This window comes from Eublepharis macularius, chromosome 11, assembly GCF_028583425.1.
Source record: "Eublepharis macularius isolate TG4126 chromosome 11, MPM_Emac_v1.0, whole genome shotgun sequence".
Classification (NCBI taxonomy): Eukaryota; Metazoa; Chordata; class Lepidosauria; order Squamata; family Eublepharidae; genus Eublepharis; species Eublepharis macularius.
The window spans coordinates 89989182-90043090 of NC_072800.1; the positions used below are offsets into that span (position 1 = coordinate 89989182).

General features: G+C 42.5%; 1 protein-coding gene across 4 annotated transcripts; it reads left to right on the forward strand.

Annotated features, from left to right (window-relative positions):
* Window positions 1-3409: 3409 nt before the first annotated feature.
* On the forward strand, window positions 3410-41678 carry NKTR (natural killer cell triggering receptor). Of its 4 annotated transcripts, none has more exons than XM_054990790.1 (17): window positions 3410-3541; window positions 7091-7183; window positions 10224-10298; window positions 10938-11045; window positions 12417-12461; window positions 15401-15488; window positions 23284-23313; window positions 24700-24845; window positions 26475-26700; window positions 28217-28369; window positions 29607-29694; window positions 31066-31211; window positions 32674-35538; window positions 35747-35842; window positions 36842-36901; window positions 38325-38429; window positions 39838-41678. In XM_054990790.1, the coding sequence occupies exons 2-17, from the start codon at window positions 7126-7128 to the stop codon at window positions 39914-39916; spliced, it is 4368 nt and encodes a 1455-aa protein (XP_054846765.1). In that variant the 5' UTR covers window positions 3410-3541; window positions 7091-7125; the 3' UTR covers window positions 39917-41678. The 4 variants fall into 4 exon arrangements, with proteins under 4 accessions (XP_054846765.1, XP_054846767.1, XP_054846766.1 ...); XM_054990792.1 differs by lacking the exon at window positions 15401-15488 and adding an exon at window positions 12761-12788 and having other exon boundaries at window positions 39838-41677; XM_054990791.1 differs by having other exon boundaries at window positions 38328-38429; window positions 39838-41677.
* Window positions 41679-53909: the final 12231 nt, after the last annotated feature.

The following is a 53909-nucleotide window of genomic DNA, read 5'->3' on the forward strand; positions in this document are numbered from 1 at the left end:
CTAATATGGTACATTTGTAAATATAGTTAGGCTATTATTTATAAGAGCATAACAGGTTGCCATGTGCTTAGACGGTAGAAGATTATTGTTAGAAATGTAAACAAAAAAAGGATCCCACTTTGTTGTGAAATTTGTTTCATTTGGAAAATGATCTGAATGATAGATTTTGTCATGGATTTTTTCTTGGAGATGAAAATCCCAGATTCTTGACATCCAATTATCAATTGTTGGTATTTTCGACGATTTCCAGTTTTTAGCAATTAAAGATTTGGCCACTGCTAGAAAAGAGCTAATGAACTCTTTTCTAATTTTAGGAATCTCAACGGTGTTCCACTGGTCTAGGAACAATATTTCCGGATCTAAAGGTACTGTATAGCCAGTTATGTCCTTGACCAGGGCTTTTTTTCTGGGGAAAGAGGTGGTGGAACTCAGTGGGTTGCCCTCAGAGAAAATGGTCACATGGCTGGTGGCCCCGCCCCCTGATCTCCAGACAGAGGGGAGTGGCGCGGAGGGCAATCTAAACTCCCCTGTCTGGAGATCAGGGGGCGGGGCCACCAGCCATGTGACCATTTTCAAGAGGTTCCGGAACTCCGTTCCCCCGCGTTCCCCCTGAAAAAAAGCCCTGTCCTTGACATATTTTATTATGTTGTTCCAGTACGTTTGAAGGTGGGGGCATTCCCACCAGCAATGTGCAAATGTGCCGGGACTGCCGCAACCTTTCTAACACACTGACAAAGACAGGCATTTCTAACTACGCAGTGGACTCTCCAGATTCAAAAATATGGTTTTATCAATTTACCTTATGGGAAAAAATTCAAACAATGGCCACATAGAACCAAGTAGGTTCCAAATTAAATCAGTTGAGAGTCAGATAAAGAGAAAAGTTAGGTAGGTGGGTGGAAATAGTGTCACTGGAACTATAAAGTAAGGTGGTCAGCTGTGGGTATGGGCATTCCTGGAGATTTGGTGGGCAGAGACAGTGGAGTTTGGGGAGTTGAGGGTAGAGCAATGCCAAGGCCATGAAGTCCTCTTCTGAACTGCCATTTTCTTAGGGTTGCCAACTCATGTGTGGTAAAAAAAAACCTGGCAATTCGGGGGTGGATCCTTTGTCGTCAAGGTAGGGTTGCCAGGTCCCTATACCCTCCCGGTGGGAGGGGGGACTGGCCATTACCTTGTGCCTCCCAGGAATCTTTCTCACTCCCAACACTTTTGCAATGACGTCACGTCCAGGAGCATGCCCACAGTCAGTGCAATGACATCACTTCAGGAAGTGACATCGTTGCACCCGGCTGGGAGCATGCCCAGTGTGCAATGACGTCACGTCCAGGAGCATGCCCACAGTCAGTGCAATGACATCACTTCGGGAAGTGACATCGTTGCACCCGGCTGGGAGCATGCCCAGTGTGCGTTGTCCTGCGTTGCCTGCCAGTGGAATCACCAGGGGGTTTGCAACTTCCCGCTGATCACCAGTGATCAGCAAGCAATGGGGCAAACCACTGGTGGGCAACTAGGAAGGCTAACTGGGTGGGGTTTAGGAGAGGAGGGACCTCAGCAGGGTATAATGCCATAGAGTCCACCCTCAAAAAAAGCCATTTTCTCCAGGACGACTGATCTCTGTAGTCTAGAAATCAGTTGTAATTAAGGTTATCTGGTCCTTAGGGGGGCTGGGGGGAGTCATGAGGGGAGGGTACTTACTTTGCACGCATGGGCTCTGGAACGCCTCCGCCTTGCACCAGGAATGACATTATTCCTGGTGCAACACAGCAATAATGGGTCACGCTGGGGGCAATCTGGGGCCAATTTTCACTCAGTCAGCCCTCGTGTGACTCATCACCCATCATGGAGTGATGCCGGCACATGTGGGGGCACTCTGGAGCACGTGGGTGCACACTTCGCCCCCATCATGGCATTCTTGCACTATTCTTCCCTCCCACGGCCACGTAAGAGGCAGCAGGGAGAAGAGGGTGAACGGCAGGCCAGGCTGTGATTCCAGGAGATCTTCAGGCCCCACCTGTGTTGGCAACATTACTACAAAGGGTTTTCCACTGGTGAAAAAGGGAAGCAGGCGTTTCCTTTGGCCGACCAAATGGCTATGTTTGAGATCATGGGGCCTGCCTGGCAAAAGCCATCTGAAACAGGGGCAATGCCAGTGATAAGGGGAATTAGCAGAAATGAGCAGGACGCTGGCTGGATCTAACCCAAAGCTTCTTTGGGTTACATCAGACCATTCTGCTGTATGATGTAAAAACCAATGTACGCAAACGTCATTGCTCATGTATATGTAAACTTGTCTTTGCAACATTCAGTGGGGGCGGATAAATTCATTTTCTTAACAGCAACTAAATGAAACTTTTAAAAGCAACCATGGAACTGGATGCTGAAACTGGGGAGAAGTGCTAAGGTTAGAAATTATCTGTGGTAGCGCTGACAACCAGGTTACCCCTCTATTTATTTTACACACGATAACTCTTTTTGTGATAAATAAAATTATGAGAAATCTCTGAAGAGGTTAAGATGGGGTTTGTGGAAGGAATAATTATGGTTCTTAAAATTCAAAAAACCTGACAGTTGAAAGATGAAATTCGACAGTTCAAGTTTTGGGCTGGGGCCCAAAGAAAATGCATCAAAGACCTGGACGGGAATGCATGATGAGATTAATATGAACAGGTAGGATTTGCTGGCCTGGCTGGCCTGTTGTACTTCCCTGAACAATTTTTTTTTCTTTAGCATACATAAAATTAGGATAAAAAATAAAAATAGAATTTTAAAAAACTAGAATAAAAATAGGATTTAAAAATTAGAATAAAATTAAAAATAGAATTTAAAAATTAGAATAAAATTATAATTATAATTAAATTAAAAATTAGAATAAATTAGAATAAAAAATAAAAGTAGAATTAAAAAATTAGAATAAATTAAAAAAACACACCCTCCCTGGTCACTTTTCGTTCAAAACTCTGCCCAATGCCACGTCACAAGATGGGAGAGTACAAAAAAAAACAAAGCGGGAAGGCGCAAGACACGCCTTAGCCGAAAGTTCTCGCGAGATCACACCAGAGATGCGCGGCTACATTTCGTTCTTTCCTCATGAGGGAAAAAGACGTGGATCTGCGCGTGCGCCGCGGCGTAGCGGAAACGAGTGGCCGTTCTCCCTCTCCTCGATTCTTTTTTCCCCTCGCACACTGTATAGCGGGAGGGGCGTGGTCTGACAACTCCTCCGTATGAGGCTGGAGGAGGAGAGCCGGCAGCGCGCGCGCGCACGAGAGGGGTGTGGCAGGCGAAGGAGGCGGAGCCAGAGCCAGCGGTCGAATGAGGAGCGAGCGAAGGAGACGAAAGCGCAGGCGCACGCTAACGAGAAGGCTCGAGGTGGGCGGGGCCGGGCGCGCTATCGCCCCCCCTCCCCCGTCCCCTCAGTGGAAGTCCGTTAATGGCGCTCGCGGCTTAGCGGCTGCCTGTGGCGCTGCCGCTCTTTTTTTCCTTCTCCCCTGCGGGGTCGAGAAGAGCTGAAAGGGGAACCAAAGGGAAGAGCCACCACCGCTGGGTAAGGAACCCACCCGGACGCCCCGGTGAGGGGCGGGCTGGGCCGCTTCTGGGTTTTAAGATGTTGTGGCAGCGGGGGGAAGGGCAGCAACCAACCCCTGGGTGGGCGGGGCCGGGAGCTCCCCCCTTCATTGCCCTGCTGGGGATTCTACGGCGCATGCGCGCTCTCCCTTTCTCCCCCCCATGGCTCAGTGCAACCCTGTGTACGAAGTGGGAAGAGTATTATTATGATTAGTATTTTTCATTACTGTTATTGTTTATTGTCCGCCTTTCCCTCTGTGATCCAAGGCGGATTTCGTGGTGCAAGTAAATGCTATAGAATCAACAGCTAGGGCATTCACTGAGCAAAAACACGATAATGAACAGTTAATAAGTTATAATCCCAGATGTATAGTGGGGCTATACACTGACCTTGTTTATTGCTCTGAGTGGGGCACTGATGTGGCTAGAAGAGTGGTATATAAGTGCAGTTGTTGTTATTATTACCCTTGCTTTAAATCCCTCTTGGACTACTGGACTAGAATCTTGCTTTTCTACTGCAGACTGGCACAGCTATCAACCTGAAACCATCCTATGTACAACGATTCTAGTCCAAGCCCCTTACAAATCAGTGGTGTGTCACTCAGCATAGGATTGCAGAGATGTGCGTGTCTGGAAACCTAAAGCTGCGTTTTCAGCAAGGCAGCTGCACTGAGCTGAAATGAGGCCTTGTACCTTTAAAAAAAGAGAGATTTTAGATGTCTGTAACATTTTGAGCCTGCCTTCCTGCAAAGAGCTGAGGACAGCATGCATGGTTCTCCTCCTGCCCCCCCCCCATTTTGTCACAACAGCAACCTTCTCGGGTAGATTAAGAGAGAATTACTGTGGCCCTTGGACAGCCAGAGAGCTCCACAGCAGGCCAAGGATTAGAATAAAATAAGCGATTAACATTTATTTCATTATGAGATGTTTATGGAGATCAAAATAAGAATCCTTATGGGTGTGTTACAAGGTGGGGTAAGGAAGAGTTAAGGCAGAGGGTTAATTCTGGATGAGTTTTCAAGCACATTGTTTCATGGTTTGTGGTGGGGGGGAGTGGAGGACTCATAGAATTAACCCTTTGTCTTAACTTTTCCCTACCCCACCCCCCATAACCTGCCCCAGACAGAGTATTCTCAGTTTGATTTCCATACGAATCAAGGAAGCTTATATTGAAATAAATGCAATCAGTCTTTAAGTTGCCACTGGATTTTTTGTTTTATTTTGCTACAACAGACCAACTAGGCTATCCCTTTGCAGTCAGATGGGATCAGAACCCAGAGTGTAGTCTGACAGCCTCACCTCACTAGATTATCTTTCTAAAAATTTTCATAAACACATGAAGTTGCCCTAGATCAAGCCAGGCCAGTTAAAGGGACTGTCCCTTCTGTCTGGCAGTAGGTCTCCAAGGCTGGAGGAAAGGGGTGGCAGAGGGCAGGGTGGCAGTTGGGATTTTGCCAAGCACAGCTACCCCTGAGCTTCGTGATTCTTTCCCCCACTACTTCTGTGCTTCAGCCCTTTCCCCACAGTTTCACCAACCTTTTCCAGGATTACTTGGGGTTTCCAGAGCCCCAAGCTAGAATTCTGTCTTTAAACCAACAGTCTATTTAATGTCTTCCTTAGGAAATGGTGACGTGACAAAACAGCCCAGGAGTCTCATGGCACCTTCATAGGCACAGCGGCAGAAACTTTTCTGCTACATCTGATGGGATGTAGCGTTGGCCACAGTCCATATGTGAGCCTTTAAAGGTGCCACAAAGAGTCCTCATTTGGATGGCAACAGACTTAGCACAGTAACCCACCTGGAATTAACTGTTTTACTGTATATTGTCTTTGACTATAATGTATATTGTCAGCCTTCTAATTTGTAAAGACAAGGATAGGAAGTAGTGGTTTGTTGTTATACTAACTACAGGCCCTTGAAGGCCTCCCCAAAATCTCCCTTCTGAGTGCTCTACCAGGCTGATTTCTCCTCTTTTGCCCCTTTCCTGTTTAACTAATTCTTAATTGCTTTAAACATTCTGTGATTCTTCTTGGAGTGTGCTCAGTTCTTATCTAGCTGTTTGAGATTTTCCCCATTGGCTTAATGAATAAAGTTATATTTTGTATATTTAGAGAGTCCCCTGAGTAGGTAGAGATACTTTCTATGGGTTCTTGGCTGTGGTTTTTGTCATCCATACAGGAACTGACTAGTTAGCTGTTAGATACAGCAACCTAAAATAAGGAAGCCTTCTGGTATGCAAAGCAACTACTGTTTATAGTAAATACACATTAAGGATGTAATTCTTTCAAACATGTGCAAGTGATGTCAAATCCCCTTGACAACAATTGTGCTTATAACAATGCCATAAACAGAATTAGCAGAATATGGCTGAGTTACGTAGGTTACTTACATTGATATACATTCTCAGTAAATTGAGAGTTAGAGATGAGGGCAAGATCTCTTCCACCCTCTTTAAAAACAGCAACAACCCTTGATTAATAGGGAAACATGAAACTTTTATCTCATGAATATATATCGAGTCTCTACAAGAAAGGCAGGCAGGCAACATATGAAGCAAGTAAATATTCACCACCAGTTTCACATTGGCAGCTAAAGTGTTCACTCTTTCTCCCTAGCAAATAAAGGGAGAGGGGGAAGAAGAGCAGTATTCTTTTCATTTAGAAAATGTGTATCCTACTTTTCTACTTAAAATGGCCCACAAGACAACTTACAAGTAAAAACAAATTAAAAAATAGTGAGTGTCACCTTGAAGGCTAACAGGCTTGTTAAGCAATAGACAAGATAAGCTATACCATTAGAAGTTTAGTACAAGAACTAAGTCCTGAAAAACAGCCAGTAATTCTATCTACATTTTCACTCCTTTCAAAATCCATGAGTGATTTGGGTGCATGGTACCTCCTTGCAGTTTTTAACAAGTGTAGGTTGAGCAGCTTTGTATGGGGGTGGAGGCACAGTCCCTTCCAGTACAAGGTTAAGAGGAACTGAGCAGGGGCTATCTTCCCTTGTCTACATCCCTGAACAGCATGTTCAGAATGTTCACTGTTGCTATCTCTGCCAATGGACACTGTCTGTCTGTAAAATAGTAAAGTGTCCAGTAGCACCTTTAAGACTAACCAACTTTAATGCAGCATAAACTTTCGAGAACTACAGTTCTTTTCGTCAGATGCATCCTCCTCTGGATGTCTGTCTGCTTTCTGTTTTTTATAATGAACTCTTCTATAGCCTTTCTATTCTTGTCCCTCTCTCTATACCCTCTTCCTGGTGAGAAATTCTCAATATAAATAGAAAACTTCATTTCAGCTGGTATCATGTGAAATCCACACTGCTGGTTGCAATTGGCTACTTTGCAATGTGGGTGGGTTTTCAATATTGACACTAACTTCCCTTTACAGCGGGAGGAGGGAGCTGTAGTTTAGACTTGTTCAAGCCTCAATAAATAGCATTTGGCTTCTTCATAGCGGATAAATTGCATTAAACTGCTTTGAGTTCTGACTGAGTTTGATTCTGAGTCGGTTCTGTTTTTCTCAGGGTGGTGAGGAGAGGCACCCGGTCTTCCTGCTGCCATGGGGGCACAGGATCGGCCTCAGTGCTTCTTTGACATAGAAATCAATCGAGAGCCAGGTAAGACTTGGGAGATTCATTAGACTGCTATTGAATGACCTGACAGGAGTTTGAATTGCTGCTTATATTAATAAAAGCCTTGTGTTACATGTAGTTGCTGCTTTCCTTAGAATAGGCTTTTTCAGTAATTGACTGACATATTTCCTACTGTGGTGGAATTATTCCCCCCCCCCCCAGTAGGCTTTGTAATGTTTAGCCATGTACAGCGGCTCACACTTTCAAAATTACGGCAGTGTGCATTCGCAGCGTCTTCTGGCATTTCAAGAGTAATAAATCTTGCTAGTGAAAAGAACAGAATGTGGTAAGGAGTGTTCTAGTAAAAGTCTGTCTGTAGTCTGCAAGATGAGATGGCTCCCTGCAGATTAATAGAAAAAAATAAAAGCATGTTAACAGGTTAAAAAAAGATTTGGATTAATGGAATTTATGTGCGAGAACTTTTCTAGTCCCATTAAAGAGGTAAGTGGAATATCTGGTTATCTCCCTGCCACCTCCTGAAAGGGAGGATAAATAACCTTAACTGATATCCATGTAATTTGCATAATACATGTCGATTCATAAAGTGTATTTTTGTACTGTTGGTGAGAATGGAGGGAAGAATCACACAAGGCACTAACAAGTGACTGATTAGGGAAAAGGTGAAAAAATACTACAGTCCATGGGGAGAGGGGTCCTCGTAGAGATTCATTCTAACTTCTCATCCTTTAATAGACCTTTCACATTTCTCATCTCTTTATAATCACGAGGACTAGACAGTTACTGTTAAGATTGTGATTGACGAGATTTTGACAAAGACACTATAAAATCATATTACGTGTTTTACAGTATAATAAAGCCAGAATGGATAGCCATGGAAAAGTCATACACACTCTCTCTCTCTCCCTGCCTAACTTACGTTGCAGGATTTTTGTGAGGATGAAACAGAGACAACTGTAAGCCACTGTGAGAATCTAAATTGCGTGGTTGGGTGGGATAAAATTTATTAAATATATACATTAGGGGAATTTAGGCAGCAAGATGCGGAGAGTCCTCTGTTTCCTGCAGCTCATAGGCCCCATCTGTTGGCTGGAGTACCAAGGCATAATGATTCTACAATCTGATTACTGGGAAGAAAAGCCTTTCCCCTTGCGATGGCACATTGTACCTGGCCTAATCCAGATCCACAGAAATAGGCTGTGACAGATTAGATGGGCCTTTGATCCCCTCTTGGCAGTTGTCTGTGCCTCCACAGGAAATCTTCCTTGCATTTTACTACTACTCTGGTAGCCTTCAGGTAGCCTTCTTCACATTTGGTTATTTAATGAAGAGATAAAGGGGAAAGGAGTTCACCGACATTCTTCGTTTCCAAGCATGCTAAAGTATATTAACAGTGCCAGGTGCTTGTTAGAGCAAGAGCTTTGGTAACATTCAATCTGTATTGGTCTTTGTTTCTGGATTTTGACTGTGGCTATTCTTATATTGAATAATGATCATTTACATCATGTGTCATTTCTGCCACTTTTAGAAAAACGGTTCATGCAAAAAAGCAAAACATATTCCTGTAGTTTCTCAGTATTTTTTGCCTGCAGTTTGAGGTAAACAGTTTTTAAAACAATTTTATCAAGTTACTCTATATGCATTGGTTAGGGTCTAAAAGGAAGAGGAGTACAAAAGCAACGGGGCAAGGGACATTTCAATTGGAGAAGCCTTTTAAGATTTTGCTTGCATTTAAAATAACTTTTAATGACTACTGTCTCATTAGGACATTTGGATATATTATTAAAGGTAGCATCAATGCCTTGTATAGTCTGTGTAACTTTTTTTTCAACCTGAAAGTTTACATCTAAAACATGTCCTCTGATTTCTAGCAAATGGCTGTTAAGTACAAAGCACACAAGGATTTTGATTGTCAAGGCAATTCTTTAAGCTTATTTTCAGGGACTTCTTGGAAAACCACAAGAGCTTTTGAGTGCTTGAGGTTACTGGTCTGAATCTATTCTAAAACAGTGGAACAAACCATGTTTTAGAACATATAATTGTCAGATACGCTTACTAGATGTCTGCCATACATCGGTTACCCAGAGCTCCTCCGTGTTGTGTGGGGGGAGGAAGGGGGACCTCCTTCCTGCTCCTTATCTGTCTCGTGCTGCTTTGCTTATTCATGCCTTCCTGCTTTGCCTGAGGCCTTGGGGATGGCCTTGGAGAACTCTTCTCACGAAATGGACTAGCAGTTCTCCTGCTTAGAGGCTTTGCACCAAAACTAACGGCCCTGGCTGGGGAAAGGGGAGTAGAACCATTGATACTTACCTTCATACCAGCATTCCTGTCAACGACTTGTTGGAGTCATGAATTTGTGATCCTTGAATAAAGAGCTTTAGCATATACAGCCCGGCAGCCCGGTCCAATGCAGTGAAATATCTGGGGGCGGGGGGGCGGGGTTCACCTGTCAGATCCTGACTATAATGGACTTTAACTAAATGACAAAGGACATGGTTGTTGTTGTTTTTTTAAAAAAAGCACACACACACACACAGAGTTCGTATATTCTCCCAGCTTCCAATTTTTGTGTTTTGATCCTCAAAAAGATTTATTTCCTGCTACTTGCAGCTCACGTTGGTGTGTTGCCCTCCTTCCGTCTTTATGATGAGATGTTGACTCTCAATACTGCATTACAAACTCACAGGCAAATAGCAGCTTTATAGTGCAGTCCTAAGTAGAGCTACTCTAGCCTAAGCCCATCGGTTTCAGTGGGCTTAGACTGGAGTAACTCTGTTTAGGATTGCACTGTCAATGAGGGTGAGTTAGATCGCAGATATCCTGCTGTCTCATCTAGCTTGGCCAATATAATGTGAATCCTGCAAGTCTCCTGTGTTCACAACACTGTTTGTCTGTGTGGGAGAGTGAATGGATCAAATGATGGACATAAAATGAGATTAAATTTGTACTGCTTTTTGTTTTCTTTTCGGCAAGAACATACAGAAGACTGTTGTTAAGGAAAGTAACTGCTTTGCCCTAGAAATGATGGAATGAAAAGTAACCCTATTTTTAATTCTTCTTCTTCTAGTTGGTCGTATTGTATTTCAGCTTTTCTCTGATGTATGTCCAAAGACTTGCAAAAACTTTCTCTGCCTATGTACAGGTAATTTGTATTTCCACAATCATTATTTAATGCGCAAAGTTGTAATTCAAGAGCTCTATACATTTTGTCTGAGCTTTAAAAGTATGTGGGTCAGAGATCATGCTGGGCCTGTCTTTTGGATGGGGCAGGTGTCACAAATGAATGTAAAGAGATGCTTACTCAGAATTTAAATCAGAATTTAAATCAGAATTTAAAGAGATGCTTACTATGGATATCATCATAATTGTTTTTGATAGTCCTGCAGTACATACGATCTTTTTTCAAGAATCATGAAAATGAATGAAAAGGTGCTTCTGTAATTATTTGGATATGGGATCTTTCTCGATACTGTGAAACTGTCTTTTGTTTAAACCTTTCTGGTCTTTGTCTGTGAACTATCTCAGTGGCAGGCGTGGAAGTCTGCATAGAGACCCCCCAAGTGATGAGGAAAATAGAAACTGCAATGCTGAATTAATCTCCTTTAATGTTTTAAAGGGCTTTGGGAAAAGAAAGACTTGGCAAATTCCCAAAAACATATGATAAAAAAATGTCAGCCCTTCACCTAGAAACCTGGTTCTTTGCTTTCCTTTAATTATTTGTTGTGTGTTTTGGTTGATTTGAAAAGCAAGGTTGCTGTTTAAGATACTTTCTTACTTGCAGGTGAAAAAGGAATTGGGAAAACAACTGGAAAAAAACTGTGTTATGAAGGCTCTACATTCCACCGAGTGGTTAAAAACTTCATGATTCAAGGTGGAGACTTCAGTGAAGGTAGAACTCAAAAAATATTTTTTTAAAGGTGGCTTGATTATCTGTTACCTAATAATGTTTACATTGAAAAAGAGCAAGAGTTCAGTACCACCTATAAGACTAATAAAATTAGTGGTAGGGTATGAGCTTTCGTGAGCTACAGCTCACTTCTTCAGAATTGTTTACATTAAAAGTAAATATTCAAATGAGATTCTCATATTTTAAATTTTGTGTCTCTCCATATGCTGAAGCCGTTAATAAGCATAAAACATCTTCATAACAGCCATAAAGCAGTAAATATCTAATTATAAAATATGAATTTGCATCAGTAAAAAGAAACAGAAGAACCAAAAGCTAATTAACCAGCTGTTTTAAATTTTTGAAAACTCATGACCATATAAAGAATTATAGAAGTAGCATTAAACAGTTAGAATTTAAAAGCAGCATAAAATTTTAAAGGGGCCTTTTGCTGCTAAATGTGGAGAATAAGGTCAGTGACAGTATAAAATAAGGGTCATACAACAATCACAATTAGGTACAGGGATGTAAACAGTTCAGGGTAGGAAAAAATTACTTTCCCTGACACCAAAACTCAAGAGGCTGGGCAGCAGGTGAACAGCTGTGGGGGGCATTTTCCAGAGAACAGAGAAGGCCTAGTCTATTGCAGCCACCCTCAGGGCCTAAGCAGGTGCAGGGCACACAGAACATGGCTGCCAAAGGTCCTCCCAGTTGAGGAGCAGGCTAAAATGGCAGCAAATGATCTTTTAAGCATCCTCGTGTCAAGATAATTTAGGGTTTTAAAGGAGATAACCAGCCCTTTTTAAATAGGGCCCAGAATCAGGTTGGCAATCAGTGTAACCCTTCCAATCTTGCCGCTGCATTTGGCACTAATTTCAGCTTCCAAAACATCTTCAGAGGGAGCCCCATATAAAGCACATTGCAGTAATCTAACCTGAATGAGACCAGATAATTTTTCCCTCAAAGAGGACCGTGGCTGGCAAGCAGACCAAAGGCACTCAGAACTGCTGAGGGGACCTGGGCCTCCGTTGGGTCTCCTCGTTAGTACTTTGCCACTCTCCCCTCTTCCCCCAGAGAACAAGTTCATTTGCACTAAAGGAGAAAAGTAACTTTGTTGAACTGCTTGCGTATTTTTAAACCTTAATTAGCAACATGACCCATTCAAGGCTGTGAGCCTTGGGGAACTGAGCTTTAATGCAGAATTGTCTTGTAAACTCTTCTGATGACAATGGACCTATTTATGAAAATGTGTTTTATAAAACAAGAGTCCAGAACCATCTTAATTGGATTGCCTCCCCCCAGTGTCTTTCTGTCACTTATTACTGACCACGTGGATGATTCTAAATTGCCATGTCTACATTTTGAAATTACCAGGTAACGGGAAAGGAGGTGAATCTATTTATGGTGGATATTTTAAAGGTAAGATCTAATAATCCTTGGTGGGTTTGTTTGTTTCAGTTTTGAGAGTTTTGATTCCTGATACATTTAATGAGAAGGTCGACTTAGAACACTTTTGCATGAAAGTAATATTGCATGGAGATTATCTATGTGCATGAGTTTTAAAATTTGTTTATTGTAATATTAGTGTTTAATGGACAAAATTAATTGCGGCTAACTTAGTTGGTTAAACGTGACTTCAGCATGGAGGCTAGGCAACTTGATTCATGACAACTCCTGTCTTCCTGCCTAAAACTGTCAACATATTCTTTTGTTTATAGAGAATGTGGTCTTTTGCAAAATGAAAAGGTAAGAGACAAAAGCGCAACACAAATTCAAACTGTTTCCCTGAACCCTTTTTAGTAAATATATGGACCACTAATAATGAATTTGTGGCTGGGTAAATGATGTAGCTTGGTTAAAGCTAGGTTGAGAGGCTCTCAAGTTGCCTTCTCTTTGAACAAGAAACTGTGAGGATTCTAAATATTTGTCTCGGAACAGGCTCTCTTCCCTCCCCCGCCTCCACCCCCATCCCCACCCTTCAAAGGTTTGTATGTTTATTGGATTCTGAAAATATATATAGCATGTGCTCTTCCTAGGAGTAATAAATCCATGTGTATTGTTGACTCTGAAGACACTCTTTGAAGATTCTCATAATAGTAGTCGTTACTTTTAGAGCAAATATGAACCAGTTTTGTTGTGTCACGAACCGGACGTTTCAGTGCTGTTGCAGTATTAGCTGCAACCCAGTACTGAAAGAGTTTAGATACAGTGTATTGTTCTGTGTGCCTTTCTTTCCTATAGTGTGCATGCTTGCAGAGGTTGTGTTTCAATACAGTACTGTTAGATGGCAGAAGATATTGACCTTGAATAGTGGTCTGTTGACAAATCCATATTCTAAAAAGGGTTTTGGTTTTTTCTCTCTTAAGATTTTATAGTAGGTAAGTACAAATAGTCTGCTGCTGTGTGTCTGTAAGTTTGCTATTAAGCAATTAAGCTATAAGTATCGATGACTTACATGTGAAAACTATTTTCTTGACATTGGTTGAGGACACTATCAAGCAAATATTTTAATATAAAAAACAATTATATCTGTTGAGACAGAAGCTGAAAAGGAGAAATATGTGGTCTTCTTTTTTGCTCATGGCAGTAGTTTTTCATTCACTTTTACATTTGGTTAAACTGGTGTACTTGGACTAAGCAGAATGACCTGTTTGAAATTTGTGGCAGGAAAGAGAAGGAATTATGCTTTTTATACTTGGGAGCACACAACAAAGTAGAAAAGAGGGTGTCTGTCATAGAAGTGGCTCTGTGTATATATGTGTGTGTTTGTCGGGGTGGTATCTTGCAGATACTAATGTTCAAAACAGTTTTGTTAAGAGGAGGATCCCAGTTCCACTGTACGTATCCAGTTCAGCCTTTGGATTAGTGGGGAAGCAAGGACTTGGCATTTTTCGCCTTCTGCTGTTAATTGACTAGCGCCCCAGAGAATTCTTGATTTAGATCAGGAATCCCCAACATGGCAACTGCTGAGCTTTTCAGAAAGTGGGTGGGGCCATTGTAAGGCAAGGCTTGTGGGGTGCCCTCATTCAAATGAGAGAGTTTTCCATTGCTGCAATAGCAGCTGCAGTCACTGGGTGACCAGGAGGCCTGTTAAGCACCCAGTTTTCTTTAGTGTGGGGCTCCATTCTCCCTTCGAGCCTGACCAACTATTGTCCTGAACTTCTTTTGCAAAGCAGAGAGGCTTTGTTTTAGTCTTAGAGCCCATGGGAGTGAGCTGTTGCATCAGGGGAGATGAGTGTTGAGGGGTAGTTAGTCCACCCACTCTTTCTCCAGGCTTGCTGTCCTTCCAGCGGCTGGACCATGCTTCTAGGCAAACTATAGACAATACTAACCTTGTCCAAAAAAATGGCCAGACTCTGTGAGGCAGCTCCATGTGTTCAGTGTGATTGCCATGTGATTCTTCTGCAGAGCAAGGAGGAGTTACGTGTTTGACTCCACCTCCTGTGGCAGCCATCAAAATTCCAAAGGTGCCCAGAGGCTCAAAATTCCAAGGTGCCCACAGTTCAGGGACCCCTGATTTGCATCACCTTGCAGCACAGAGTTTTGTTTTTTTAAACCTGGGCTGGAGCCAGCTAGAGATACCATTTTGATTCAAAATTGAGAATGTGCTTTATTTACCCAGACATGATGTTGCAAAAGACATTCTGTTGGACGCCTTTGGGTTGTTCCGCTCCCATCTCCATAGGCAGCAGTTTGAAGGTGAATAAAAGGAGGGACAGTATACAACACATGGTTTTCATGTGGAAGAGCCTAAGTTCAATCCTGGACAGATTTATTAGTTCTGTGAGTCTGCCACCTGAAACCTTGTTGGGGCTGCTGTTCCTCAGAGAGGCTGTATGGAGCTAAATTGTCCGATGGTGAGCAAGTGTGGTGTCCTGGTTAGAATATTGGGCTAGGCTAGGGCGATCCATATTCAAATTCCCATGCAGACATCACATTCACTTGTTGGACTTGGGGCAGTCACTGTCTTTCAGCCTAAATTACTTCGAAAGTGGGTTATGAAGCTAAAATGGAGGAGGGGAGAATTATGTGTAGAGAAAGGTGAGATGAAAATGGGAGAGAGACAGAGGCCTGAACTGTTCTAAGACAGGTTCATAACATCTCTGTATGCTTTATTTAAAAAGCTGTTGTGACTTCTAATAACAGGATCAAAAACCTTGTATTCTTTAATGAGTGTTACTGACACAGTGATTGTGTACAGATGTATCTCCGCTCTTGTTGTGTAGCTTACTTTTTAAAAGAAGTTTTCTTAATGAGCTGCTGACGAAGTCCTCCTTGTGTAATTGTTGATCTTTCTGAAATAATTAAGTTGGCTCAGAGAAGCTGATTAACCTCTCTCCTTTTTTTTCTTAAAACAGATGAAAATTTTATTTTGAAACATGACAGAGCCTTCCTTTTGTCAATGGCAAACAGAGGGAAACATACAAATGGTTCCCAGTTTTTCATGTAAGTAGTTGTACTTTGAGAGCTGAGCTTTTCTTAAACGGAGAAGCGCTGTTCATGAGAAAGATGGTATTGCTGATCGATCAGTGTTTGAGCAAAACAGACAAGAAGCTGTACACATTTTGGTATACTTTTGTGTTAATCTTTTTACAAATTACTTAAAAACTCCAATTGATTTTTGAAAGTCTGTGCTCTTCTAGAATACTTAGCTTGCTTGACGTCTTTAGTGAATAAACATGAAATTTTAAAAAGGTGCCAATATATATTTGATTATCATGACCAGAGTCCATTTACAAGCAAGAGGTAAAGTGTGTTTTAAGAGTGGCTTTCTTTTGTGAGGGCTTACTTTTGGTTTGTTCAGAATGTTTTTACTACACCATGCAGTTCATGCATAGCCATAGATTTTTCTGCACACATTGTGAATCTTTAAGTTAGAGTTGAACTATAATATATCATATGACAAAAATACATTCTTTGACAAAGGAGTGCACTCCAATTTTTGATACTAAGAGTATTCCAGCTTCATAATTACACGATGACCAACTGAACAACACAGAACAGAAATGTTTAAATTATACCCTTGTTAGACTGCCGTTAACAAGCTAGCTGCCCTGTAAGTCTTTTTGATTGACTTATATTTGTTTCGGTATACCTTTCTCTTTATCTTCTTTCAAATATCTTCTATTATTAGTATTTACAAAACTAAAACCCAAGGCTCCCAAGACTTGAGTTTGGAGAAGAGGATTTTTGTGACAATGCATCTTCATTCTGATGTATTTCAGGTGGTTTAATGGAATCACCATCTAGTTTTCTATATTCAGATCTTTATGAACTTTGCCATCTTTCTTAATATTTGAGAATGAATGGCGCTTCATTGCCTTGTTAAAGGAGAAAGTTGAATGGAAGGAATAAACTCTTGCCTGGACAGGGTTTTTTTTTTTGCCCCCATGATCCAGTAAGGTTCAGATAAGAGGCATATTTAGGTTGTTTCCTAAAGAATGTCCCAAAAATGGAAAGCAGATATAACCACAACAAGAAGAATTTGTTCTCTCTTTGCGGGGGAAAGATGACTAGGTTTGAGGTGAATTCTGTTTGTTGTCTAGTTTAGCAGAAAAGTGGCATTTCTTGATACTCTAGGACTGAATAAATCATATGTAAATACAGTGAATTGAAATAAATAGTTCACTCTTTTACTACTTTACACCTTTATTTATATATTTCCATTTTTAAGCTTATCTGAACTTCAAAAATTACAACTGCTGGTACACTCATCGAGAAACTTCCAAAGGGCTCTAAAGTTTCTTTAATCTCACACTGCAATATATGCATCCGTATGTCATTAAGATGACAGGGGGAGGAGCTTGTGAGTTACACATCAACTTCTAAAACGATAATGCCAAGAGTTGTTGGCTAAAATATGTAAAATGCTATTTATAAATAGCTTTATAGTGTGGCTTATGCCAAGAGCTCAGAGGGAGGTAATTTTACGTAGACAAAGATCCAAAGTATATGTGGTTTACTAGGACAGGAATTATTCAGAGTGCCTTTTTATGTTATCTGATGGTAAGTGTTTAACGCTTTGTTTGACTCCGTTTCTAAATTTCTCTGTAGCCTAGCATGAAGAGATTCTGCCCCCCTTGAAGCTTGCTTCATCTGGGGAAAGTGAATAGGTGCAGCAATTTGAGAGTGCCTGGCAGAATACATACTTAGTTTTTATGCTTGAATTAGGGGGCAGGTTAGGATAGGCCCTACAGGCCATCTCTTATGGTCAGAAGACCCTTGCAAAGTCTTAACTTTCATTTAAAAAACTCCTCTGAGTGTTTTGCATACTCAAAGCAGGGTGCCAGCTGGCCCCAGTATAAACTTTCCACCATCCCGTCACCAGCTGAGGACTTCTTGTAGATGAACCAAGCCACTGACCTCCAGGCGCCAAGCTGCATTTTGAGGCCTAGGCAAGATTCTGCATTGTGCCCTTTCAGCTGAGGCGTGCAGAATTTCTAGCAAATATAACTTGAAATGTTCATAAAACACTGTAATCTGAAAGATGCAGACATTTGTACGTTTCTTAATTCTGTGCAACAAAAATACAAAAGCTAACTGAGCCTTACGCACGCACGCAAGTAAGTCTTAAGCTATTAACTGTAGTTACACACACAACCCATCCCAATTGTATATTGCTGTAGTTGGGTCCTGTTTTTGTTGGAGCACATCTGTATAATGCGTGCACGCAAGCACGCGCGCGCACACACACACACACACACACACGTATTCCGTAGTTAACCCTTTGCATTCTGGTTCCTGAGGTCCTGTGAATCTTGTATGGTAAACATGGGTGGAAATAATACTTAAAAAGATTTGTTCTCTTTTCCCAGCGCTACAGTTATATGGAACAATCTTAGGCTATTAACTGTGATTTCTCAGGCAGGCCTACGAAGGAATATAATTGCTTTGTTGTGCAGTCTAAAACGGTCTGTGCAGATAGATGCAGGCTGAATTCAGTGTTTAGGCTAACACCAACATTGTTTATGGCAATAGCTTGAGAGAGATTGTCATGTTAAAACAGAAATTCAAGCAGTTGTGGGGGCATGGCTTTGTTCTTTTGTTTGGAAGAATCTGAAACAAACTTAGATGAAGACCCAGAGAACCATATGTTGATTCCTTCATACATTTTTACAGTCCTTTCCTCATTTCCATTGCAACTGCTCCTAAAAATCAGAAGGGCACAAGGACAGAGTGCTGCAGTTGGGGAAGAAAAATCAGCCGTCTTTGTTTTGAAAGCAGGCATGTTCTGCTGCTGTGCCCAGTTGGGTGGACCCTGGGCAACATTTTCTGACTATTCGGATGTGTTAATTATCGGTGTTGTGGGTTGACCTGCTATATTTCTGATTGAGCTAGGAAATCCAGCTTTTAAATATATTGGCCGGGATCTGAAGAGTCACAGCAGTTGTTCATATCCCCAAAAGGTTTATTGAGGGGTGTTCTAAAATTATAGTATGGGAGGGAGGAGGTAGAAGAAGAGGTCTGTCCAGAGGAAAGAAGAAGAAAAACGTCAAACTGGGTGCCAACAAGTCCTTGGGATTGCCTAAGCTCTTTGGATCCTGGCCATGTAACCTACAAAGTAAATGGCATGGACCCAAACCATTTTCCTGTTTTGTTTCAAGAGTTTTTGACAGAGTGGCTTGTAGCATTAGTGGGTAGTAAGCTGAGCAGTTAAACTTCCACCCCCCCCCCTTTACATGCACACAGTATTTAATTATTAAACCTTTAGCGATGAGAATACGACTGTTGAAACATGTTGCTGGCATGTGGTTGAGCACCCTAAAGCTTTTTTTAAAAAACAGATGTAAGCACGGCACAGTTTTGAGCCTTTCTAAAACAGGTCTGAATTCTAGATGCCAGAACTTTGGAAGCTGGCATCTGGGATTTTTCCAGTCTTTGCCGCCTTTCTAGTAAATGCTGTCCTTCGGGGAAGAATTCTGTTTAAATTTTAACAAGAGGGAACTCTAAGCTTGTGTGTATGGACTTGCTTGTGAGAAAAGATGTTTTGGGATCTTCCATTTTGTTTAAATGACATCAGTTGAAACTGTCACTCTTCCAGTATGGCTATTTTCGTAACTTCCTTTCTTCACATCCTTAATAAATTATTAATATTGCTAACCCAGATGGTAAATTATTGTTCAACACCTAAAAAAATTCTGCAATCCGAAATCAACATACAAGTTTAATTTAACCCTGAATAATCCTGTTAGACTGTCCTAAAGTCTTTAGGATAAATAAAACTACTCCAGGGCGTGCTACATCAGCATGTATGATTGTTTTACCTAACATAATGTAATGTCAATTGGGGGAGGTTTAAAATACTTTGTTACTGATCAGCTTTGGCAAATAAGAAATATTAGCAGTCCAGCAGGTGAACCTTTGCAGTGACTTTGAACACTTTGCAAACTGCAACATCGACACAGCCATGCATTGTACGCCCTTGCATTGGCATTTGTATATTGACGCAGCAAAGGTTTTTAGGATTAGTGCTTTTGATTACTGATTTTAATGTCCCCGAACAAACTACCATGCCAAGATAAGAGATGCTTGCTCAAGAGTATTTCCCACCCCCCACCCCCCTTGTTTCTGTCTGACTAACTTCTTTACGTTCTAAACCTGTTGAAGTGGAAGCTCTCTGCCTCTAACATTTGAGGAGTGTTGGTTTGTTTTTCGGGGAGGGATTGAAGGTCTTTACAACAAGGGTCTTAGTTGCCTGTAAAAGTATGGACTCCTCCCTTTTTATCATCCTTTACTAGCAAATTGTCCTTTTGTTGGTCTCGTATATAATTGAGTGTAGTGGCATGATGTCCTCTACCGTATAAACTCACCCTCACGTAACTTAAACTTAATTCTGTACAGGTGGGCAGCTCAGTCCTTTAAAAAGTTAAAGGAAAGAAGTGCTTTTCTGGACAGATTTTAGTAAGAGTCCGTTCTACACAGTGGCCCCTCAGCGCATACACAAATTTGTTTCTTTTTTGGTATATCCAGAGCTTACTACAAATTTCCAAAATGAAACATAAAAGAAAATTTAGAGCCCTGTTTTTTAGAAATCCTTGGTTTTTGCATACACTTTGGAAACTGCATACACTTGGAAATTATTTTAAATTTGTATTAAACATAGACTCGCTTTTGTTTGGAATTGTACTACAATTTATTTCTTGCCGTTTTTGTGTAAAATTTACAGAAACAGTGTTACATCGTGCGCTCCAAAGGTAATGTCTCATACCTCTAAGGCTGTGTCCTTTCTCTTCTTTCTGTCTTTCTTGTCCTTTCTCTGATCATGTGTGCATTAAATCTTGTGCTGTTGAAGTTCTTCCTGGGGGGGGGCGGGGCGGGGGGAGGAAAAGGCAATGTCAGCTTTGAGGGGGCTGCTAATCTCCACGACAGTATTTTTTTCCAACTCATATGTACTGTCTAGCTTAATTCTCTCAATTTAGTAAGTTAGTGGGGCTATTTCGCAACTGACCTTGTCAGTCCATTGCCCTATTATATCCGGAAAGTTAGTTTCCCGGAGGGAAAGAGCTCCATCGAGCGTTGTAGACGTAACATTTCTAAGCAACTCGGCTCTTCATTAGGTAGAAGTTCTACTTAAAACCTTGGGAAAATGTGGGATGGATACTTTATATGCCCATTTATGTTCTGATTGCAGTTTTGCAGCAGAATTTCAATGGGAGAAGGACCAGTTAAATATATATAGGTTATATATAGGCATTACCTACCTTGTTTATTCTGATGCAGAATTTCAGGTTTACTGGAACATCAGTAAGTACAAGGGAAATGACAGTTTAAAATATTGTAATTTCTGTTCCGGTTATCGAAAAGCGTTGAAAATATATGGTTATTGAAAAGTACAGTGCATTTTGTGTCCCTCACCAGCTTTTTGAAAATGTTGTATATGAGTAATGAAAAGACAATATAAAGTCTCTTAAAACTATAAACCAAACTCTTTGGGAGAGGGGGAATCTTCAGACACAAAAGAGACCATTAAATATCCTTTGGTTGGAAGTGTTTGGAATTGGTTTCATTTTTGATAGTTTTTTCTTCCTGGTAATTTCAGAAATCTCAATCAGGTTTTTCTTTCTAATTGTTTCTGTTGTAGCTCCTAAGTGTGCAAATTCTTTGCAGTATATCTCATTCATCCTTCTAGCCCCTCTGCTGGATCTGTCGCATTGTACAGATAGGGGAACTGAAGCAGAGGGAGGTGCTAATAAGCCACCTAGTATATCCATAACTGGAGTAAGATGCGCTTGTAGAGCCAGATCTCAGCCTCTTAACAATTAAACCTCACAGCTGTATGAAGAACAAGGTTAGGGAAGTGCTCATCTGTTTTACTCTGGGGCCGTTCATACGTTATCCTGGTGTGAAGCTGCTTGGATTTTACCCAAGTAATTAAGCCAACAGTAGCCTCAGCAGGATAATGCTGAAGCACCAGCTACCAGCAAAGGATAGTTTGCTCGGCTGGCAGTGCTTTCTGCTCCTTGACAGGTTGTGCATATTCTTCTGCGTCCCCAAACATTTGAGCATATGGTTCATGTCCTCTGCAGTGGTTTCCAGTCTCCCTGGGGCACTGAACAGAAGCCCAAGACCTTTCTGGACATAATGAGACGTAGCGTGTTTGTGCCCTGTCCTGTGTGTAACACAAAACTTCCAATCCTTATTTCACTGATGTGTGATAAATTTGCTGATGTATAGGAAATGCTATGTTTACACAGATACGTGATAATCCTTTGAGACTGTGGCATGCGTTAAGGAAGCCCATGAGGACCACTCTTACAGCTCTGCATTAATTCTGGCTTTTTGCTGCGGAAATGCTCTTTGTGTGACACGAAGAAGAGGCCTGTGCGCTATTTGGGTTGTAATCTTTTTCTCGAAGCCTTGCGGCTCCATCCCCTTGCAGAGTTCTGCCATTTTACTACACTGTTGGCAGACTGGAACTGTTGGAGCACAACTGCACGGGCAGTGTTGGGTTCTCGGGCTCAAGGGGTTAAGCAGTATTTGGGGTGCTACAGTGTTTGGATGAATGAAATTTCAAATGTTGCATTTATCTCTGGATGCACAAACTTTAAAAAAAAAACCTCAAGCTGAACTTCGTTGGAAGTCACAGGAATAATTTGAAAGCCTTCTTAATGTTTGGCATACAGTTAATTGACCCATGAGGTTTCTGTTGTGATTTTAATACAGTCTTCCTGTAAATTAGTTTGCAAATAGTAATTTCTGAAGTATCCCTTTCTAGCAAAAGATGATACTAAGATCATGTCAACAGGTACTAGGAACTGTTTTTTCAAAAGGAAACGGATAAAGGAACATCCTTTTAAATAAATACATAACAATAATCTAATGAAAAGATCTGGAGTTGATTGATAGACTTAGAAGCACTGTGGTAGACAAGCAGGTTTGCTGATATTTTGACATTTATGTCGGTCTCTGCATTTGTGTGTAAGAGTTGGCGGTTAAATCTGGCCAGTGTCATAGAAGCAGCACCTGCATTGATATTTCAGTGTTACTGCCGAGAAACGAAGGGTTCAGTACTTATTACTGTGAGCTGAGCTTGCAGTAGGTAACTCTGCTTCCATCCCTGTCTTCCTATAGCCCCCTCACCCTATAAAAAACTGCTCCTAAGGTTTGGATACGGTGTGTAAAAACTATGGCGAAGAGGGAGAATCGATTGAATTTTTGCCACTTGCAAGAGCTCTTCTGTAATCACAACAGGCACTCGTGCAGGAAGAAGAGAGGTGTATTCTGCCAGGTTCCCCCTTCTGTGTCCAGATTCCAGGCCGTCTCCCCCCCACCCCCAAACCCCTGACACTCGCAAGCAGGCTTTCAAGAATTGCAGAGGCCTGTAGAAAGAAGATGATTGCGAAGGTTCCTTCTGTGAACTAGTTTGAGGTAGTCTGGATCAAGCCCATAGGTTGCAGTCCTGCACGGTGGAGCAGTGCAGGTCTCTCTGTAACAGTTTGCTCAATTGCAGCCACATTGAAACCAAGGTGTTTGCTGTATTGATTTAAATATTTATGCACACTGTATGATTGTAATCTGATACAGAAAAACTGACATGCGACTCTGCTGTAGTGGTCTGTACTAAAAGTCTAATATAGTCCTTATGTAGAAATCGAATGTGTACAAAATGATTAATGTTCCTTTTTTTTCTTCCTTTACTTTTTTGTTTTATGTGCCATTCTGCCTTTTTACCTCCTCATCTGAACACCTGATTTTTTTTCCTTCTCCCCAAAATCATCTCATGCATGTTGGTGTTAAGCAGAACTACAAAGCCGGCTCCTCATCTCGACAAGTAAGACACCGTTTTTTTTTAAAAAAAACAGCACCTTCTTTGCATTGCATGTGCCCTGTGAACTGGCAACCTGCATGCCCTTGTGAGAGCCCTTTGTGGCTGCAGTGTTGCCGTGCAGTCCTGAGCAGCGTTACACCTTCGAAGCCTGTTGACATCCGTGGACAGAAGGCAGTAACTGCATAGGATTGCATTATAGTTGGTCACTGACCTAAACTGTCTCGCAGGGTTGATCTGAGAATAATCTGTGAAGATGGGGTGGAGAGAATGGGTTGACCACATACCACTTATTTATACTTTCCCCCTGGCTTTTCTCTGGGCTCAAGGCGGCGTACAAACAGTAATGAAGACATTACATGTTAAAACCAAATAAAATTAAGTCCCAGGTATCTCCCTTCTCCCCTAAAAGATTCCTCCTGCTCATACTGCCCTGAGAAACAAAGAACCCTTGCAGCCCTACATACCTCCAACAATGGGGATCCCCTCCCTGCTTCAGGGAGCCCATTCCACAGAATAGGAACCATAATGGAAAAGGCCTGGGCCCTGGCTGAGTGGGGGGGGACAGCCAACAGATGGCGGCCTGAATATGACAGCTGATGCACAGAAATGAATGTTTGCTGCCCTCAGATGCCTGCAGGAAAGCCGAGATAAAAATGTGAGAAGTGGTAAATTGAACGGGGGAATCCCCCCTTTCTTTCTTTCTTTCTTTCTTTCTTTCTTTCTTTCTTTCTTTCTTTCTTTCTTTCTTTCTTTCTTTCTTTCGTTCGTTCGTTCGTTCGTTCGTTCGTTCGTTCGTTCTTGCTTTCTTTCGTTCGTTCGTTCTTGCTTTCTTTCGTTCGTTCTTGCTTTCTTTCTTTGCATTAACTCCTGCTCGTTTCAGAAGGCTCCTTGCAAAAATAGTTTCTGGTGATCTTTACCTGCAGTGAGTGTAGTAGTCTTACTTTTAAAAAAGAGTAGAGACCTTGAGAAACTCTGAAAGATCTTTGACACCAAGAGGGCAGTGTTTCTGAAACAAACAATATCTATGCAGAAATATGTCTCTTCAGAAGGCCCTGCTTTTATCAGTTGTTATGCAGATGATATGCTTTCCTGGTCAACAGCGTGTTCCAATATGAGCACTTCCAAACAGGAAAGTTGCCCTGAGGGTACTTTGCCTTCCTCCTGTCAATTGTGTAACATTTTTGTGGCTATCGCTAAACCTTTCATGTGTTTCTTTCCCTCCTAATTATCATCTGGGTGTATAATTAAGATTGCTTATTGGGTGACTCAGTATAGGTCTGGCGAGTAATTCTGCATAAGAATGATGCCAGTTGCATTGAAAATTCCAAGCAGCAGCTTCCTTGTGTGTCTATATAAACAGCATACTTTTTGCACCTTCTGTTTCCGCAGCGTACATGTTGTCTTTGGACTGGTTATTTCTGGTTTTGAAGTAATAGAGCAAATTGAAAACCTGAAAACTGATACTGCCAGTAGGCCGTATGCAGATGTGCGTGTTATTGGTTGTGGGGTGCTGGTTACACAATCAGCGAGGAACGGTAAGCTATGATGGTTCAACTTGGAAATATGTAGAATGTGTCACTGGGAAGAGCTGAATGTTTGTTCTCGTTCTAGAGGCCTGGCAAGATTTAATTTGGATCGGAACTCCAGGAAACCCTTCCTGTCAATCTGCGTTTGTGGGCGATACCATTTTGCAGAGTAGTGAAACTAAGCTGGGCCATTTATCCTGTCATTATGTTTAGGGGGCTGTGGTCTGATGCTGGATATTGGACAAAATAGACTCTGGAATGTGCTTCTTTGTAACCATAGGATATTAGAATGAATGTTCTTGCTCATCAAATTATTTTGAAATGTTTGAATGATGAAATGAACCAATGGATTACAATCCATTTCTGTATATCCAAATTGTAACAGTAGCCTGTTTTTGCAACTCAGGTCTCTACCCAGAATTTGCTAACTTCATGAGTTAATGCATCTGCTGATATCACACAACATTCTAATGCTTCAAGGAAAAACTGAGCTTTACAGCTGTCTGTATGAAGGAACAGCTTCACCCATTGTAGTGCACAGCAGTCAGTGTGACTGTCCAGCCATCCTTTGGCTGTATGCCCTGTGCAGTTCACAGACCTTGAGGACCAGGAGCGTTGGAAGCAGAGAGGGGGGAAGTCTTAGCTGTCCTCCCATTACAAGCAATGTCCTGACAGGTGTGTGCATGGCCAGAATCTAGCTAGAGGGACAGCAAAGAAGTCCTTGAGCCCAAGATAGATCTTTCCAGCTAATGAAGTTGCACCATTGTGGGAGCAGATCATATTCTGTGTTTTATATAGCATGCAAATACACACACCCTTCACCAGCTGGCATTAAAAGGTTTTCTGAACAACTATTCAGACACTAATATCCATCTTAATAAGTATAACCACATTGGTTTTGCAGCTTGATTGATTTTAAAATTCCTGGCATGGTGAAAAAAATTGGCCGTAATTTTGACAACATGTGTGCAAAGCTTACAAAGTTTCTATCCACCAGATGAGCCTGCACCGTAAAACTTGTGGTGTGTTCTTTCTCTCTGTGGCCAGCACCTCAGCTTGGCACCATCCTCGTCTCTTTCCCACTCCAATTGGGAGTGAGGAATATGTAGAAGATGCCGTTGTTGGTCCAACCCAAGCCTCCCCCACCTCAGGATTAGCAGCACTAACCAGGCAACTCCTTCTTGCCCAGTTCATGAGGAATAGCTGAGATGCAATTGACCCCCGTGGCTTTGCATGGTGCACCTGACCCTCTAGTACAATAGAAGCGTTTAAGACTGCTGGGGACTTCTCTGTCCTCTCCTCCCTTTGGGGGTTGGTGCTGCTCTCCTGTTCTTGCAGCTTCGTGTATCTTTAGTTTGGAGAAAATCAGTCTCAAGCATGCACGCACACACACACTCCATTTTCACTTGTTCAGCAATTAAACTTGTTGGGCAGAATCCTGCTATGGATGGATTGTCTAGCAAGATTTGCATGACAACCGAAAAGATTTATATTTTCCCGGTATTAAGGCAGATAGAGTGGACCTATCCGTCAAAATAGTTGCTAATTTGTGTTTTTGTGCCCTTATGCATGTTGAATAGCCTCCCAAGTCTTTTACTGGAGGGAATTGTAACAGTGCAAAATGTTTGTCATTCAAAGTGTTGGAAAAGAAGAGGAAGGTCTCGCCCCACTCAGAAGCTTCGGATACCTCCAGCAGCAGCTCATCGACTTCATCGGACTCTTCATCTGATAGCGATTCCGAGAATGAGAGAACTCGGAAGAGGAAGCGCAAGAGAAGAACCAAAACGAAGCAAGCGAGGAAGCGGAGACGGGAGGAAAGAAAGAAAGAAGAGCCCAAGAGCAAAAGGACCTCAGGCCAAAGGAGGTAGTTGATAGATTGTGGACCAGCTTACATGCTAGGTTATTTGGAAAAGTCAGGGGCGGTGGCTTTACAGATGGTAAGAAATGAAAGTTTGTTTTAACAAAGTGTCTGGAGATGTTTAATGAAGTGGTAATTAGATCTGGGTAAAACTTACGTTTCTAGGAGAACTTTGTCTAGCAAGTTGAAATGCAGGATTTGGATTGTCACACGGCATTTGGGTTGTTTGAAAACATGTGAGTTTAGCCCCAGCAGATGTTCTTCTGACGGCTTAATCTAGTGTGTACATTAAAAATGTCTTTGTTTCGCTGGAAATGCAAAAAGCACGAAGGATCATTATACCATATGTGGTGGACTTGTGAAGTAGCGAAGCAGTACTGGGGAGATATAATAGAAGTAATTAATGAGGTGTTACAAACCCAAATAAATAAGAACCCAGAACTGCTGCTACTAAATTTGGGAATGGAGAATGTTCCAGTGCAAAATAGAACATTGTTATTTTATATGACAGCTGCAGCAAGATTACTGTATGCGCAGAAATGGAAAGTGCAAGAAATACCTACTGTAGAGGACTGGATTTACAAATTGCTGTACATGGCAGAGATGGATAAAATGACAAGAAAACTTAAAGACCTAGATCCGGGACAGTATTTGGCGGACTGGGCGAAACTGAAACAATTTTTGGAAAAAAAATGGGATGTGAAAGGAGACCTGTGGCAGTTTGAGAACTTTTGAAACAAGACATTTTAAACAGAAGAGAGAAGTGACTTTACCATTAAGAATTTATATCTATTTTAATCTAAGCTTGGATTATAATATAGCAGAAGAGGGATGAAATTTAGAACTGATTTTTTAAAGAATAAGATAGGGAGGTTATGATAAGTAATACCTTTATCAGAGTATATGAATAAGGGAATAGTTAAACAAATATACTGATGGGGCATACTATATATACTATTATGTTGGTAGATTAGATTGTATATTATATAATGAATGTGCAGTATGGTGCTGTGTGCGGTGCCACATTGGTGGCAGGGTGCACAGTAGGGGTGTTAATACATATTATAATGACAATAGTATATTTGATCGAATATATGTTTAAAAGAAATAGAATATGTTTAAACTAAGACTTTTGTTATATATTATATTATATTATATCATACTGGTCTATATTGAGGGGTATAAGATTTATACTATATTGATAGTGTAATTGATAGATGTATATTATACTGATAGAATATTTGATAGTATAATTGATAGAAGCATGCTATATTGATAGGGTATTTGATATATATGATAGAGTACCTGGAAAAAAAATTAGAATGTGCTTAGAGTAAGGGATTTATTAAGTAATAAGAGGGGTTAAGGGTTGGAAAGCTGTTGGAAGTCGATAGAGAGGGGGGAGGAAAAGGGTGGGGGATAGGGTTAATTAGATATTGAGGGAATGTATGTATTGAATTTGAAAAGTATACTCACCAATAAAATTTTCTAAAAAAAAAAAAATGTCTTTGTTTCCATCCAGCCATTCTGACAAAAGTGAAGCAAATGAAAAATCGGTGGACTTGAATGCCAAAAGGGATAAGCCGGTTGTCCGTCCTGAAGAAATCCCTCCAGTGCCTGAAAATCGATTTTTGCTGAGAAGAGACGCACCGGTCATCGCCACAGAGCCTGAGCAGTATGCCCAAAGCTTTCTTTTTGTGTTAATTCCTTCTTTGTGGGGCTATTCCCATAGCTGCATCCAGTCACCCTTGAGCCAATGCATCTGTTTTTAGTGATGGGAGTAGTCCTCCATTCTTACGACTTTCAGTACCTAAATGACAGTTGACATAATTACATTGCCAAGGTGATGCTTGCTGAACTGTTCCTATGGCTGAAAAATGCGTTAAGTGTAAAAGCTAAAGTCTAATCATAGCTCCTTGGTAATGGAGGGAATGTTCCGCCTAGCCAGGTCTCCAGCAGTGGTGTGTTCCAGGTAGTATTTTTTAACAGCGTCCATGAGAGCTGGATAGTCACGAGACAGCATCATTTGTTCCCTATTTGCTCTGGATACCTGTTGGGTTTAGGGGTTCCATCAGCATGAAAGACAAACCTCCTGGCCATCACAGCCTCTGATATTTCCATTGCTCAAGTACTGACTAATTCATACACAGAAGCCCAGTTACTCTTCACATACCCTTGTTGCAAGGATGTAGAAGATGGTGAAGAAATACTGGTGTGCCCTCTCCAGATCTTGTCTATGTGGCCCATGTTGAGCTTCCACCAGGTAGAGTTGCTGTGATCCTTAAGGTGGGGAAGTCAGTATTTGCCTCCAGTTCATCTTTAGGTGCTTATCTTAAGTGAGGAGCTTTACCTCAGTATTATTCTGAATTTATTCCTCAAAGAGCTCATCTTTTTCAGTTCGGCAGAAGTCCAGGCCTACACTTTAGATGGCACCATGTTGTTCCTTGGGGAACGCTGCTCAATATAAAATCAGCTCCAATTATTCAGTCCACTCAGAAAAGGAATTCTACTTCCTAGCATGTTTAGGGAGTTCCTTTAGGACTTGACTCAGTCATGCCTTCTAAGAGGAGTCTTTCTTCCGGGCATACCAACAAAACTTGATGTCCACTTTATCAGGTCTGTCTTAGTGAGCGTATGGAACAATGGGTCTTCGTTGTGCAGTATTGCACTCTGGCTCTTTTGCTCATTATACTATGGCTGAAAATTTCTGTAGCTCATACAAAGGAAATAAATGCTCTAGATGTTTCTCAGCTGCGATCGGTGCCCCAGACCCGTTGAGCCATAGCACAAATAGGTCGTCTGTTACTCTTTCTCAGTTAAGTCCACGTTTAATGTTTTGATTGCGGGTAATACGTTTCTGTTTTTCCAGTTCTGTTGCCCTCATACTTCCATCCTTGTTCTTAATATTTAAGGAAGCCCCTTGATGTAGCACCAGTTTTGTCTGACCAGAAGCCCTCAGTGTCTAAATCTGGAAGAAAAATCAGAGGGAGAGGCACAATAGTATGTTTTCATAATTTTTTCCCCCTTTATGGTAGTTTTATTTTGGCTACTGTTGAAAAAAAATATGTCTTGCTTGCCTGGGCACTGTGTGTATGTGTGTCGAAACAGTGGTTGTGTTTGGTAGAAAAGCTAGTAGGATTCCTGTTCATTGTTGGGTGAGAGGAGAGCAGCTGGCATAACAATGAACAAATAATCACATTCTTGTGAAGTGACTTGGGGTCCTTGTGGGAAAGGTTTGCTCATTGTTAATTCTGTCCATTAGCTTATCAAGTGGTTGGTAGAAGTGTACAGAAAATTACTTTGACTGTAAACTGGTGGCAGTGGAAAAGAGCTCGGTGGGTTGAAATTTTGAGGCCTCTTTGGGTCCGGGCCAAGAAGACGGTAATGTAATTTGGTGTGCAGAAAGTCTGCTGGCACAGTGTTTCAGGCACTGCCAGGGAGCTTTCCAGCTACGTATTTCTTATCAGAACTAGGTGTTGAGAATAAAAGGCACAATGCAAATAGACTTGGTGTTTTCCTGGCGCAATATGTTTATGCAGTAAATATTTATTTAAAGCATTTCTGTGCTGCCTTTCTACCCAGCTCAGGGACACCAAAGCGCTGAAATAGTGACATCTCTAGCAGGATGTTATAAAAGAGCTGAGAATTGTAGTAGAAGGGCTTATAGCCAGACCAGGATAAAGAGAGAGCAGGAAAGACTAAACAAAATAATTCTTAAATTGGCAAAAGTGGAGGCGTATGGTATTTGGAAGCTTTGGTCAAAATGGACACTGTAATGGAAGTGTTGATGTGCTAAATAAAGAATCCCTCCTGCAGCCAGATCCCATTTCTGAAAGTTCTCAGATGCAATATGGCTTTTCATGTGCACCTTGCCCTCCCGATCGCTTGTATCTAATGACTGCAGCAAGTGGAATGGAGCGGACAGAATGGGGCTTTCCCACTCTCCTCTTCCGCCGTAGCCCGCTCTTTCCCACCCCCCTGGGAGCCAGGGTATCCTGAGGTAATAGGAGTGGCCTACAGTGGGAAGGGGGAATTGGCATACATCACCCCCCTCATCTGCTGGTGGAAATGTCCTCCTAAAGAAGGCGATCTGCTACTGGATACTGTTTATTTACTTCCTTTATGATCTGCCTTTCTTGCAGTCTCAAGGCAGTTGCTCTAACAGTAATCTATACGTTTGCGTATACAGTAATCTATACATGTCATGCAAGTTCTGCCGGTAGTCACCTCCAGCAGTTCCTTTTGACCATATATAAAACTTCTTAGCTGCTCGTGAGTGTCTGTTGCATGCTTGATCATTCTTCGTACGCCGTTTTTGTGTTACGAATTCTGAGTTACCTTTTTATACTTGTGCCATTTGTACTTCTCTAGCGATACCATACGCCCCCTCGTTCTCGCTCATGTTCAGAATCTGATAATGAGGAAAGCAGTGAAACTCCTCCACACTGGAAAGAAGAAATGCAAAGATTGAGAGCATATAGGCCACCCAGTGGAGAGAAATGGAGCAAAGGAGACAAGTAAGGTTTTTCTGAGAATATAAAGCTCTCTTAAATGACTTATCTCATGTGAAGTATAAACTCTTGAAAAGGCACAAAATAAATAAAGAGGTCAATCTATAGATGGCGTGTAATTACTAATTTTGTTGTAGTTGAAAGGGAGTTTTAATATTAGAATAGAATATAAGTGAGAGATTGCAAGTGAACGAGTGGAACAAACGTACCTGAGCAGCTCCTAGATGATGATGGTGAAATGCGTTTTTCTTAACTGTACATTTTTTGTTAAAGTTTCATGCAGAATCTTCCTCTGTAGTAATGCATTTTGGAAGCTGAATTCTGAAGGTTTTGAACAATTAATTCATATTTGCCCACACAGGATTCCAAAAGGGAACAGAAATGATGTTTCTGAAAAGTCTTTTGAGTACTTCTGTATCCCACATTTTCTGCCAAAGCGCCTAAAGCTGTTTACAATCACGTAATATAAAACAGCATTCAAAATAGAACACGTAACACAAAACCAGATAGAGTGGAAATAAAACAGCGAACTGTTCAAAAGAAGGGGAGCCAATTAAAAGCTTGGGAGAAGATGAAATCAGTCTTTGACTCCTTAAAAAATAAGTTCTGTGTCAAGCAAGGCTTAGTATGGAGGGAATTCTAAAGTTTTTGCACCACAACCGAACATAAGGTGGCTTTGGGAATGATTTATGTATGCAAAACATAGTTCAAATGAGAATTGATATAAATGTCTCTGACAATAAATTCCTGAATATTATTTTTTTTTAAAAAAAAATTTATTGGGTAAGTAAAAATTAATATTACAGATTTTCAATTAAAACCCTCACTTCCCTGTTCTCCCACCCTTTCCCCTCCCCCCTTAATCTAAGACTTCCAACAGTTTTCCAACCTGCTGTCTGAATCTACTACTTATATCCCCTTTTCTATTCTTAACTGTCTTAACACACTAGTAAAATAGATAATATATATTAGATTGAGCAAAACCTAACATCAAACTATCAGTTACATTATGTTTCTAACTTACCTCCTCTCTTCTCTTGTAAAGATCAGTATCTCCTTTCTGCAAAATTAATAGTTATCTAAAAATTCCTGAATATTTTGTTGGATCATGGACTCGCCTTTAAACAATTCGTTTGATTCACCCATTTTGGTGAAGTTTTGCATCCCACCCAAGTCCTTTTAAGGCCGGCATCCTTCCTGTGTCAGGTAGTATTTATCCACCTGCCCTTCCTTTTTGCACGGAGAAGCCATTCTGATTCCATCTGACCTAAATGACCAGTACTCGTTTCACGTGCTTTTTAGACAAGTGCCCGTACCAACCTAGTATTTCCAAGCATGTTCCAGATCCCTAGCCGTCCCCCTATTCTCCGGTGCTGCACGTTCTGAGTTCCTCAGTTGGGAATAGGAGGAAATCAAGCAGGCTCAGTGAAGGGCGTGCCCCGCTCAATTGTATTTGCTTGCTTTGCAGGTTGAGCGACCCAGGAAAGTGGGATGAAAGAAGCCTCTCGCAGCGGTCGAGGTCTTGGTCCCATAATGGCTTTTCAGATCTAAGTACAAAATACGCTGGCCACCGCAAAAAACACCGGAAAGAGAAGAAGGCAAAGCACAAGAAAAAGGCGAAAAAGCAAAAACATTTAAAGAAGCACAAGCAAATTAAGAAAAAGAGAGTCTCTCCTTCCACGGAGGTAGATTCTTCTCTTTCTTCTACCAGGAGGACAAAATCCCCTAGTGTTCATGAGAGGGTGTCTCGCTCTTCCTCGCTGTCATCTAGGGACTCCTCCTCTAGAAAGGACTGGTCGAAATCAGAAAGAGGCAACCAGAGCTCATTGTCTCTGTCGAGCAGAGACTCACGCTCATACTACCGGTCCAGATCTAGATCCAGATCCAGATCTTATTCTAGAAGGAGTTCGAGGTCAAGAGTTGCTTTGAAGTCTTCTCACTCCAGGAGCAGGTCAAGGTCTAGCTCCGTCTCCAGGCACCCAAGGACCGTATCCAGTCCTCCCAAAAATATTACTGCACGTATAAATGAACACAAAGCCGTCAAGGTTGAACCTGCAAGAGCAGCATTACCGCAGGCCGATAAAGTTGTGATACAGCCCATTGTTGCTGAGAGCATTCCCGTTATACCTCTCAGTGACAGCCCTCCTCCTTCTAGATGGAAACCTGGTCAAAAGCCGTGGAAGCCATCCTATGAGCGAATTCAGGAGATGAAGGCAAAAGCCACCCACTTAATACCTCCTCAAACAAGTTACAGCTTAGTCAGTGTCAAAGAGGCTAGTTCATCCTCTTCGTACCACAAGCGACGAGAGAGTTCAGATAGCGATCGGAGTGGTTATTCCAAAAATCGGAGTGATAGAAGTTCTGGAAGCCGGCGAAGGTCAAGGAGCAGGTCGTCTCAAAGTAGATCCTACTCTAAGTCCTACTCGCGCTCAAGAAGCCCATCCAGTTCAAGGTCCAGGTCTCGGTCAACGGGTAGATCCCATTCAGTGAATAAATATCCCAGTGATCAGTCATGCTACAGTGGGTCATCATCTTATTTTTCTCTAAGTGATGACGACCGGCAGAAAAGCAAAACGAAATCTGACTCCAGAGAGAGGAGTGTCCAGTTGTCAAAGAAAAGGCAAAGCAGTTCTGAAAGTACTCTTCCATATGTGAAAGAGGCAGCTTCTCAAAAGCACAGAGAGAGTGCAAGTAGATCCTCTTTGGACTTCTCCACAGACAGCGAGCAATCGGCTAAGACACAGCTGGTCCAAGAAAAAAGACAGTTGCGGCTTGAAAAAGCTAACCAGAAGCAAAAGAAAAGCAGTTCAACTTGTGACGGACAAGAGGAGAAGTCTCGGTCTGAATGGGACAGTGACCTTTCAAACAGGAGAGCTTCGAAGGATAAATCTTCTGAGTCTCCCAGCACTGGTCGGAAGGCAAAAAGGAAAACCCAGGCCGGCAGTAAATGGGAGTCTGGATCAAATTCAGAAAGAGGTGAGATCAAGAATGATAAAGAAGGTTCCAGGTTATCTTCTAGTAAGGAGGAAGGTGAAGCTACGTCAGATTCTGACACAGAACTTATCCTTGCCAACCTTAAGACGAAAGTAGATTCCTTCTCAGGAACGTTGAAGACAGGTAAGCAGCCGTCGTCCCCTTCTGAGTCAGGGAGCTCTTGTTCCAATTCAGGTACTCGGGGAAAATCAAAAAAGCAAAAGCATGGTTCCAAAAAGAACCTCAAAAAGGGACATTCCAAAAAAGCAAAAGAGAAATCCAAGGGTAAAAAAGAGAAGCATAAAGCTCCAAAGCGAAAGGAAACGTTTCATTGGCAGCCTCCCCTGGAGTTCGGAGAGGAGGAGGAAGAAGAGGACATGGCTGTAAAACCGGCTGCGAAGGATGAGAAAGCCACGGCTGGTGTAAAAGAGAAAAATCAGGATCGTGCTTCTGAACATAAGGAAGTGATGAAAGAACAAACCCAAGATGATGAAAAGCTCTGTGAAGATAAAATGCCCTCTGATGAAGTTGCAGGCGGAACATCTCCACTTAACAAACATAGTAAAGATGATGGGGAACAGTCGTCTGGCGCCATTCCTCTAAATCCAGATAAAAATGCGGATGCTTCCGGGAGTCCTGATGGCACCAAAGCAAATGATGAAAATGAGGTGGATGTTACTCAGATGGACGACATGGAGATCTGTACTCCGGACCACAACTCACCTGTGAAGGTGGATCTGGACCCTTCACCAGTAAGCCTGAAGGTGAACCTCCAGGCCTCTAAAGTTAGTAAGAACTCAGATGTCTCAAATAATTCTGAAGCAGAGGTTGCAAATGAAAGACTCGATGCTAGAGAAGCAGCCAGCGTCAAGGAAGAGAGAAACAGAGAGAGAGAGAAGCAGAGCCCTAGCCCCACATCATCAATGGCTGCTGTGGAAAGTGTGCTGAAAACTGAAGCGACAGAAAACGCGCAGAACAGCGTGGTAGATAATAAATGGAAACCGCTGCAGGGTGTAGGGAATCTTCAGGTGATGGCTGCTGCCAGCAATCTGGTGGAAACCAAAAATGTGGCCTCCTCATCAGAATCGAAGCCACAAGGTTTAAGGATAGAAATTAAAAGCAAAAATAAAATTAGGCCAGGCTCTCTGTTTGATGAAGTCAGAAAGACAGCGCGGCTCAATCGGAGGCCACGAATCCGCGAGAGCTCCAGCGAAGAGGATTCCCCCCCACGGGAGAACAGCCAGTCAAGGAGCCGCAGCCGGTCACGGAGTAAATCGGACCCCAAATCCAGGCACAGAACAAGGTCCCTTTCCTATAGTCACTCCAGAAGTCGATCAAGGAGTTCTACTTACTCTTACAGGTGGGTAAAATTTTTTGCATTTTTGCCAGTGGCTGTAGCTGCTTCAGAAAAGCGCTGCCTTGGAAAGTGTTCTCTGAATGCATGCTAGCCATTGCAGTCACTTGCTGCCTTTGAAAATCTTGTTCATTTTTGGTGAACACACACACTTCTGTGAACGTTGTTCCTTCTTTTGCCTCCCTTCTCAATACGTGCCTTTTAAACTCCGTAGGTCGAGGAGCTACACACGAAGCCGAAGCAGAGGGTGGTACAGCAGAGGCCGTTCAAGAAGTCGAAGTAGTTCCTATCACAGTTACAGAAGTCACAGGTAGTACTTAACTTTTGTTAATGTCCTGAAGATTAGAGACCCTTTTGGAATGAAATTTAAGACCCTATGAACACATGTGAAACTGCCTTCTGTTGAGTTAGCCGTTGGTCTATCAAGGTCAGTCTGACTGGCAGCAACTCTTCCGAATGTCAGGGTAAACATCTTTCACATTGGTTGTTGTGGGTTTTCCGGGCTCCTATTGCCGTGGTCTTGGCATTGTAGTTCCTGACGTTTCGCCAGCAGCTGTGGCTGGCATCTTCAGAGGTGTAGCACCAAAAGACAGAGATCTCTCAGTGTCACAGTGTGGAAAGGATGTTGGCAGGTCATTTGTATCTACTCAGGAGGGGTGGGGTTGCATATGCAAAAGAACCTCCTCAGGATACAGTGAAGCCTCCCACCATTAGCATTCCACACCCTGGGAAACTCTTACAGGATGACTCAGCCCAAACCCACCTTCCTGAGTAGATACAAATGACCTACATCTTTCCCACACTGTGACACTGAGAGATCTCTGTCTTTTGGTGCTACACCTCTGAAGATGCCAGCCACAGCTGCTGGCGAAATGTCAGGAACTACAACGCCAAGACCACGGCAATACAGCCCGGAAAACCCACAACCGCCATCGTTCCCCGGCCGTGGAAGCCTCCGACGATGCATCTTTCACCTTGTCTTCTACTGGATCCTTTTAAAATGGAGATGTGGGTTTGACCCTGGAACCTCCTTTTCACAAGGACGATGTCTCTGCCGCAGCCCCTTCTCTGCAACGTGGAGCCTGCAGGGACGGTCCTGGTTGAGTCCCTGTCCGAGAAGGTTTGCTGACCATTTACCATTAAGAAACTGCTTATCAAATAATGTAACTTGCTGAATACACAATAATCAACAAGGAAATAGGTGTAGCTTTCTAGCATAAACAGTACTACGGACCTTTCTTTGCAGATTTAAAAACAACACGTAGCATAGTTGTAGAAATTAATACGCAACTCTTTCTTGTTTTGATAGCCGTACCTATAGTAGAAGTCGGTCCAGGAGCAGTTCATATAATCACCATAGTCGATCCAGGTATGCAAAGACAGGTGAACATTTCTAATGAGAAAAAACATATCTGATAAACTGTTAATAATTTGAATGCAGTACATCAATCGTATGGCCTTGTAGCTGGCTGAGAACGCCACGGAATTAAATAGAATTGGTTCACATCACCATCAAGCAGCAGAAGGTGGAAGAGTGTGGGAAACATAATCAGATTAAATGCTGTGATAGCCCCTTTCTCATTTATAAGTAATGCATTTTAAAATTATTTGTGGATAATGTGTATGGCATAATAATATGTATGTCATATTAATCAAAATACGTTTTTAGTGAACTTAGGTAAAAACCGATGACCAGCAGGGTAAGGTGGCAGGGTTTTCTCTGTTTGGCTGCTTTGTTGTCTACATTACTGTCATTGTGATGTGGGGATTTTTTCCTGCATGGTAAAGTCAAGGCTTGTTCCCAAGTGGGCGAGGTTTCCCTGCATTTCCCATGTGGTTAGAGGAGCGTCTTTATTTGTAAGTGTGGCTGCTGAATTTGAGTCTGGAAGGAAGTCCTTGGAGCAGTAGAGGCTTGTAGTTCAACTCGTCTCAACTGATTGTCTTCCTTCCTTTCCCCCCCATGGTCTCATGAAATCTTGGAAAGATTGAAATACAGTTTTCGTGAGGTTTTTTAAAAAATCTTTTTTTTTTGTTTGAGGATTTTTTTTCCTTTATGGAGAAACCATACCTTGATGTATATGAAGCTAATATATAAATATTTAAATCCTTTTGGGACTTTCCCCCTCCGAGTTGTTTCTTTCATTTTGTGGCGGTGATGCATACAACGTAAAAAAACCATTTTATTTTTCAAGCAAGCAAAGTCTGCTTGAAGAACCTGCATAGGCAATGAGTGTGGATACTTTTAAATTCAGCACAGAAGGGGCGTGTTTCATCCTCTCATCCAACTACTGACTTCTGTAAACACAAAACCAGAAAGCGGTGGCAAAAGTGTTGCCAGAGTGCCTAAAGGGGGGTAGAGCCTGAGGAAGCCTCTTCTGTCCCCTAGCAACTGGGGTGGAACAGTAACTGTCCCAGAATACTAGCCACCAACATTTATTTACTTATTTAGATAATGTGTATACTACCTCTCCAGAGACCCTGGTCCCAAGTAAAGCATACAATAAAATCATAAAACATCCGTATTGGAGGACTTTAAGCATGCATTTAAGAAGTGAGCAAACTTTCACTCACGATGAGCTACTTATCTGTATTAATATCTTCCATGAAATTTCAAGTTAGTGATTAAACTGTGTCTTGGTAAGATTTTTTTCCTCAAAGAAAGGGATCGCTTAATAGGTTCATGATTCCCAAAATGTTCTATCAACATTTGTTTTAACTCTTAAGACTTTTAAGGGGAAGAATTGGTTGTTAAACCAGATAATCAGCTCTTCACTTTTTTCCACTCATAAAAGCAGATCCTACACTTATGACAGTTACTACAGCAGAAGTCGCAGTCGAAGTAGAAGCAAGAGAAGTGACAGTTATCACAGATCTCGCAGTTACGACAGACGGTCCAGGTATGTGACTTGAAACAATCGGACAGGAAGAATATCAAGAGAGTATCTGTCACATTTCAGAATTCTTACACGTATGAAGGACCTTTGATGGTTTTTATGATCTGTAGCGCTTAGCAGTTTCATTTACTACTTCCCACCATGGCCAAGTGTTTACATAATAGGAGAGAGGCTAGAATATTAAATTGCATTTCCATTGGTGACCTGGGACTTGGAGAAGCAAAGCATGTACCTTGCATCATGCATCTCTTGAAAAGTACTTTGTGAAAATGCCTGTATCCTGTCAAAGCAACCAGAGCTCTAAGAACACCTGGTTACCACAGTCAGTTCCTGATAATCCACCAACTAGATCCAGTTCTATAATACAGACTCCAAAACTGAAGCACTTTGTTGCCAGGTTACTGAAGAAGGCTATGATGAAATGGAGTTAAATTTTGCAGCATTTTCATGGGGTCATTCGACTGGTGGATCTAGCTGTGTGCTGGACACTGTATAGCCCCCTCACTCATTCACACCAGTCTTTAGCAACAGAAAAGAGCTAGAGTCCAGTAGCACCTATAAGACACAAAATTTGTGGTAAGGTCTGAGCTTTCGTGAGTCACAGCTCACTGAAGAAGTCAGCTGTGACTCACGAACGCTCAGACCCTACCACAAATGTTGTTAGTCTTATAGGTGCTACTGGACTCTAGCTCTTTTCTACTGCTACAGACAAACACGGCTACCCATCTTGATCCCACACCAGTCCTTACTTATTGAAACTGTTTTGAGATGCTCAACAGGGCACGCTTTTTTGTGACTTCCTCCTCTTCCAGGTCGGCAAGCAACTTGACAAAACAATGTAGTTGGACCCTCTTTCAAATGTCATGCTCCCCAAATGCTGTGGCGGGAAAATTAGACACAGGGATATGGTTTACGAAGTTCCTACCATGTTGGATAAACAAAAGTGGACTCTTTAGCTTATATGTGTATTTTGGAAAACTTACCACTTTTAAATTAATGCCCTTTTCTGTTTTCCCCCTTGTTCCTGTGTCTGTTTTTACTGAGAGTTCTTTTAAGACCTTCACACCCACCTGATTGATTCAGAGTTGTTGCCTCTTGCCTAGCAAGCCTAAATAACTGGCTTTAAAATTGGGAAAGGCACAAAGTAGGAGAAAAGAATCCTGACATAGCTCTCAGATTCTATTGAGCTTTCAGTAGTCTCAGGACTAAAAATACTAAGTTTCAGTAAGTGCTACTGGTTGCTGCAAAATGTTTGTCTGAATAATTTTATATAAGATATCTCATACGACATCTGTTATCTGTGCTGTTTCACAAAGAAAAATGGGGTTTGCCGAGAGGCGAAAATGGAAGACCCATGCAGCATACATTTTTATATGCATCTTGGCTTCTTCTTCTTTTTTTTTTTTGGTAGGTCTTACGGTTCTGACAGCGAAAGTGACCGCAGTTACTCTAACCACCGAAGCCCCAGTGAAAGCAGCCGATACAGCTGAAAGTGGACTCTAGAAAATGTTGATTATATTGAGCAATTTTTTCACGTCACTATCGTGTAAGAAACTCCCCTCAACCCCTGGTGCTCTGAGTAAAAATGAAGGGTGCCTGATGCCTGGTGGCATGCAGCCTTAACTTTGAGCGCAGGTTCTTTTTTTATGTTGTGTACTCTTCCTGGAGCTGGGACTTCCCAGCCAGGGGGTTACACTTACGCAGATTGGCTGGCATTGTATTTCGAGAGAGACATCTGCTGTACTGGAAAAATCCAGTGCAGAGAAGCAGATGGGTTCTGGCCTGTTCGCAAAAATATGCTGGCAACTATGGAGTTGTGAAGGTAATAATTACTATTAAAAGGCTACCTTCTGTGTAGTTAATGAAAAAGCTTCTCGTCGATATCGCTGCCTCAGTCCCGCAGTGTCTTGTACGTACATGGTATAAGCTGACAGGCGTCCCTAGCTTTCTCAAGAGAATGAAGGCGGGCTCTCTGTCTTGGCCCCACCCATTTTCTTTCTGTTGTACCTTTTCATCGCAGAGGCCATGCCAGGCGGGCTTTCTCGTATGATGCAAAATGTCATTCTTCTGTTTAGGGGCTGGGCTTGTGACTCTTACTTGAACAAGTTAAAAACAGTTAAGTGCTCACACTTGGCCACTTATTCCAAAAGTGGTATTAGACAGTTCTCTTGGTTTGGTATCAATAGAGGAATAATGTCATTGTTACTGTCTGTGCTTGTAAAAAAAACCAACAGACTTTGACATGGTTATTTTCAAAGTCTGCTCCCACCTGTGTGCAAAAGTGTTGGGTGCCATTTCAGTGAAATGTGTGCGACTCGGATAAGAGGGTTGCTGTTGGATATTTCCACCATCCTGTAGTTTAAGATTGCCACCTGATGGAAATGGGTAAATATTGCACGATTATGTATGATAGCCATGAAAGAAGAGTAGATGTGTTCTGTACCAAAAAGAGCATCTGCATCCTGTTGCAGATTGTAAATTGGTTCAGAGAACTCATTTTCAACATGGAGCACTGATTTTTTCCCCAGTGCTGTAATTCAGACTTTCAGTATATACAATTTTTTTGTACTGAATAATTTACTGAGGGAGAGGGGATGGGTTTGTTTGTTTTTTTACAAAGGGGAAATTGTTCCCTTATAATGTCCATTTGGTAGCAGAGGGACATGCCAGTTGTAACTAGTGGTGACAACTGAGTCTGTTAACTTTCTATGATTTTGAGATGCTGTACATTTCTTAGGTGTTAAAAATTGATACCTTTTGTCAAGCGCCGAAAGCTGTACATTTTTAAATATGTGATTGCAATTAAAATATGAATCATTTTAAGTATTGGATATGGTCATTAGGTGTTACTTGGGGGCGGGGGGGAAAGCACCTAAGGGGACTGCAGTGAAGACTGAGACATCTTCCTCCTCTGTTTATCCTTTATGCATTATTATTATTATTATTATTAGTTCGATTTACAAACTGCCCATCCTCAGGGGCTCTGCATGAAGTTTAAGTCTGTCACATTCAAGACTGCATGATAGTTGCTACAGATGGGCTACATTGGGCACTTTATCCTAAGTATCTGCTGAACCTCTCTTTCAAGGGCAATTCTGCCCAGAAAAAACACTCCAATTTTGTATTCATTATTTTGTAATCAATATGTTTAACTGCCATAAATTTTTGTGTGTCTTCAATTTGTTGCCTGTTATGTGTCTATTTTCTTTTAACAGCTTGTGAAAACGGGAATGTACTGGTAATTCCCATGAGATTCTGCCTGCTTAATATGATGTTTCTTTGCTTAGTAAAGTTGAACACAAATGTACATGCAAGGCTAGGAATGTTAATAGGCGTTTTTAACTGTGGTTTGAATTAGAACAGGAAAATTGTGGTTTTGCGAAAATGCACGTGATGATGCTGTCACTAGAACTATTGAAGATAAAACTTCAAGGACTCCATTGTGCTTCTTTGTATATCTCTTTAAACTTGAATGCAGTCGTGATAGTTGATTCCCCACCCCTCCGCTTGAAGCCAGCTGGGTGACCTTGGGTCAGTCACAGCTTCTAGGAGCTCTCTCAGCCCCACCCACCTCACAGGGTGTTTGTTGTTGTAGGGATAATAATGACATACTTTGTAAACCGCTCTGAATGTCATTATTAGATATTACCAGCTAACAGGCTTAGTGGCTAAAAAAGGATATTATTGCATTTTCAGACAGCAATAATTCAGAACAATGAATAGGATCTTGCACACCGGGGAGGCTTCTGACAGTGGGAGGGGGAATGCCCCCTTTGCTTTGCATCACAAGCATACGCATGCAGCATTGGACAACTGTCTGGGACTGGCCAGGCTGGGCAAAGGCAAGGGAGCACTTTTGCTGGGAGGGAGGTCTCTGAGCCTCTCTGTGCTCAAAAGGAATCCCTCCCACCCATCAGTGATCTCACCATCCCGTCCAGATTGAGGAAGGGGGGGTGGAGGAAGCGATCTGAAGGACTAATCTAGTGAGGATGGACTTGGTGAGGGTAACCACGAATGAAGGAGGAGGAACTGGAAGTTAGGGCTCAGAAGGCCCCTTGCCTCAGCAGAGAGATCCCACAGCCCTTTGGACTCCAGCCGTGGCCTTGGGGGAGCAACTGTGATATTCATGCACCTTGCCTTAAGTAGGTGAGCTCTGCAGAGGAATAGTTGCATCTTTGCAAATCTGCGCTTGAAAGTAAGCAATTTCCTTTTTATGAGAGTGAATGGATACAAAAATAAATGTCTGCCCTAATTGGAATAGTGCCAATTTCATGGCTCAAAAGAGCTTACACCAGAATTCCTTTAAGTGGAGTAGCTGCATCCTTTTTTAAATTTTAATAGGACTGAGCCATTTTCAAACCTCCAGCATGGTCTTTTACTGGAAAAAAATGTATGCCCTTTGTACACAGCTGTAAGAAGCCTTGGTGCTGTTTTTCAGGTGCTGGGGGGTGTCACTAAACTGTTAATGGTTGCCTAGCAGTAGCCACTGAGGGCATCTGGTTAAAGCTACAGGAACCCTTTTTATCACTTTTTTTTTAAAAAATGTATTAAGATTTCAGATTTTTCTGCAAACCTGGGGCATTTTTCATGAAGATCTGTCTTGTCCATTAATGGCTCCAGTCTCCAGTTTTAAATATCCACCGATCAGGGCTACTTAGCTAGTAATGTACAAACATGTCACCGTCTGCCTGGTGGGCTAACTAACCAGTAATGAGAGGAGGTGTGGTGTAATGGCTAGAGTAATGGACTAGGATGTGGGTGACTCAGATTTAATTCCCGACTCTTCCTGTGGAAGCTCGGTGGGTGACCTTGGGCCAGTCACAGGGAAGGGGAAAATGGAGGAGAGGAGAATGATGTAAGTCGCTTTGGGTTTCCATTCGGGAGAAAGGTGGGGAATAACAAGTAAAAAAAAAATTTAAATCTGCAAAGTAACTTTAAAAAAAACACACACCCCGTTGCAACCTGCTACATGTCCAGAATGTTACTCTCTTTTGGAATGCACTTTCTCGATTGGCTATCCTTCCTGTAACCCGCAAAGAACGCTTTCAATTTTGGATTATAAGGTTTTGATTGGGTCGTGTTTTTTTTTCAAATAATTTTGTATGCTGCCTATTTCTAACCATGTAATAAAAAAAACGCCTGGTGGGTCTGAGCATATGAGGTGCCTAAAATTAGCATAGTGGAATATGCATTATGCATACGGCAAGTTTCTCCGTATTCACAACTCGTGCTCGGAGTGAGCCCCCAAACTTGGAAACTTCTTCCCACGAATGAAATACTCAAAGCGTGGAAGTAGCCATCTTATGCTGTTAATTTTAATAGCTGAGTGGCATCCCAGACAACCTCTGACGTTTAGTGAGGTTTGGAAATCCGTGCTAATTGTTCTCATATTCTGTTTCTCGGGGAGGGGGGGTGAGTTATAAAACTTCAAAAATGGCTGTATATGCTTCACTCATTACCACCAAAGCTGCAGAACAGGGTGGGCAGAATACAGATCAAGGCAAGTTATGTTCCCTCACTTCAAAAAAGTAAGATTAAAAAAATGCAATTTATATTTTGCATGCACTAATTATGTGATCATTAGCCAAAAAAAAAAAAAAAAGTCAGTGAGATAGGGCAGGCTGAAGGTTTTTTTGGTGCCTGAGGCAATTTATAACTTTGGTACCCCACCTTCAATAAAGAGAAAAGTGAGGTCATGGATAAATGTTTTATGTGGCATTAAAAATGAACAAAGTAAACATAAAACATAGATAAGCTCTTCAAAAACCCACTATAATAATAATATAATAATAACATTCAATGTATATACCACCCTTCAGGACAACTTAACACCCACTCAGAGTAGTTTACAAAGTATGTTGTTGTTATCCCTACAACAACCACCACCCTGTGGGGTGAGAGAGCTCCTAGAAGCTGTGACCCAAGATCACCCAGCTGGCTTCAAGCGGAGGAGTGGGGAATCAAACCCGGTTCTCCAGATTAGAGTCCCGCGCTCTTAACCACTACACCAAACTGGGTCTCATGCTCCATCATGGAGCTATGGAATACTAGAGCTGACAGATTGGAGACTCTAGAAGTATTAAAGGAGGCCCCTAGAACTCACCAAGGAGCCCCTGCCAGATTTACTGCTCTGGACTTAACTTTCAGTCAGCTGCCCTAGGGAGAGAGTGATTTTACCACATATCAGCAGCAAGTCTAATTGGATCATTGGGTCAGCGTATTGCTTGACTGTGCAGAACCGAATGTTTCCTTGCCTTTCCATATGTACAATGTCCGAGGGCAGGGACGTCCCATTTTTCTTTCGTTTCTTTTGCACAGTTCCCCACCAGAAGTCTGCAGCTCAAGAACTGGTTAAAATTGGGGACTGGAATTAGGTTCTGTTGCCATCCGTCCCAAGTTGCTACTTTCCAAGAGACCTGATGCAGTTGATGCTTTTTCTAACATGGAAGGTGCGTTGTGGGGTCGTGGAGCAGCTTAAAAGGTCCCCTCTTTCCCAGCTGTAAAGATTTAAAGTGTGTCTTTCTTTAAATGCTTGGTAAATTGCAGAAGAATCGGATCGGAATTAAATTCCTGGTGGCAGCATCATAAATCCAGTGTGAGAGAAGTAACCAGTGAGAGAGAAGTAACAAGAATGTTAAAGACGCGCCATAACTAACCGCACGATTAAGAGTAGTCATGATGACACCAGCTTTTAATGCTCTGTCCCCTTCTTTCACACACACCTCACCTGCACCCAAGTTTCACAATGACGTGGCAGTTTAATCTCACCCAAACGAACAGCTTTCCCTTATCAAAGCTCAAACAGCCTCTGGCAGCTGAAAGGTTTGTCCCCAGAGAAGCTGGAATGTTGGTGAACGTTCCCTGACACAACACCATCTCTGCCAATCAGCATCATTGGTTTCACTGCCACAAGTGCTGCTCAGCCCAGAATAATGTCCAGCATGCCTGAAGCGTGGCCTCGGTGCAAGCCATAGGAGGTGTAGACAAGATTGGGCTCCAGTTGCCAGCTTTGGGTTGGGAAATTCCTGGAGATTTGGGGAGTGGAGGCTGGGGTTTGAGAAGGGGAGGGACTTCAGCAGCGTATGATGACAGAATCCACCCTCCGAAGCAGCCATTTTCTCCAGGGGAACTGATCTCTGTTGGCTGGAGACTAGTTGTAATTCTGGGAGATCTCCAGCCACCACCTGGAGGCCTGCAAAACTAGACGGCTTTGCATGGGCCACAGGCATCGGCAGCAGGATATTCTGCAAGACACTTGATGCTGAATCTAAATGATTGCCAGCCAGATTTCAGTCCTGTTTGTAAGGGAATTGGGATGAAAGACGGTGGAGTAGGAATACACCAGTAAAAAGAAAGGCATTGCCATATTCCATCAATCCATCTTTGTTGCGTTAGCTTGAAAGCCCGGGCAATAATGCAAGATAAAATCCAATGTCCATCAAGATAAAATTAAGCAACAGCAACTAAATGCTGGACATTTTCATAGAAAAGATGAAAATGCAGAATAAACTTTTAAAATATTTCATAATAAAAACAACATACAATCCAAAGCCAGGCCAGCGTGTCCATGGAGGTGGGTCTGGCAGCCGCCTCGAGCACTGAGGCACCAGAGGGGGTGCCAGGGGTGGGGTGTGCACTATGGAGCTGGCAGCGGCAGAGCCGGTGGCTGAGTGGGAGGGCTGGGAAGCCACCCGCGTGCTGTCCCAGCTGCCTGCCGCACCAATGGAGCAGGCAGCCGCCCCATTGACGTCATCACACAGTCCAGGTGCACGTGGGGGTGGCAACAGCCCTGAAGCTGCCCCCGGCCTCAGGCGCCAGAAACCCTGGCACCGGCCCTGATCCAAAGGCCAATAACCCAGAGCAGAGCAGTTAGCGTACAGATCAACTACGTCTGTGTCAGTACACCTCATCTTCTTTTCTACCTTTAGTATTGCCATATTACAGGCAGGGCTGAGAGAGACTGGTGAGAAGAGACGACATGCCAGCCAAGGGCTTCTCGATTCTCCCCTCCCTGATGAAGGAGAAACTTAAGGACTTCACATAAGCGGTCTTGGATCAGTCTCTGCATAAGAATAAATTGACCCAAATTTGACAGTAAAAATGGCACCATTCAGAATCCAGCAACAACATTTCAGCCTTCCAGCTGTGCTGCTGACCGGAAAATCACCATTCTGTAGTGAAATACTTCGCAGCAGCATATACTTGCTGAAGCAGAATGACCAAAAAGTTTGACTGAATTAATCTAGGCTTGAACTAAAGACAAAAGTTTTCTCTCTCTCTCTGAAAGATAAATTAGTTCAGCAAAGCTGCCGCTTTTTTGTATACAATTGCATCAAAATGTTGCAGACTGGAGTGCTTTCATTTCAGTCTCTGCTTACTACAATTTCTTCCTCTATGCCCATCTGTATTTCTGCCAGCTGAGGATAAAATTCGGGCATTTGATGAAGAGAGCTCTAATCCAGGGACGCTGACGCCACGGCTATAATGCAGGGCTAAGCAGAATTGCACCCAGTGGGTTTAGAGCCAAACTAGACGCGGTTGGGTCCTCATGGCCACCATTTTAAAGTGACTAAAAATGCTGCGAGGGCCTAATTCTGATGGGGCACAAAGTGCAGCACTCTCGTCCTTCCCGTGATGTCCCTTTTCAAGTGCAAAACCGGCCATGGTGTGTGTGCAGCCATTTTGGCACTTGATAAGGCATGGGAGGGAACACAAAACAGCACCTGTGAGCCCAGTTGGAATTGGGTCCTTGCAATTTAAAATGGTCATGTTTCGTTTGCCTCTTAGAAGGGTATAAATCTATTTAGGATTGTCCTGTAAATCTGTGAGTCCTCAACACACTGCAAGATTCTCTCTTGTTCATAATGTAGGAATTTGTCACTGTGTGTATGTGAATGAGAGAGATGAACTCCACCTTGCCCAATGGACTCTGACTGAGGTTGTAAGTTATTGGTGGAAGTCTAGGGTTGCCAGCCTCCAGGTAGTGGCTGGAGATCTACCGGAATTACAACTGGTCTCCAGGCCACAGAGATCAGTTCACCTGGAGAAAATGGCTACTTTGGGGGGTGGACTCCATGGAATTATGCCATGCCAAGGTCCTTTTCCTCCCCAAACCCCTCTTACCTCCAGGTTTCTCCAGATTTCACCCCCCAGATCTCCAGGAATTTCCCAACTTGGAGCTGGCAATTCTATGGAAGTCATGACCAAAAATGCAGACAAGCAGTGTGAGAAACGGCCCCCAAATGAGGGGTAGGCACACAGGGTGATTTTTACCATGATTTTTGTGATCTGAACAAGAATACTACTACACTAGGAACATGATTTTTACAAAGTAAAAAGTAATGTGTGTCAGTACTGCACATTGGCTTGTATCCCATGGATCTGTTCCATGAGCAGCATGGTGCGGGGAGCCTTTGCACCAGAGAAAAGCCACCAGCTGAGTAGGATGAGTAGCATCCTGTATCTCTCATGCCACCAAAATCTATCATCATCGTAGATCTGGGATTTTCATTTCATCTCATTTCCAACTTAATGTATTCCAATTTCTTTATGATATTCAGTTAAATAAAATCTGTTACAAAATCTTGTCCAGATGTCTCTGTTACCAAGGGATATAAAATCTGAACATAATCCCCCCCCCCCCAATTTATGCAGGATTAGCTGGGTGGAAGCCCTACCGGAATCAACAACGCTTGCTTCTGAGTAAACCTGCAAAGGAAATGGGGTTGTTATTCTTCTGCAATTACATAAGAACATGGGGTGCTCTTCTTCTGTGCAGCTAAAAGCACATGTATGCCTACTCAGGAGTAGATCAAGAGGAGTTAGACGTGTTAGTCTGTAGTAGCAGAATAGTAGAGAGTCCAGTAGCACCTTTAAGACTAACCAACTTTATTGTTGACTAAAATTTTCTTTATTTAAACTATAAACTACACACCACAAGACAATAGACAACAATGAACAAGAAAAAACACACATTTCTAAACATAACACACCAACAATACATATATCTATAAAATTAAGAGGAAAAGAAAAAAATAAATAAACACCTAGATTACACTACAAGTTGAGTTCCGATTTTCTCTGCCACAAGTATATATCATTTCTAGAGTCCCACTTATTCTAAATTAGTCACAAACCCCCTTTTTTCTATTGTTCCTATTTCTTAATCCATAAATCCAGATGTCAACAAATCCTTGTTATCCATTTCATGCAAAAAGTCTATTAACGGTTTCCATTCAGTCAAGAAGTTAACTAATGTCCTTTTTCTAATTAATGCAGTAAGTTTTGCCATTAACGCAAACTCCAAAACTTTTGTCAACCATTCCTCCACTGTAGGCAATATTGTAGTTTTCCACTTTTGTGCATAAAGTACTCTTGCTACTGTAATAAAGTATAAAAACAGTGTTCTAAAACTTTTTTCCAACTGGCTGTCCATTATTCGCAACAGAAAAGTCTCTGGTTTCAGCTGAAGTTTAATCTTCAAAAGACTAGCCAGCTTTATTGTTGATGCCTGTCTAGGTCTTCCAGAGTGGAGAGATAAGATGCATGGACATGCTTCAATGGCTAAATTGACTACCTATTTACATAATAGGCCGTTAAATGAGTTCTGGAAAAAAGGAAGGATTTTTTTTATTATTTATGTATAATAAATTGATACAGAAGCTCAGAGGGAGGGTGGAAAGGAGAGGGAAGAAGAAATGTTACGTATTTAGGCCAAGGGAAGTCAAATATGCGATGTTCTTCTTTATTAGAGCAAAGAAGCTTAAATGTATTGTCTAACTCCCAAAACTATTACAGATGTTTTGCTTATGTATTGATTGTGTTTCAATTTTAATGTCTAATCTAGATTCTGTATAAGCTTTTTACTATGCACTTACTTTACTATACTTTTTTTCCCTTTTAAATAAAATTCTTTATAATAAAAAAGACTAAGCAACTTGATTGTAGCATAAGCTTTCAAGAGCCATAGCTTTCTTCGTCAGATGCATCAGAAGAGAGCTGCGTCTCTCGAAAGCTTATGCTACAATCAAGTTGGTTAGTCTTAAAGGTGCTACTGGACTCTCTACTCAGGAGTAAGCACCACTGTGTCCGGGGGGGGGGGCTTAGATGCTGCCTCAGCTTACACACTTTCCAATGGCTAAACATTCTGTAAAATTGATTCCCAGATCCTAATTCAAAACATGGTCAGTCTGAAATAAGAATGGAAGTATAAACAACTTTACACCTCTCCGCTTTGGGTCGCCCCAATTGATCCCCCAAAGAAAGACTGTCCCCTTTGAACGGAATCAGTGTCATCTGTGGGCCAAAGGTTTATTTTGCACAATGCTCTAACACCGGCTGGGATAACTAAGAACAGAAAAATAAAATTGTGGAAAATAACTAAAAATATAAATTAAAAATACCAGTATAAAGTTTAATTAGAAATACATAAATGAGATTAAAACATCACATAGTTCTACATATACACAACCAAAACCTTGTATATAAATAGAGTAAAATCACTAATATACAGGTATAATAGGATACAGAGCTTTTTTTCAGCGGGAACGCAGTGGAACGGAGTTCTGGAACCTCTTGAAAATGGTCACATGGCTGGTGGCCCCGCCCCCTGATCTCCAGACAGAGGGGAGTTTAGATTGCCCTCCGCGCCGCTGGAGATCAGGGGGCGGGGCCACCAGCCATGTGACCATTTCCTCCGAGGGCAACCCACTGAGTTCCACCACCTCTTTTCCCAGAAAAAAAGCCCTGATAGTATAATTAATTGCCATATGTACAGAACCAATAAAGCCAAATGCGTTTCAGCCCAAAGGCCTTCCTCAGAGGTATAAAAATATCACAGCACTCCATTGATAAAATACATAAATTAAACATACATGACCTAGCACACAATGAATCTGGAATAGAAGAAAAAGGGGGACAAAATGTGTAAAGGTTAATACCGGGAAAATAAGTAGAAAACCAATATTAAATAAATATATTTTAATGAACTTATGCAAGCTGAGATGAAATTTAAAATAACATGGCGTGAATTCCTTAGAATTCTGCCACAGAACAGCATGAAATAAAGTCGGGGCAGTTTATCATATTAGGAATTGTAATTCCTTTGTCCATAAATCTAAAAAAGGAGAAATACAAATTCATACCAATTAACTTCAATGGATTTAGAAGGACGTAATTCTGTTTAGGATGATACTATAAAACAGAAAGTGCCCAAACTATTTGTTGGAGATAAACTGAACGGTCCATAGCATTTAGATTTTTTTTCTCCCAACTGCTATGGTAAAGCAATACATTTTCCTAAAGGGAAGCCATAGCTCATTGGTAACGCACCTGATTTGCATGAAGAAAATCCCAGATTCAAACTCTTCTATCTCTGGAACCAGGCACTGAAAAGCAAACCACCCCCAACACACACACAAACACACAAGTTGCCAGACTGTGCTTCTTTTCTCTTCACCCCTTTTTCTACTGAACATTGAGCCCAATGAAGAATCCTGGAATACTCGAAAGCTTGCGCAGTTTTGTGATAGCGTTGGTTGGTCCTAAAATGTTCTGCACACCTTTTTTTAAAAAAAAATTGTTCATCCGTATGCAATGCTAAACTAGATGCACTGGAGGCAGCTTCCTGTGCTTTGTTACCGACTTGGAGAGGCTGCGGCTCAGGAGGGTAAAGCACCTGCTTAGCATGCAGAAGCAACCAGGTTTTAGCCCTTGTATCTCTGGGCCAAGGATCCACAGCAGGAGGCGACTGGAAAGACCTTTCTGTGCAAAAGAAGCTGAAGCTGGAAATGTTATTCATGAGCGGAAGGCCTGGTGCAGGATTTAACGTGTTGCTTGTTCTGGGTAGGCTTGCCAACCTCCAGGTAGGGCCTGGAGATCTTCCAGAATTACTACTGATTTCTGAATTCAGTTCCCTTGGAGAAAACGGCTGCTTTGGGAGGGGGATTCCATGGCATTACATCCCCGCCACTCTCTACCCTCCGAGGACTCCACCCCAAATCTCCAGGAATTTCCCAGCCTGGAGTTGACAACCCTCGTGGCAGCTGTGGCCAGACTTTTATCAGCCTTGACTGGTTAACCAGCTGCAGCCTTTCCTAGGCTTTCCTAGGCCTTGCTAACACCTAAGAGAGACTACTGCAGTGCGCTCTGCGTGAGGCTGCCCCTATCGGTCAATGAGTACAGATGAAGCTTCAACCAGGATGCGGACTGGAGGAGATCAGGGGAGGGGCCCTGGCTCAGGGCACCTATTTGGAGCACCCTAAGATAGCCCATGCCAGGAAAGAACTTCCACCCAAGATCTCCTGCCATACAGTTTACCCTGTGCTGAATGAGGGGCCAGTGGTTTGGCTCAGCATAAAGCTACTCCATATCGTTTCTTGTAGAAAAAGGGACTATGGGGCTGCTTTGGTCCCAGGCTCAGTCCAGGCATCTCTCATGAACAAGGATCTCGTATGTTGGGAAGACCCTAGAAAGCCCCTTCTGGTCAAAATAGATAGCAAGGGGAGTACCAATGGTTTGAGCAACTTCTAGGGATGCATCAAATGGCTCAGTTTTAGTCTCTCTACACAAGATGCCTCGGCGTGTTTGTCAAGCGTAGGGAGACACAACGTTAGTCGAGAAGCGTAGTTTAAAAAGACAGAGTTGGCGGAGATCACTCCTCAGGGCGTTTGTTAATTTCATCTTCGCCTCTCCAAAGGCTATGTCAATTTCACCTCTCCAGTCTAAAACTGTGTGGGATGGCAACCAGAGGGCAGTGAGGGATGGAAACGGGCTGGAGCTGCCTTCCAGAGCCAGGCTTTTGGACCTGGGGAGGTTCTAATGGGCTGAAGTTTCCCTTCTCGCATTTCACAGCCCCTTCACACAGCTCCAGCGTATAGCAAAGCCTTTGCCCTGCAGCAGGCTCTGTCTTTTTAAACTACCCTTCCCGTCTAACAATGCGTCTCCTGCCACGTGTTCTTCGCGTGTCAGATGTCTCGTGTAGAGAGACAGAGCACCTTCTTCACTTGCCGAAGATCCCACTTCCATTCTTGATAAGGACGCGACCTCTGCCAGTCAGGGTATGTGGTGCAGAGCTGGGTGCCTTGGCATCCACGTCTGGGGGTCAGCTCACTGCTTGCCTCCTCAAGCAATGCCATCAAGCCCTGGAGTTGAGACCCCCGAAAGCTTCTAGCCTGAAAAGCTGGACTCGAACCTTGCCGCTGGAGACCAGCACGGCTACCTACCTGAAACTACCAAGCACTGCCTTGTCAGCAGGCAGAGATCCATGCTGCCACCGGAGAGCCAACCCCAAGGGGCCCTGGCACCGCAACTGGGCTTTGGTTCTGCTGGATCCTAGACGTCCTCCAGCCAGCAGCCCATCAGGCTCATCCCTTGGAAGTTGCGTCCAACTATTATTATTTTTGTGCTTCCTTGTACCCTGCTTTTTTCCCTAATGGGGACCCAGACAGCTTACATCACTCTCCTTCATTTTATCCTCACAAAAAACCCTGCAAGGTATGTTAAGTTGAGAGTGTGTGGAGGCCCAAGGTTATCCAGAAAGTTTCCATGGTAGACAGGGGATTTGAACCTTGGTCTCCCAGGTCATAGTCTGGCACTCACCACTACAGTAGTCAAAACTGAGAGCCAGTCTGGTATAGCGGTTAAGAGCAGCAGGACTCTAATCTGGAGAGCCAGGTTTGATTCCCCACTCCTCCGCTTGAAGCCGGTTGGGTGACCTTGGGTCAGTCACAGCTCTCTCAGAGCTCTCTCAGCTCCACCCAAATCACAAGGTGATTGTTGTGAAGATAATAATAACACACTTTGAGAGCCAGTTTGGTGTAGTGGTTAAGAGCGGCAGGACTCTAATCTGGAGAACCAGGTTTGATTCCCCGCTCCTCCACTTGAAGCCAGCTGGGTGACTTTGGGTCAGTCACAGCTCTCACAGAGCTCTCTCTGCTCCACCCAAATCACAAGGTGATTGTTGTGGGGATAATAATAACATACTTTGTAAATCGCTCTGAGTGGGCGTTAAGTTGTCCTGAAGGGCGGTATATAAATCAAATGTTATCATCATCATCATCATCATCATTACACCACACAGGCTCTTAGCCTCCTGTTACCCACAGGGGCCAAACAGATGCCCCCCCCAGACGCTCAAGCTTCCCTCTCTGTGGTTGCCCCCCTCCCTGCAACCGTATTGAAGTAAGGTTGCCATCCTCCAGGAGGGGCCTGGCGATCTCCCGGAATTCCAAATGAATCTCCAAACGGCAGTGGTCAATTCCCTTGGTGAAAACGTCTGCTTTGGAAGGGAGGGGGGCTTTATGAAATTATAACCCGTCGAGGTCCCTCCCCTTCCCACCCCCAAATTTCCAGGAACGTCCCCACCTGGAGTTGGCAACCAGAGGCGCCCTGAAAAGAAACCGCAGAGCCCGCACCGGATCGCGGCTCCGGCTCCTTTAGACGTCTCCAGATGCAACCATGCAGCTGCGACCGTGCCTCAGATCC

Excerpts from the sequence above, each read along its gene's own strand:
- NKTR (XM_054990790.1), top strand. The coding sequence starts at position 7,126 with ATGGGGGCACAGGATCGGCCTCAGTGCTTCTTTGACATAGAAATCAAT. Across the intron at positions 7,184-10,223 it reads AGAAATCAATCGAGAGCCAG|TTGGTCGTATTGTATTTCAG; the intron begins GTAAGACTTGGG and ends TTCTTCTTCTAG. Across the intron at positions 28,370-29,606 it reads ATCGCCACAGAGCCTGAGCA|GAAGCCCCTTGATGTAGCAC; the intron begins GTATGCCCAAAG and ends TTAATATTTAAG.